This window comes from Bidens hawaiensis, unplaced genomic scaffold (assembly GCF_021521415.1).
Source record: "Bidens hawaiensis isolate Kalapana, Puna unplaced genomic scaffold, B.hawaiensis_p1.1 tig00020518_1, whole genome shotgun sequence".
NCBI lineage: Eukaryota > Viridiplantae > Streptophyta > Magnoliopsida > Asterales > Asteraceae > Bidens > Bidens hawaiensis.
In genome coordinates this window covers 371,733-443,821 of record NW_027493136.1, presented here as the reverse complement: position 1 = coordinate 443,821, position 72,089 = coordinate 371,733, and the positions used below count along the sequence as shown (strand labels likewise).

At 37.3% G+C, this 72,089-nt stretch overlaps 2 protein-coding genes, 1 long non-coding RNA gene and 1 pseudogene across 3 annotated transcripts in view; 2 read left to right on the top strand and 2 right to left on the bottom strand.

The window, feature by feature from the left end:
* Positions 1–1,236, top strand: part of LOC143560972 (uncharacterized) — a 1,318-nt gene extending 82 nt beyond the window's left edge. The window contains exons 1-3 of the long non-coding RNA XR_013140214.1: positions 1–55; positions 145–224; positions 768–1,236. The exon at positions 1–55 is cut by the window's left edge and continues 82 nt beyond it. This is a non-coding gene — a long non-coding RNA (uncharacterized LOC143560972). The remainder of the gene's footprint in view (positions 56–144; positions 225–767) is intronic.
* A 46,529-nt stretch (positions 1,237–47,765) lies between these two features.
* LOC143560980 (uncharacterized) lies at positions 47,766–48,203 on the bottom strand. The gene has a single exon (XM_077049150.1). The coding sequence runs from the start codon at positions 48,201–48,203 to the stop codon at positions 47,766–47,768; it is 438 nt and encodes a 145-aa protein (XP_076905265.1).
* A 1,590-nt stretch (positions 48,204–49,793) lies between these two features.
* LOC143560978 (uncharacterized) lies at positions 49,794–51,259 on the top strand. Its single transcript, XM_077049148.1, has 2 exons — positions 49,794–50,152; positions 50,846–51,259. Exons 1-2 carry the CDS (start codon positions 49,927–49,929, stop codon positions 51,151–51,153), a joined length of 534 nt encoding a protein of 177 aa, XP_076905263.1. The 5' UTR covers positions 49,794–49,926; the 3' UTR covers positions 51,154–51,259.
* A 5,454-nt stretch (positions 51,260–56,713) lies between these two features.
* LOC143560977 (receptor-like protein kinase THESEUS 1 pseudogene) lies at positions 56,714–59,370 on the bottom strand (annotated as a pseudogene).
* Positions 59,371–72,089: the final 12,719 nt, after the last annotated feature.

Sequence of the window (72,089 nt, the reverse complement as noted above, 5' to 3'; positions counted from 1 at the left end):
TTAGATGGACTCAAAGAGTACATGGTTTCAAACAAACTGCAACAAGGGGATACATGTATACTTTTATCATTTGAAGTTTATTTCTTCACTTCATTTTTTATTTTACCTTTTTTGTTAATGTAAGTGCAAGTACTGTTTTTGCAGTGGCATTTTCTCAGCTGATACCTGATGGACCATATGCCATAGGATTTAAAAAGGCTTCTACCAAGAAATCGTCTCGTAAGGTAATACGTGTATCCATTTCCATAAATTATTTTCCATCTATGTTGGCATAATCCCTATCAGATCGCGAGAGGTTGAGAAAATCAAGGAGTTGGATATTAAATATAATTAGAAAGTTAAACTGAGTTTATCGGTTTAGATAAATTAGGCTGTAATAGATTAGAATTATTAGTTTAATTATGTTTATCCTTATTAGTGTTAGTATTTGATTTGAATGCCTAGCTGAGTAGTATATGAGTATGTAATCAGTTTTGTAAGTCGAGTTTTGTGATTAATAGAAGAAAAGGGTCATTTGTGGGGTGGTAACCAAATTCGGTCTTATTTCTGCTTACCGATCAATAGCTTGGGCCTAGTTACAGTTTGCAAACTTAAGATGCTATTAAAGCTTATAATGAACAATTATCATGTATTCAAACTGTGCCATATATTCTGAAGTGATCTATGAACCCGTTCTTTATAATGCACAGTTCAATTCCTTAAACCCAGCGTACATACATGTTTTGTCTATTAATTGATTATTAATTTATGTGCTAAATATTTTGCAGGCATCATCCCGACGTGGGAAGTAGCAAGCACTTCTATGTGGATGAGGGTCTTGTTGTAAAGAAGCTGCATTATCTTTTCATTTGTAGGACTCATGATATTAAAGTCTTTTGTTGCAGCTGGAGTTACATTTTAAGACTTTTAAATCTGTTGTGTTTGGTATTATTGTGATCGACATAGACTAAATGTTGCCTGTAATGTTTTATGTTGTGTGTTTTATTTTCGTAATTGCAAGGATGCCTGCTTCTTTTGATACTCGTGAAGGTGCTTGTACAGTAAGGCTAGAAATTGTGTTCCTGTTTGCAGGATGACCTTTATTTGTAGCTGCATTATAGTTTTGGTTTTCAGTCAACAGCCTCTAGTTACCCTTTGAATATGTTCAAATGTACGTCAGACTGGACAAGGAAAAGTTCAATGGCACAAGCTTCCTGGACCGTAGTTTGAGAATAGTTCTCAAATTGGAAGAGTAGTACTATCACCTAGAAGCTCCCATACATGATGAGCCAACAGCTAACGCTACGAAAGGGTTAAGATAGCTAGTCTAAACATCTTGAAGACTTGTCTAGTGTGCTTTGTCTCATGTTGACCTCCTTGGTGTAAGAAGTCAAAAGAGATTCGGAGGACCATTCAGCATTCTAGACATGAGCACTTTGAAACAATGAAGCGCTTATATCATCCCGTATGTTGGAAGACACTCCTATTAGCTCACATGTCCTAAGGGTGAAGAGCTATGCAACTATGTTGACCAACCACAACTTGATTCTACCTTGAGTAATTAATAAGTCGCACTATATGACCTTTTGTACTTATTGACTAAATCATACGATCATATCATTCTGAATTATAACATACGGACGATAGGGAAATAGCAATCTCGGAGCTCATATGTTGCTTAAGAATGCCGAACTTAGCCTGTGGCAAACCAAGGATTTATTTTGATGAGGGCTTAACCAAAATTTTGAAGGGGGGATGGGAACTATTTTTTTTTGTGTGGAGGGCAACTGTCCCCATTGTTTCTATGTTGGTACGCCCCTAAGCTTAGCATGCCAAGAAAGAACAAACACAAGCGCTCTAGCGTCCTTGTAACATCCCGATTTTTTTCCGAAACCCTAGAAATAAAATGTATTGAACGAGTTATTAATTCGTCATTCAAAAATTATAAATGCTTAATTACTATGAATTGGAAATCTATAAATGGTTTATATTAAATGATTATGTTTATAACCTTAGGGGAGAAAAGTGAAACTTTTAAAAATACAAACTCTTCTCTTTCTTATTCCCGGCCATAGTAACGGATATTCCGGTGATTCCATCAACCCAAAAAATTGGTGTCTAGTGAATTTGATGCACCGAGAGGTGTCTAGTGAATGTGATACACCGAAAGGTGTCCAGTGGATGCACCGAAAGGTGTCCAGTGAATGTGGATGCACCGAAAGATGTATAGTGAATGTGAATTATTAAAACGAGTATGTTAAGTTATTGCATTATTGTTATAGTTGTTGTCCAACTGAGTAAATTCAGGCGTGCATATTTCGTTTATATGTACGTCAACCAACAGGGCTATCTAGAAGGATCTGATCGAGGGCTCAAGGGGAAAAAAACTTAAGGATCAAGAGTTTTACAAAAAGAAGAATTTAATGATGTTTTGTACACAATTTTTGTATTTATTTTGAAAATGTAATGTTTTATCATTAAGGAAAATGGCGCATTGAGTTTTGACCAACTGTAATTGTGACACGTCAGCCCTAGAACGGGCGAGGTGTTACAATTATGGTATTCTGTCGAAAATATTTAAAAAAATTAAATAAAACATGTGGGGTATGGGTAAAGATCTTTTTCGTATACTTATTGTATTTTGTTCAGTATCCTCATGCGTGAGCAATTCGTCGGGTGGATTCGACATTGTAAGTTTCTATTTTTTTAATCATCTTTTCTTGTAGAATGCCTCCAATTAGAAGATCAACCCGTCGTGACTCAAGCGGCTTCGTACCATTAACAATGCAGAAGGACGTTCAATCTATGGTCTAATGGTCTACTCCCTAACCTTATTGAGACAGTTGCTCAACGAATGAAAATCGAGCTACTCCCTAACCTAACTCAAACCATCAGGAAATGGAGGAAAAGATTATCAATTTAATGAAACTTTCCAATCTCCAGCACCACTCCGTTTTTCAACTCCCCTTCGATCCCCGACTCATCCTCGTTCATCAACTCCAATCCATTCCCCTGCTCTTCCCCGTGATCCGACACCTCCCCTTTCGCCACCAAAGGCCAAGAAAAAGGAACCATTGATGTCGTCCCATGTTAGCATTCACAAATGACTTTCTAGATTCCAAAAGCAACACCCTAAGTCTTTTAGCTCAGCAAAGACATCAATTGACGCACATAACTGGATTTCTCACATAGAGAATATATTTGAAGTTTTGGGTGTCAATGATGAATTTAAAACGAGATTGGCTGCTTATAAGCTTGAGGACAACTCAAGGTGTTGGTGGAGTTTTGTTAAACATGCTAGAGGGGGTGATAAGTTCGCTGCTGCATTGCCATGGGGTAGTTTTAAAACCCTATTCTTCCAACGATACTTCCACTTCGCTTTTAGATAGGAGTACATCCGTGAGTTTGCTTCAATTAAACAAAGGGAAGACAAACCGATGACTGATGCATGGATTGATTCACAAGATTGGCTAGTTTTGCCGGTCCTACCGGAACCCCAAAAGAACTAGCCGAGAAATTGAAATGGGCATTACGTGAAAGGATCAAGTGGCTTATTGTTAACCAAGGGTATAACGACATTACTGAAGTGGCTAATGCAGTCCAAAATCTAGAGATTGCAAGCAAAACTATGAAACTTAAGTATTACGGGAACCTCATAAAGAACCTCACGCTAATGTCGGCCAAGCTTCCCAAGCTCCATATTCCGCTAGTCACAAATCGAATTCAAACCATAACTACAATAACAAGAACGGAAGTTGGCATCGTTCCTTGCATGATGATAAGACCGGTGTTCTACAATATCGGGATCCGTTACCACCCTGCAAAATATGCAGAAAACTCCATGGAGGTGTATGCCTTAAAGCAACTCGTGGATGTTATGAATGTAAACAAACAAGACATTATGTCCAAGATTGTCCGTATCTACTATTAAAACATCGGGAAGAGCACTCATGCTGCCGGCGCAAACGCCATACCATCTACTGCTGGCGGTAGAGTGTTTTCTTTAACCGCTGAAAATAAACTCGCATAGCTTTCAGAAAATAAAAAAAGCATGGCTACAACGATATTGGCCGAGACCCGTGAAGCATTGGAGCATTTTCTAAGTTATTGTCATTTGATTTTAAGACTTCATCTTTTTCAGTATTTGAATTTTTTCATCATTGAATGATCCTTGTTTTCTTTTCATAATAAAAAACTCATATTGTTCTAGAATTTTGTGTTGAGGATCAATTTCGAGGACGGAATTTATCTTTTAGGGGTAATAATCGTAACGTCCCAATTTTGTTCGGAACCCTAGAAATTTAATGTTTTGAACGAGTTAAATGTTTAATTATTATGAATTAAAAAAATATAAATGGTTTATTTAAATGAATATGTTTATAACCTTGGGGGAGCAAAGTGAAACTTTTAAAAATAAAAACTCTTTTCTTTTTTTTTCCGGTCATAGTAACGGATATTCCGGTGATTCCTTCAACCCAAAAATTTGTTACCAACAAAAGCATGAAAACTTGCCATATGTCTGTAAAATTAAGTCGAGAATCATGCGACCAAATTTCACTATTAAAATTGTTCCAATTCTTGTTCAAATCACCAATCAAATATCACGGGATTTTCCAAACTTGTGAAACACGTTATAAAGCATATATATAATATCGAATCTACTCGTTTTCGACACACACCTCAACCTTCGCTCAAATGATTTGGATACGCGATTGTGTTGATTGAACCTGATTTTTTTAATTATAAAGGACAAAGATTTTTAAATGGGTTTCTGTCATCATATCATAAGCTGTGTTCGTAATAATCCAAAACCAAATGGACAAAAACTGATTAATATTATTGTTACTATTTATTTATTTATTGTCAACAATGGTAATCAATATTATTTGTGTTTAAATATTGTTTAAAATTTGATGCACGGTTTTTATTTTCTTTTAGTATACAATATAATATATCAAAGATTTTCAATTATGTAACTAGTTTACTATTAACATTATAGGTCCCTTGACCGGATCTAACAACAAAACAACTATTACTAGTTATCTTGGATCAACCTTCACACTAGTTAGCGAAAATAAATTGTGAAGACCGAGATCTCGGATCTTGTTTGTGTGAGTTTATTGTCGTGAGGGATAGAGAGAGAAGAGAGAGTTTGTGAGTTTAGAAGATAAGGTTTTGCAAAAAGGTTGTGTGTGTATGAGTTACACATATTATATATAGTGTGTGTGCTCATATACTATGTATTTATTATGAACGGCCCAATGAGCTCAAATACAAATGGCCTTGGGCCTAAACATACAAAAGATAAGTTTAACAAGCTAACAAATACATAGACATTACAATACGTACAAATACGAAAGACTGATATAGAAATGGGTCTTACAATCTCCCTCTAGTATTTGGTATTTGTCTTGTTAGCTTCCATCATCACTCGCACTCGAAATCGTACTCAAAGATACCGTCTTTGTCTTTGAAAGGTTGATGTTCAACAAGTAGACGAACGAACTTGTTGAATTTTCCGACAATGGCGTCCATGTTGTCACGACAGACATCTTCAACAATACACAAAGGCGACTAGACAAGCTTCTTCAAGTCGGACAGTCTGAAACCTGCTAGTTCATGTTCGTCAAAGAACCGCAGTTTGTGAGTGCGTTCACAATGAATTGACTTCACCATGGATGTTGTCAAACTCCCGAGAAACGAAATCAAAGAGAAAGTCGTCATCGAAGGGTATGCCATGAAAAATTGGTTCTCCATGATCGTCTGGCATCTTGTATCTTCGACTCTTGGACGACTTGTTGGTGAACGAGTTATCTCCTTTGACTTGTAAGACCAACCCGGATTGACAACGAACTTTAGATAGTTGGTATTCCACTCGTGCTTCAGGAAACGCTTGAACCATGACTCCAGTGTGTCTTTATCATCATCTCGACCTACGGTTTTTCTGAAATAATTCATGTCAAGGACTGACAAAGTATGCATATCTCCATAGGTGAGTTATGTCAGATCGCCATTCACATGCTAAATAGCCCAGCTTTTTGCTATCCTTGTGCCACTTTGCATAGAGAAATGCATCTGAGTGCTTTGATCTCCACATTTGGCTAACCATCCTGCTCATGCTGTAATACTTAATACACTTTGAAGACTTTCCTTTGGCAGGCTTAGCAGCAGGAGTCAACAGGTTCTTCAATAGCAGGCTTCACATTCACCTTTTCCGGTGTATCTGGATTGGGTGAATAGTTTATTCCATCATTGCTATCGTCGTTTATTTCCACCGCTTCCTTGACCGGTGACTCGGTATCTGCAACAGAACAAACGTTAAAAAGAGAGGCAATTTTAGCCTCAAAAGCAACATCCGTTTCACGAATCTTATTAGCTTCACTTGGCGGTTCCTCCTCAACCACCTTATTTTCTCCAGTGGCACCACCATCACCATTACCACCATCACTACCACGAGGATCATCAAAACTATCATACTCGTGATCATCATCGTCATCATTCTTGTCCTCATCATCTTCCTCATTCTCATTGTCGTCACCATCATCGTTTTCATCATCAGACTCATCATCATCACCACCGTTTCCATCACCTCCACCACCACCTTGAGCTATTGGTTGTTGTGGAACATATTCAAACAAAGCAGTTGTAAAGACGACACTGGCTTGTTCACCAGTAGTGGGTGCAACAAGTGGTGAACTTGTGGGACTTACCTGCCCAGATGTAGCGGTAGTAGTAACCACAAGTTCAGTGCTCACAACTTTTCCAAAAACAGCAGCAGGCTCATCAACTTCCTTCACACCTGATCCGCCTTCACCATCATCCTTTATAGGTTCACCCGTGTATAGGAAACAGTATTGTGACAATCGTCAATTTCAGGTTAACTCCGTTAACTCAACTCCGTCAATTTAAACTTAAAGATCATTGAATCTATAACGCACACCTCATTACATTTAAACTAGGGTTTAAATGACGCTTGACACTTACTACATGTGTAGTCTTTCGGGAATTGCACCGAAACGCAAACGAGTTGAAGCAAACAATTGGTGAATAAACGAAAAACGTCAAAACAATAATTATGTGATAATTATGTGTTAGACTTATGTGTTATGTGATAACATTGTTATAAACGTTAACTCAATGTGCTAGAACTAGTTATTTAAGCTAGAAAAGTACAAACTAGAAGTTGAGGGACTAAAGTGTAACAAGTTATTATTATTAATAAATATAAACCCTAACCTCTCCTCCCTCTCCCTCTTCCCAAAACCGATGGCCAGCCCTCCTTCCCCCTCCTCACGATCGGCTCACACACACACACATATCTTTTGGTTTTTGATCTTGTTTTTCACAATTGAAGCCTCCTATACCCGATTCTAGTCATCTTCTACCTTCCTCTTGCTTATTTTTGTGCTTTTGAAGGTATAATTATAAACCCTAAAATCTGGAAATTTCATGTATTGTGTTCATATGATCTTTGTTTGATTTGATGATGTATTGATGATGATTTGATAACTAGAATTGATATTATTACATGTTAATTGTTGTGTCTTTGATTTTGAGATCAAATAAAACCCTAACCATGTATGTATGGTGTAATTGATATGCATGGATGATGGTTATGGTGTCTAGAATGTTATATGAACGGATTATGGCCCATAGATAGTTAATATATTGAGTTTGGATGCAAACAGTTTCTGGACAGATTGTGTTGCTGATGTTCAATTGACTGTAACGGGGTGTAAATGTGAAAATTGGTTGAGATTATTGATACTACAGTAAACTAGGATGAGTCTAGTTTCTAAAGAATGTAAATTTGCAATTTTTGGACGTGTAAAAGTTAACCTTTATGATTTTACAAAAACGTTGTGCAAAGCTGAGTTGTTAGACCTGCTGTTAGGTTGTTTTGTAAATGTTATATCTCATGAACTACGAGACCAATTGGGTTGGTTCCACTTCTGGAAGTTGACTTTTTGAGTTAGGAACCTAACCCAAGTGGTCTTGCATTTGTTGGATTTTTTATTTAACGGGAATTGCAAATAAATTTCTGTTGCGCATAAATTTGACTGTTATGAGTTTGCTGTGGTAAATTGATCATTATGAGAAATATATATGGAATAAAAATACAACAAAATATGTTCTGGAAACCTAACACATATATGCTTTTGTGATGATTTTTGGTAAATTAATTGAGATGCTATGATCGGTGGAATAGTACAATCTTTCAAGTAGAATTTCTGTCTCGGTGAAACTAGCTGCTGAATTTTGTGAAAATGCATGAAACATGATAATTGCTAGTTAATTGTTATGTTTTGACCAAATTGCCCCTGTGGGGAATACTTGCAATATAATTGTTATGTTTTGACCAAATTGCCCCTGTGGGGAATACTTGCTATATAATTGTTATGTTTTGATTAAATTGCCCCTGTGGGGAATACTTGCTAAATAGTTGTCGTGTTTTGACCAAATTGCCCTTGCGGGGAATAATTGCTAGTTAATTGTTATGTGTGACCAAATTGCCCTTACGGGGAGTAATTGCTAGAGATGTACATTATTAATACATGACACGTAAATAATTGCTCACACATGTAATGTATCACGAATGTACTTGTTAAAGTCACACGCTATTCACAAACGAAACGCGAAACACATTGTGTGCATAGGTATTATGTGCCGAGTCTAGAGACTTGATAATAGTTCCGACACTTAGAAAAATATCTTGGTTGTTTTAGAACGCTAGAGAGTTTTTCTGTGACGCGCATCCTTTGGTGATTTATTTTGGGAATTCTTCGCAAACAGTGAGTTCACTTACCCCTCAAAACTATTTTCAAACGCTTTTCACTTGGGGAGATAACATACTCCGAAAACGCATTTAAGATTTTTTTAATATAAATTATATATCAATTGTAAAGACTAAGTGGCAAACGCAATAACTAAAGTCCTTCATTCACATCGAACCGTTTAATATTGGATAATAGCGAGTCATTGTTGAGTAGTACTACTGGTTTGACAAACCCCACCCAACGCTAAACTCGACTGGAGGTCGAGTGGGTGTAATCTTGGCTAAACACATACCATGGTCGGGATAGACCTGGTGGCAAGGCAAATGATAAATAGTCAGCTTCGGTGTCGAACACTTAGTAATACTTGTTTTATAGGCTAGCTACCTATAGATATATAATTGACATAACACTATCTGGTAACGCAAAACGCTGAACGCTAAACGCAAAACGCTGAACGCTAAACGCAAAACACTGAACGCTAAACGCAAAACGCTGAACGCAAACGTAACGCTTTATTGATATAAGCTTGTGAACTCACCAACCCCGTGTTGACACTTTTAGTATGTTATTCTCAGGTAGCCGAGGCGGGCGCGCGGTATAGGATCATGCATTGCTTGAAAACGCTTTTGTTATGCAAACTATTTTAAAACTGTTATCATTGGGTTTAAGTCCACCTGCGTGACGCAACATTTTTTTTTATGGTTTTTACGCTTCCGCATTTAAATACTCGTAAACGTTTTCATGGTTTTGAAACTTTGTTTTATGGTTTGATTATAACTAATGAATCCGATCCTGTTAGTTCACACCCTCTGACGATAAAACTCCGTTAGTAGATTTTGAGGGTGTGACAAGTATAAGTTTCCTTGAGCTCTGACCCATTCGGCATCAGTGACCATATTAGCAAGAGCAGTTTGTCGTATGTTACTCTACTCAATCCTTGGCTCATTTACAAGTAGAAACCCACGAAAGGTCTCCATGAGATGCATTCTCAAGTTCTCCACATCTTCATTTGTTAACCGCATTACCTCCATAACTGCAAGGTCACGGTTCACCAACGATCATTTATGCGAGATTGAGAGTCACGCTGATCCTCCATTTCGCCATCTAGCTACTCAATCGTGTCACACAGCTTCACAATCTCACCCATCAACCTATCCACATCCCTGTTGTTTCTACCTTCCAACAAACCAACTCTTGAGCCCAGTCGCTCAAAGTCAATCCAAACTTTATCAAGTGTGGAGTCAAGTTCCATCCTAAAGTTTCTTACAAATTTAGAGGAGGGAAGATCAGTTTCCAGCTTGGATACTCTTGATTTGATCCTTTCAAGCCCATTATGTTGATCAAAATTTCTAAACGAGTTACGATTGATCAACTCTTGCTGATTGTTGATTCTATTGTGCAACATATCAATCTACTCTTTTTGACTTGTAATTTGGACTTGATCCAAATCACGTTGCTCTTGCAGAGTAGCCAATTTATCAGCCATAGCATCGTTTTGTCGAGTAACTTCTTGATTGATAGCTTGTTGATCTTTGATGAATTTGATCAACATAAGCTCACGCTTGGCATGGTTTTCATTTTCCTCCTCCAATGCCTTAATCCTATCGAGTACAAGATATCGGAACACTGGAGACTTCTTCGATTTGCCACTTGAAATGGGTGTGTCAGCTATGATTGGGCTTTTTTGGGTTGAGGGAGGTGTGGTTGATATGGTTGAGCGTAGTGTGGTTGGTATAGGTAGGGTTAGAGATAAGGTTGGGAATGATTTGGTTAAGGCTAAGGGTAGGTTGGTAGGTTTGGTTGTGGGTTCTGTGGTGGATGTAGTGGTTTGGGATTGATGGATGGTGTGAATGTAGAAGACCAAAATATTGTGCTTCTAATTGGTGAAGTGAATTGGTATGTTGGTGAGGTAACGGATACGGTGGTCCTATGTGAGGCTAAGGTTTGGGCTTGGGTGGTTAAAGGAATATTTTCAAACATATATGGCATGGGCTCATCTAGTCGGGTTGGTGAGGTTTCGGGAGATGTGATGGGTTCGTCTCTAAGGGTGGTTTCTTTGGTTTGGGTTTGGGTTTGGTTTTCAGGATAATCATAGGTTTGGGTTTTGTTTGAGATTTGGTTGGCGATTTGACTTTGGTTTCGGATTGGGTTTTTGGTGAGGTTGAGGCTTGGTCTTTGGTAAACTTTATCCGTTTGACTTGAAGGGCTTCTAAGGTTTTGGCCAAAGTGGTGGGCGATCCTATGTGTGGGTCAGGTATGGTGGTGGTTTGTGTTGCTAATGTTTTAGGTGCTACGAATTCACTAATCATAGCTGAAATAGAAGGAAATCTTACCTTAATAGAAGGTACCTTGGAAGGCGAAGACTTCTTGGAATCTTTGGCCTTATTCAAGCGTTTCAGTGGACGCTCCGGCTCGTCTTCTTCTTCCTCTTCATTAGTAGTAGCAGACTTATTAGAGTATTCACAAGCTTTCCTCTTACCCTTGTCATGTTTCTTTTTTGACATGTGTTATAAAAACATCAACTTCGGCTCTATCTCAGTCTCAGCAACCGGTTCATCAACAGGCTCATCGTGTTCCTCTTCTTCATCACCTCCTTCATCCTGACCATCATCATCATCATGGTCATCACCACTATCTTCACCTTCCTTTTCCATCTCTGTCTCATCACTATCAGTCTCCGTTTTGGCAAACTGACCAAATTTTACTCCGGGCTCCCTACCTTTATACTTGTGGACACTCCTCCTAGTAGGCTCCAGAATAGCCTTCAAAGCAGACTGTCGAACCATCTTCACATGAAATAGTTCATTTGCTTCAATTTCATTTCCCTCATCATCAACTTCATCCGTGTGAACAGGCTTGGGTGTAGATGTAACACCCCGACTTTAAGCGGAATACGCCCAGTGTAACGGACATATCACTCATAGCTCGTAACACTATTAAAGAGACAATAATTATATTTATTTCATTTCGTAACGTAACAAGTACACAATTATTCCTAAATAAAAATAATATGAAAACACTTCATCAAAACAATAAATAAGTTCTTTATTCAAATTACCTAAGGTATACTAATGATCTTCATCCTTAGCACGCCATCGATTCAACCTGTAGCACGTTGAAAATAATATATTTGTCAACAATTAAGTTGGTGAGTTTTCATAAGTTTTGCGTATACATACATAGGGAGAGGGGTTATTGTAAAAACAGGAGTGTGTCTAAAAAGTGTAGGAAGGAATCTGAGTGGTAGGATACTGGTAATCAATGGATAAGATTGAATGTTGGTTTAAATGGAGGAGTGTTTTATTTTATAGGCTAAAATTGATGTGTTAAAGGGTATATTTGTCATACAATAATTTGTAACATGTAGTTTGCGAACGTAATAACCATGGAAGCTCCTATTTTTATGCCATTTTCTCTGGAACTTCCAAAGTATGTTCAACAACATAAAATCTTTTATATTATTCAACCCAATTAAAACACCAATATATCTGGTCCTTCCCTTCATAAATTGAAAACACACGTCAAATATTCTCAAACCCCAAAAACCATCTCAATTATTGGCGACCGTAAAACACGAAATCGAAGCAGAGGAAGGTGGGTTTTTTTCTATTCTGAATACCTCGTCATTGTTACAGTGTGTTTCTGATAACATCAGTGGTCTTTTGAAGTGCCGAATGTAATTGGTTTTTTTGTAATTGAATGTGCAGTCAACTAATAATGGAGAAGAAGAAATCTGCTTTGAAAGCGCGTTTGATAATCAACAAGGTTCAAGATGTGTTTTTCTATTTAATTGGTTGGTATTGAAACCCCCAAAATCTAGGGTTTTAGTGGTTCATCGTTTTTCCGGTAACATCGTTTAGCCGATTGTGTGTTATTGTTGTTGACAATTTGATTATTTGCATACTACTATCTTGTTGTTTTATAGGGTGTTATTAGTTTTGCAGTTTTTGGATTCAATAAGAATGAAAAGGTTTTGGTGTTACCAGTAACCGACAAAGTGTTATTTAGGGTGTGTGTTGAATCTAAAGTTCGTTAGTTTGGTTAGTGTGAATGTGTGTTTTTAAGAGTGAATGGAAGGTTGATAAAAGTGTTAAAGTGTGGTTGTGTTATGAGATGGTTGTTTGTAGTCTAGTTATTGTGTTTGTGGAGCTTGTATTTAGGCTGATGAAGTTTGTGTGTTTTAAGGGTTGTTTTAAGTGACGGGGTAACGTTGTAACGGTGTTTTTTAACGGTTTATGAATAAGGTTGCTTTAACGGTACGAGGGCTAGGTTGTTTTTGTGTGAGGTCGTTATATTTGTTTTGTTGTTTACTTTAGAAGGGTGTGTGTTTAATGGTTGTGTTATTAGAATGGTGGTTGTATTCAAGTTGTTGTTGTGTGTGAAGCTTATTTTTAAGATGATGAAGTTTGTGTGTTTTAAGTGGTGTGGGAACGGTATGTTTAACGGGTTGTGAATAATGTTGCTTTAACGGTACGCGGGATAGGTTGTTTTTGTGTTGGGTGTGATAATTGTTTTTGTTGTTTATTGTAGAAGGGTGTGTGTTTACTGTTTTTGTAGTTTTTTTTTGTAGTTTAGTGACTCATTAATTGCATTTTGGTTAATCTTTTTGTTTGTTTGTTATTAACACAATATGTGTGGGTTTGTTAGTTCGAAGAAGCCCACGAATAGCATACAATACTACTTTTGGAGGTGTAGGGTCCGGTGATGCTGTCAAGAAACAAATTAACTTCAAAACCATGTAGATTGTGGAGTGTTTATGATGAGACACATGGAGACTTTTAAGGGTTGTGTCACGAAGGAATGGTTTGCTGATTGTGGGCTTTCAGAGGAGGTGGACGCTCGTGGAAGAGTTTCAGGGAAACAAAAGGCGGAGCTAAACGATCTTAGAACAAAGTATGTCGTGAAGATGTTGCTGAGCGAAATCAACCTGACAAAGGTTGAGTTCGTGCATGATATGATGGAGTATGAAAGATTGTTTGCTGATGAGAAGATGGAACTGGAAAACACGGCGCGGGCAAGAATAATTGAACGCTTGAAGCTATCTTGATATTTTAGTACAAGTATTTTAATTATGTGGATTTGAATGTTTGACTTTTGGTTTTGTGTTTTGGATCAGAAAGGTTTGGTTGTTAGACTTTTGGTTTTGTGTTCTGGATTTGAAAGGTTTGAATGTTAGTACAACTTGTTTTGTATGTTAATCTAGAGTGTTGGTTTTATTAAAAAATGTTTTGTGCTGTAACGTTAAATATTGTATTGAATAAGAAGTTTAATTGATATCTCATATTATAAAATTGATAGTGTGATATTTTGATCCAGAATATACTCCCTATACGATTATTTGGTTAATTTTATTTAATGTTAAACTAAATGTCAATTATTAAGGAAAAAAATCGGGATCTTTTTTAATTTTTATTAATTATATAATTACATACCATAATACAAAATAAACTAAGATTACAATCCTACCCCTTGATAGATGATGTTAATCCAATGGTGGAAAATCCTTCCAACATTTTTTAGGAAAACATTACTTTTTATTTTAATCTTTCGCTACATATATATATATATATATATATATATAGATGTATGTATAAAAGGCGTGATTCAACTTTCGTAATGCAATAAATATCTAAGCGTAAAGTAAATAAAATCAATTAATGTCGTCCTCTCGTTCCTTTAGCCGAGGCCGTAGTAATAGGGAAAATGAGAACCACCTTACGAACAACCGAAGTCATAACGTTAGACAGTGCAGGTACGTCCCGTCGGACCCGCCCACTATGTGTATGCGTTTGCATAACTTGTACGATAAGAATAGTAAACACGTTGTAAGCAAGTTCATGTATAATCATAAACAATATGCAAGAATAATATTAACATGTACGCTAATTGTGAATCGGTTTATAAATAAGCACACAACAATAACGAGCTCCATTCGATCCACTATTTCAACCGGTCTCTCAACAAAGTGCATTGTCTTATCGATACGTACCTCCTTGAGAGGGATATGAAGATTCTCGTTAGCTAAACAGTTTCGAAGGTTCGAAACATGAAACATAGGATGGATGCCTTGAAACTCTTGCGGGAGCTCGAGGCGATAAGCAACATCTCCGATTCGTTCAAGGATTTTGAACGGACCAACAAAACGGGGGCCTAGTTTACCTTTCATACCGAAACGGACTACTCCTTTCCAAGGTGAAACCTTGAGGAGGACAAGGTCGACAACTTCGAATTCTAAGGGTCATCGTCGCTTATCAGCATAAGACTTTTGGCGACTTCTAGCAGTAAGTAGATTATTACGAATTTGAGCTATTTTTTCAGTGGTATCTTGTACCATTTCGGGGTTCAGTGAGCTGAGTCTCACCGATCTCGTTCCAACAATTAGGTGAACGGCATTTACGGCCATAGAGCGTTTCGAATGGAGCCATTTTGATGCTCGAATGATAACTATTATTGTATGAAAACTCAACCAACGGAAGATGAGTATCCCAATTACCACCAAAATCAAGCACACAAGTTTTAGCATGTTTTCAAGGGTTTGAATGGTTCTTTCAGACTGACCGTCCGTTTGAGGATGATAAGCGGTGCTAAGATCTACACGGGTTCCCAAAGCGGTTTGAAGCGAATTCCAAAAACGAGACATGAAACGACCATCACGGTCATATATAATACACGATCAAAGGTATACCATGGCGACAAAAAATCTAGTTGACATAGATTTGAGCGAGTTGATCGATCGAAAGCTTTTCCTGAGTGTGAATGAAATGGGCTGATTTGGTTAATCGATCGACAATTACCCAAAGACTATCATGTTGCCTCTTGGTGGTGGGAAGTTTTGTGACGAAGTCCATCGTATTGTTCTCCCACTTCCAGACGAGAATTAAAGGTTGCACAAGCAAACCAACATGTTTTTAATGCTCGGTATTTACCTTAGCACATGTTAAACATTTTCCAACAAAGATAGCGATATCTTTCTTCATGCCGGGCCACCAAAAAGTTGTTCGAAGGTCGAAATACATTTTATCCGCACCAGGGTGGATGGAATACCGTGACTTGTGAGCTTTGTCCATTATAAATGTGCGAAGCTTGTCACGACCTGAGACCAAAGGCGGTTAAGAAAATAGAGCAAACCATCACGCTTGGTTTCGAGTTGGAGTTCAGCACCACACGACATCTCTTTTTACATATTGCCTTCAGTAACGGAGATGTGTTGGGCCTCAAAGATACGTATTTGATGATCGGTGTGGATAACAACGCTTAGAAGAAGAATGCTTTTGACATGGGTTTTGCAACTAAAGGCATTAGCTACTACGTTTGCTTTACCGGGATGGTAACGTATTTCATAATCGTAGTAGCTTAGAAGTTTGGGCCATCGTCGTTGCCTCATATTTAAATCTTTGGTCAAAAATATGTTGGAGGCTGTTGTGGTCAGTGAATACCACACATGACCTTGAGCTCGGTGTTGTTGTATTCGCGTTGAAAATTTAGAGACACTATTTGTATGGACTTCAATTTGTATGAAAATTTGGCCTATGGCGGTTTGGCCCTGTCCGAAGCCAAAATCGCTTTCTAAATAAAGTTTTGGGCATTTTATTGTCTTTTCGTCCGTTTTTATGTTTTTATTTTTGGATTTGTGTTTGCCCATGGCCTTTTTTGGGCCATTTAGTTTTAGGAAGTCTTTTTATATGCTGAGAATGTAATCTGAAAAGTTATACTTCAATTTTAATAATAATTATTTTTCTCTTCATTTTCCCTGACCTTTGGGTGGGATTTGGGGTTTTTGGAAGATCATCACGGGAATTCACTAATCAAAATGATCCGATCTCCATTATCGTTTTACCGCTGCATCACTCCTACAAAACTATGGCACCTAAGGTATGGGCATCTCAATTTTGATAGTCTAAAACTTCTACAAAATAGGAACCTGGTTTTGGGCCTACCCACTATTAGTCGTGCCCCTACCAGTGAAGGAAGAGTTTTGGGCAAGCAATGCGAACAACCATTTGTGTCTAAATCAGGGCGTGCCATGAAAAGGCTTGAGCTTGTGCATGCCGACCTATGCGGTCCCACGCAAACTCCTAGCCTAGGCCAAAGTCTGTATTATTTGTTATTGATTGATGACTTAACTCATGTATGTTGGGTGTATATTATTTCAAAGAAATCTGATGCCTGTCAGATTTAAAGCATTCAGGTGTATGATCGAGAAACAAAGCGAGTCCAGCATCAAAGTTCTTCGCACAGACATGGGTGGTGAGTTCTGTTCACATGAATTCAATACCTATCGTGAAACTTATGGAATAAGACGTGAGTTAACTGTTCCATATACCCCTGAACACAATGGGGTTGTGAAGCGGAAAAATAGGACGATAATGGGAATGGCACGAAGCATGCTAAAAGAAAAGAAACCGCCAAATTTTTTATGGGCCGAAGCAGTGGCCACAACCATCCATTTGATTAACTTGTCACCTACAACTGCCTTTGTGGGACAAACTCCTAATGGGGCCTGGTCGAATAAGAAACCATCAGTAGAATACTTGCGTGTATTCGGGTGTGTCGCCTACAGTCTAATTCCAATTGAATGGTGAAGAAAACTTGATAACAAATTTGAAAAGTGTGTGTTTATCGGGTACTCTACCCAAAGCAGTGGGTACCGATTGTACAACCCGACAACCAAGAAGTTTATGACCCAGCGTAATGTTGTTTTCATGGAAGAGTCTCAATGGGATTGGGAAGATACTCTCAAGGGTGAGAAACAAATGTTTGAACGATATTATAGTGACCCTTTTATAGTTGAAGCAAGTGAATATTCCGGAATTTCCAGCAATTCAACTGCAACTCCAGTCCCTCAAACTCCAGGTGATGCTACTTCTCTTATCAACAAGTAACAACACTGGTAGTTATTCTCCACTGCCTATGCGGTCACCAATAACTAGTAGTGTTAGTGCTAATGACTTGGACCAATCTGGTTTCAGTTCATCTTCTCCTATTTTGAGAACAAAATCTCTAAATGATGTTTATGCATCAACTACCGAAATGGAGGTTCCTCCATATTTGTATACACAATTTTCCTTTAATGTTGATACAAAAGTGAATGGAAACAAGCAATGATCAGGAACTCAATGCCATAGAAAGAAACAACACTTGGAGTTTGGTTTCCCTACCTCCTAGAAAGAACTTGGTGGGGCTGAAGTGGGTGTATAAGATGAAAGTATGACCTGATGGCATAGTGATAAAGTATAGGCACGCTTGGTAGCAAGGGGGTATTCCAAAAAGAAGGGGATAGATTATGAAGAGACGTTGGCTCCAGTTGCTTGTTTTGAGACTATTCGTTTGGTCTTAGCTGCTGCAGCACATCAAGGTTGGAATGTACACCAACTTGATGTGAAATCTACCTTTCTCAACGCTCTAAGAAGAAATTTATGTCCAACAGCCAGAAGGCTTTGAAGTAGAAGGAAATGAGGACAAGGTCTGTCGTTTATAGAAGGCATTGTATGGCTTAAAACAGTCTCCAAGGGCTTGGTATTCCAAGATAGATGAGTACTTTGTCACAAATTGATACCAAAGAAGTAACAACGAGCCAACTCTGTATGTCAAACAAACTGAAACTAATGATGTCATCTATGTCTTCCTCTATGTAGATGATATTATATTTGCTAGTTCTAATTCATTACGTGTTTCAGAATTTAAGAAGGGAATGATGTCTACTTTTGAGATGACCGATTTGGGCTTACTTTCATATTTCTTGGGCTTGGAAATTCACCAATCAAAAGGTGGAACTTTCATGTCACAAGAAAAATATGCAAGGGATCTTTTGATCAGGTTCGGTATGAGTGGTCGAGTGGATGTAATACTGAAGACACACCAATGAACTCAAATGAAAGGCTACAACTGGATGATAATGCTAATAAGGCTGATGCAGATATATACACTAGTCCTGACATTGATGGGCCGCCTTATTTACCTGACACAAACTAGTCCTGACATTGCTTACTCAGCCAGTTTAGTGTCAAGGTACATGCAAAATCCCTCCGAAAATCACTTTGGTGCAGCCAAGAGAGTTATGCGGTATGTGGCATGAACTCTAAAGTTTGGCCTTTGGTTTAAACGTGCAAATGAAGGTCAAGGGGTAATTTTGTCCGGGTTTTCGATAGTGACTGGGCAGGTTGCATGGATGATAGAAAAGTACATCAGCAAGCATATTCACCATTGGAAGTGCTGCAATTACTTGGAACACAAAGAAACAACAAACCGTTGCTTTATCAAGTACTGAGGCTGAATATATTGCTTCTACCGCTGCCACTTGTCAAACCATTTGGCTTAGAAGAATCTTGAATGATCTGATGCTAAGTCAAGAGGAGGCTACAACAATCTACTGTGACAACAGGTCTACGATATGTCTATCTAAAAACCCAATAATGCACAGCCGGTCCAAACACATTGAGTTAGAGTGTCACTTTGTTCGTGAAATGGTAACTCAGAAACAAGTAAAACTAGAGTTCTGTGGTGCTCAAGAGCAAGATGCAGACATCTTGACAAAAATACTTTCAAAAGAAAATGAAAATTTTGGCTATTTTAGGAAGATGATTGTGATGCAAGAGTTTGAATTATCGGGGGGCATTAGAAAGTAATTCAAACACCTGATGGGTCGGATTCTATTCAAGTTCATGGATTGCATTGGTCAAGTTTTATTTAATTGTTGAATGACAAACGTTGCTATTGAGTCTTCTCTTTGACCGGTCCTCTTGCTTTATTTCAGCAAATTTTCAGTTGGTTTACGTTGTAATTGTTGCCTTTATAAGGCCTTTTCTTTTTCATGTAAAAGTATGCAATCTTAATAAAACCCTAAAAACAATTCCGATCCTCTTCTGCCGTTTATCAAATATTATTATCTTTCATAGTTCTTATACCATTAACAGAACAACCCTGGATCTCACAGCTATCGAATCAAACGAATGATCTTGGTGGCGGAAACACCTAGATCAAAGAGAACGAAATTTCGCAAAATGTTGCATAAAAGATTAACACATTTATGGTTTCCAAATGATTTCTCTCAAATTACACCGTTTTGATTGTTTATTACAATGATTTGGTACGTGTTCACACCAAATCGTAATTACAAAATCTATACTCTTAATAAAAGGGTGTTACTTTTTGTTGATGTGTCATTTCGATGTTAATCCTTATAAATTATTTAACTATTAATTCAACTATTTAAATATGATAATAAAAAGAAAAACGAAACTACACTTTTAACATATGCCAATCCTCCCACAAAATTCCTTTCAATTTCCCTTCTTTATCCATAAAAATCCCATATTTTTTAATTCCTTACCATTAATAGCGCACAATTAGTAATAATTTTAATAATTATAAATTAATCAATACAATTGTTCCAAAACTAACTATTTTGTTATTTATATTAAACAATAAATTAATTAAAAACATGCAGTTAATTTTAATTTAGCTAAATTTAATATCATAATACCCAAAAAAAACTTTTACATTACATTAATTTTTTTCTTAGCTTTAATTTTCATATGTTTTGTATATTAGATATAATATAGGGATATTGGTTTTTAATACTCTCAACTTCCGTCTGTTGGTAGATAACACTTCCAACTTTCACTTTGTCTCCAACACTCCCATCTCTCACCCTATTTGTTTTTGTCACTCCCTCGTTAACCGAAGGCTAACGACGTTAGTGTAGACGCTGACGTGGTTTTTTTATTTTTATTTTTTAATTAAGTCAGATGAGGTGTCATGCCTACTTGGAATTTAACCTTTTTTTATTTTTTAATCTTTTATACATTGTTTAAACCATCATCTTCTCCACCCTCCAATCTCCCATCATAACCACCACCGCCTGACATCATCACCACCACCACCACTTCTCCGGCTGTCATCTTTATCTACCAGTTCGTCTTGTCTCATCGTATGAAACGTCTTTTCTGCATTATGTATGTCTAACCTTCTGCTTAAATTGAAGTCCGGTTGCTCTCCACCATTCAAATTAAAGACGGTACAAGCACTCTCATCAACCATCCAAATAGTTGTCTCCATGTTGAAACTCGCCACTGATAAAGAGCAAGTGGGGGAACTTGTTTTTAGCCGCCGCTCTCGATTTTCCGGCAAGTAGCGTGGGTGACAATCAGACTGTGGCTTTAGTCGGAAAACGACAACAACATCCCATAGTACAGTAGCAACCAGCGGTGGGTCTTGAGAGACTGAACAATGGTGCCATGGCAGACATTGATTGATGAACACTTAGGGTTTTGCTGCTACACGTTTTTTCGACAATGTAACTACGAAGACGACGGCGGTTCCAAGTTAGATCTTGTTAGAATGGCAATGGAAAATGGTGGTAAGTGTGGTGGTTTAGGGCGTTCGTTTGGTAAACAAGATAACATGGGTGCTTTTGTTAAATCCGACGACATGTGAGCTTTTCCGGCCGAATCCGAGTAGGCATGACACCTCATCTGACTTAATTATAAAAAAAACTAAAAAAGCCACATCATCGTCTCCACTAACGGCGTTAGCCTTCGGTTAACGAGGGAGTGATAAAAACAAATAGGGTGAAAGTTGAGAGTGGTGGGAGACAAAGTAAAAATTGGGAGTGTTATCTACCAACGAGCTAAAATTGAGAGTATTAAAAACCAATATACTTATAATATAATAGATATTTACAAGCCTTTAATTTTCACATGTTTATTCAATACATATGCTTAAATTTTATAGTATGTTTTTTATTAATTTTTCCAGACCTTTGGTATTCAAATTGATGTTTATCTTTACCGAAAAAACCGTAGATTGAGAAAATTGTTGTTGGAAACCAAAGAAGGTAAAAATGGCTCTACCTATTTGAATATACAGTCTCCAAGTGTATTGTGTTATTTTTATGTTTATAATTTTTAATTAATAATAATTTTTTAGGTTATATTTTTATTTTCTGTTTATAAGTTTCGTTTTTTTAAAGACATGTGTAGCCTCAAAGGAATACAACAAAGTACAATTAAACAAATAATGTCAGTTAACTATATATAATTGTTTGTATTTAAAATTTTGTAAATGTATAAGGACCTTTATTAACATTGTAAGATAAGTATATTGTTAAATTTGTATTTTATCAATTTATATATATTTAAGTTTAATTAATTACCCATGTAGTCAAAGCTAGTACTATATATACTTTAATTATAGTTGATTTGCGTGTATTATAATTAATATTTATAAATTACAATTGGTCATAAAAAATCACATGCGTTTAGTTTTACTAGTAGGAGAGCCTACGCGTTGTAGCAGGAACGCAACGAAAATTCTCGATCGGTTGGTAGTGTTTGAGTCCGTTATGGTGCCAACATAAGTTGTGCGTTGCGGTGGACTTTTGTCTACGTACATCGGGCATCTAAAGTGTTGTAACTCTTCCTTGATTACAGGCATACACCAACGCATCAGCAAATGTAACTCTCCCTTCAGCACCAAGTTGTTAAGAAGCTTAAAATATTAAAACCAATTATCAAATTATTCTTGTGAAAGATTTTCAAGTTCAAGATGAGCATTCAAAAAATTGAAGAACCTAACTTATAAACTGTTAAGAGATATACATGGTGCACCAAATAAACATACTTCCAATTAGCAGCAGCAGGTTGTATTTCATGTAACCAAAAGTTGTGTGATACTATTGTAATCATACCCATCCTGAAGAAGTGTAGACCAGGCCATAAGTGTTAATAGCCTCATACTTGTATAAAGTACTGAGGGAGAGACAAGACTGAAAACTAACCCAGTATGAACTATGAACAATCAGTCATGTTGAACAAATTAAATACATATACAACAAACTACAAACTCGATCTGAATTAATAATAGTATGTATGCAAACCATATAGGAATTGCCATGGGAACTATAAACAATTAAAATTTAAGCAGAAACTATGGTAAAAAGGGTTTAATTATAGGGGTGTAAACGAGCCAAGCTCAACCATGCTCTAGGTCGGCTCGTTTCGAGCTCAATTTTTTAAAGCTCGAGCTAAAATAAACTAAAAAAACATGAATCTGTTAAGACCGTTTTTTGTTACAAATGTGATGTTATTCCCAAAGTGCCCTTCTAATCCAATTCGGTTAAATGTTGCTTCTAAAATCAAATTATCACAAGCCTCAATCAAACAACAGTACATGTATTTATACATGGAAAAAACTGGTTGTAAATGTCAATAAAGTCATTTATATACTGTAGGCTTAAAAAGTAGAGCTCAAGACCATAACAGTGATGAAAACTGGAGTTAATAATAAAGTTTTTATAGACAAATCCAGGTTCACATATATCAACTTATAATGATGGCCGGATCTTCTTAATAAGACACTTGTTTTAATTGAAATAACCAATAATTAAGCTGAAGCTTCTCGAAAGCAAGCACATACATAAACAACAGAATATACAAGAGAACCCTTTGGTATTACGCAGCAAATGTGTACCTTGTTTAGCTCAAAATCATCATCCCACGATTCTCCTTTATCCAGATTTTTAAATACTAAATGCTACATTAGATCCCCTGATTTCATTAACAGTGCAAACGTTTCATAATTTCTCCCAGCTATAAACATACCTGAATGATTTAAATTGCTCTACTTGAATGATTGTTCTCGCTCTTCTTCCATTATTTAATCTACAAAAAAAAAAACTAAAAATTGCAAAGAGCACAAATTAATCCACACACGAACGAATCAAATTAACATGAAATTGGAAAAAAAAAAAAACTATTAGGAAATGGAACAAAGTTCGCACCTGTAGAACCATCGCGGTCACCTGGTGATGTTGTTAAACTAGTGTTCAATTATTGGTCGATTTCAATTGATAACATAAAGGTTCTATTGATTGCACAATTGAGGGAATTGAAGAAGGAAACCTACCTTATGGATCAACTCTTGAATGGCACAGGGTTTAAAGGAAAAAAAGTGACGAAGTAGAATTAGGGTTTTGGGAAAACATAAGGGAGCAATAAAAATCGTTGATTGAATAACGTACGGAAGCATTGAATTACTGTTTGATGAAACGTTGTAGCAGGTGAAGCAACGTATGGCCGGCCGGTGATAATCAATATAACGACGTCTCGCCGGAAAGAATCAATTACCATTTTATCCTCCAAATATGTTTTATATGTAATATAGATATAGATGAAAAAGTTTTTCACTGCCTTATAATATTTTTCGTGAATATACCTCCTTATTTTATAAAATAATTCACATAATTAAAGGGACAATATCATTAATAAATATTTAATGCATTTAATGAATAGTTTTAGAACCTTCCAACTATCTTTTCCACTTTTGCTAAAATTTTGTCATTTGTTGCCGACCCCAAAACAGGCTTGGAGCTGCGGTTTTCATACATTAATTATGTGTCTGGATGATGAGATACGATACATGAATATGCTGAGCTGGATTTTATGATGATCCTAGATGATGCTTTAAAAGGGGGGTTAGCATTCAAACCCCAATTTCATCGTCTAGGGTTTTGTTCATTCTTGTTGAAGAAGCATCTTCCATGGCGTCTGCATCAAGGGTCAACACTTGCCTCCACTGTGACGACTCTTCATCCATTTCCTTGAGAAGTGGGTGGGTTCTAACCACAGGAAAATTCGCAGAGCTGTGCGGTCGCTGCTAGTAAGTTCAATCGAATATTTCCTATCTAATGTCATCCAGATCGTCTATATATGAGTTGATTATATGATTCTTTGTGTAAAATTTGGGATTTTAAGCAGTATATTAGTGGATCTGGAGTTCTATGTTGTTTTTGACTTGATATTTTATGTACACACAATTTCAAACTCACTGAAACTAAAAGGGTTTGTACTACAATTCACCCTATATTGCATGTGACCATGAGATTTCAAACTTTAACAACATAAGAATGTGTGTGACTTTACCTATCTAGGTTTAAGTTTTGCGCAAATTAAGATCGTGCAGATTGATGGGCGTAATCGATTGAAATGTGCAAACCATGCCCAAATTGAGTTACTAGAACTACTTTCTCATCTAATTTGTATCTTGGATTCATACAGTTCGATTTATGAATCTGGACGGTTCTGCGAAACATTTCACAAAAAACAACAGGATTGGAGGAAGTGCCAGTCTTGTACTATTTCTCAATACATGTACCCACAAGATATGTACATATATATATACACATTAGCACGCATAAATAATATTATATATTTTACACATATGTTGCCATTTTTACCTATTAATGTACCCAGTGACTTCCCCTGAATTCCCTCGTGCAGACAAGTCTGTTATTATGTTCCGGACCATAATAACTCACTTATCCGACCGAGTTCATCCCGATACTCGTCACCATATATTATTAGTTAATATTCAGATCCTATAATACTTGAGCTACTGGTTATATTTTCGGTATCTTTTAAAGACATTATAATTCTTTATAACCAATGGCTCTGATACCAAGTTCTGTAACACCCCGTAACCGCAGCGGAAACGTAAACGGGATGCAACAGACACCTCTGATATCAACCACATTGTTTATAAAGAAAACTGAATACATTAATATACTTCAAATTACATTATCTCATATTTCATTACCGTCTAGGTGATACACACATCATACAATACGATACATTATTCTATTTAATATAATGTATCATAACATCCCGCACACAAATCTTACACACATCAAGCACTTAGAACGTAAGCAATCACTTCATCTTAATCGTACCTGAAAAGCATGTGAGAAAACGGGTCAACTACGAATAGTTGGTGAGTTTCACAATTCGAGTAAACCATGATAAATCAATATCATAATATAATATTATCGTTGTAATTGTGCTGAGCCCACAAGTGAAACCTCTGACTATCCACATACAACCCCGTGGCATACTCCGCCCACGGACCTGCCCCAAACCGCTATGCCTAACATTACATAGCAAAAATATATAACAACAAAATAGACATGTGCAACTGGCTGGGAAACATCAGCAAATCCATGTCGGACCAGTTGGGTTTGTCAGACCAATAGTACTATTCACACTCTACCGGCTTTTAGCTAATCACTCGTGTTGCGGGGCCTTTCAATGTTAGCAACTCAGACAATTACCATCTTAGTACATTTCCGTACGATTCCCGTACAATAAAATATATATAAATACACGCAAATCCATGCGTTCAGTATGTACTTAAACATTTCAATAGTAACATGCTTTCCGCCCCGGGAAAATATTTAAAAACAATTCAGAAAAAAGGGGCTCGTGAAACTCACCTTATCGCAAGTGAGTAGGTATCACAGTACACCAGCTATTAGTCCGGATCTGTAATACGATCCCTAAGTTCGTTACTATACAAGCACTATTAATATAACTTTAACCGTGTTAACCGGTACATCTGGGGACACTGTTAACCCAGTACTGTAACCGTTCTGGGGGCAATGTTAACCCAGAAACACATCTCCGGACACAGATTGTGATATCGTTTAGAGTTCAACAGTCAAAATTACTATTAGTTTGTTTTCCCCGTTTTGCGTGCCTAGCACGCTTATCCGTTTTCACGTTTCAAAAATGAGTTTGGTCACACACGACCCGAAAATAGTGGTTGACTGATAATTTAATTAAAGATGTGAAATTAGAGCTCGGTTTAGACGCCCCGATTGGCCGCGGGACCCGTTTCCGTCTTTAGTGTACCGGAACTGTTAAATCGGATAAAATTACTCAAATCATCCGAATTATTTTCGGATGATTTATTTTTACTTGTTTAACTCAATTATATGAAAATAGTTCATTTTTAGGGTTTTTATACACCAGTCAGCTCGTTTAGGCGAACTTTACCGGTTTACGAGTTTTAAACTTTAAAAGTTTGTTTTTATTTTCTATTTAGCACAAATAATTATCCGTTTAATCTCGGATCTTGAAATTTTGCACAAATCACTTTTCGACAGTGGGGAATTTTATAAAAGTATTTCCAGAATTAATTTTTATATTTAAAATTTATTTATCTATTTTTAAACACCATTTAAACACTAAATATGTCGTAAATACCAAACGATCTTAGAAAAATTCCAAATTTTTCCTGGATGACCCCTGCCATCCCCATAGTTCCCTGTAATTTTTCTAGAACCAAAATCTCTTTTTACATGCCATTTTCACTAAAACCGAACTAGAAAACCCTAGAACTCGTTTAACCGAAAAGCCAACTTAGACTTATCCAACTAACCTAAAATTTTGTGTGTGACTTATACATGCTATAAGAAGCTTTTCTGGAATTTTCCAGAATTTTTCATGATATTTAACTATTTTTCACCATTTTTAGCCAAAACCGAGCATTAAATTCACCAAATATTCATCCTTTGTCCAAAAATTACCAAATTTTCACAGATCTCATATTTTCATGTGTAGATCATCTCTGTTAAATTTCGTAGCCTAAATCTAAACGTACCACAATCTGTCCAAAACACTCATAACCGAATATACCTTTTGTTTTCCGCCACTACAAGCTACAAACTCGTCTTTCCGCCTTATCTACCACTAAATACAGTACCTACAACCAACATACCACAATACCAAGCAAGTTACACTCACCATCAAGCCTCTTACACTATAGTTTCGGTTATTGTTTCAAAACTAAAGTTTAAACCGTAAAAATTCGTTTTTGGTTCGTTTAACTCCTTTCTTGGACCAAGATCCCTTGTATATCCCGTATACATCACTTGATCATGCAAGAATTGGTTTCATCTCGGGTTTTCACCCTTTTTCACTTGAAACCTCATTTTCTTGCAAATAAACTCAAGAAAAGAAGATGAACACGTACATAACTCGATTTTTACCTCGGTTTTCTTGCTAAAATTTTGGATCTTTAGATCATAGAATGGAGAGAGTTGAAGATCATGGAGATGTTTGTTTTAAAAAAAAATAACAAAGTAAGGGGTGTTACCCCCTTATCCGATCGGACCAAAGAGGGGGGTGGGGTGGGACCCGCTTCTCCATTTCTAGCCATTCATTCAGATTTTGGGAATCCGGATAATGTTTTGGATAATCTGGTTCAGTTCGTTTTTCGGTTAAATGTTTAATTTAGCTTAAAACGAGGCTAAAACGGTCTTTTTCGGCTTAAAAAATGAAATTTATATAAAACCGATTTAAAAACTTTAAAAACTTAAACCATGACATTTATTAACTTAAAACATCATATTATTAATAATTGCGCATCTTTTTCGGCTTGATCGATCGTCTATTGCTTGGCTTGGTATTGAAGGTTTCATTTAATGTACCGACGTACCATTAAATCGAAAATTCTTTTTCTGTGCTTTAATTCACTTATCCCGAAGCTTTAATACTTCGTAAACATCACTAAATATCATATATCTCGTCTATAATGTAATCCTCGATTCGTTCGGGCTTCAATAACCGTTAATCGGTTAATCGTATTTCCAATACGATTAACTGTATAATCGAGTATAATCCGTAATGTGAATCATACATACTCGTATGAACGCATTATAATTCATATATTCATTATTAAATAACACATAAATAGTATATACCGGCTAGGGTATACCTGAATTTGCCGGAATCGTTACACCCAGGGTTCAAGTGCTCCGAGTTTCTTTGCTGGTGCTGATGTTCAAGGGCCTTCGAAACACAAGGACCTCACATCTGAGATCTTCGATGCTTCTTTGAAAAATCGGTTGCGCAATGCTAAGCGACCTTACTTCACCCATAAAATGCTCTTGGATTCTCCTTCCATTACTTCTCACGAAGTGGTGGACGTTGATGTCGAGTTCAGCTTTCCGAAAGTGAATGGTACCGGAGTGGTTTCTAAATTCGTGGCTGCTCAAGATACTGACACCGATTCCCATGGGAAACAGCCGGAAACACCTCAAGATCCACTCAGGAATCATCGGCTCTTTCTAAAGGTGGGCAGCCTTCCCCAGGTGTTTTTGTTCCTAGGTGGGGTATCATGGCGAATGCTTCTGTTCATTCTCCTCAACTAGCTCATGAATTCTTAACTGAGGTAGTTCCTCATGTTGACTATGCTCGCGTTTGAGGTTTGACGGCTGATGGTTTGATTGGTGAATTTGGGATGTACTTGTATTGGACCTTGGTTTTAGGGGTCGCTACCCGTCAAGCAGTGAAAGAGTTGAACCGTTCTTTCCACGAGGGTCAAGAGGAGATAGTTGAATTGAGAAAGTCTTTGGAAAGGAGTAGCCAAAGGGCTTGGAGATGAGGCGACAGGTTGTTATTGCTGAAGAAAAGAATTTGGAGCTCCCCGGCTTGGAGACAGGTTGTTTCCCGTTTAACTGTTGGGCTGGCTATTGCTAATGACCAGTTGAAAGAGCTGGATGTTCTTCATTCGTCTTTTTAAGCTTCTCAAGAGAAGCTAGCGGAGGAAAGTTCTTTATCATGCCTATCCCTCTTTTTTTGTATGTGTATGACCCCCTCTTTTAAACCCTTGAAGTTGGAAGCTTCTCCTTCACAAGTTCAGATACATCAGCTGGAGGTCTCCCTTACCCAAGAACGAGCCAAGTATGAAGAGCTTTCCAAGAATGCCAATGTTACCCGGAAGTAGCAGAAAAAAATCATTGAGGAGCTGGGGCGGAGACAGACCATCTTCATCAGGAGTTAGCTAAAGTGAAGAGCGAGAAAGAGTGGATCATAACCACGGGTTTGAAGATGATTTATGAGAGGGCTCGCTCCTACCGGGAGGTTCTTCAGAAGCGAGACTCTCTAAACGGTGTTGTCTTTGCTTCTGGCTTTTAGCATGGTCTGAAGGCAGGTCATGATTATGGTGTTGAAGGAACTCCTTTCCTCGAAATTCCTACCTTCTCTGACACGGAGGAAATGTTTCGTGCTTATAATGTTGTTGTGCCACCTATCTTGCTTTAGCTTCCCGCCACTCCAGGTATATCAGTGGAGGGTATAAAAGCCTTGGCCCAAGTGATGGATCCACCGTCTCCATACCCTTGAACAGCTGCATCGGTTGATGGGTACTTGGTTTATGTTGTCTTTTGTGAACATTAATAATTATGTTTTGTGTACTTTATCCAACTGTTGGTTTGTGGTACTTTATCGGTTGTTTATGTGAACTTAGTAAGGACTATGTAATCGTGTTTCCCCTTTATGGGCTTTGCTTTTTTTAATCATGTGGCTTGTTATAATATTGTAGTTGTTGTTTATGAACCTTGGAGATTGTTTGTAAGTTTTGTGCGTTTTTGGTTAACCATTTAGCCTATCGGCGAGGCCTTCCTGGTACCCTTTGTGACACAAAGGTGTACATACGATTCCCCTATTTGGCCTGCTCGTCAGCGAGGCTAGGGGTAAGCGTAGGTAATTTTTCCCTTTGTAGCAATGTGATGAGTTATATGAGTTTTGATCGATTACAACATTTTTCCTCATGTGCTCTAAAATATACATATTTTTATATTAATGTTCTCTACACTTTAAATTACTTTTGAAATAGTTTTTAAATAATATGACATCTAGTTGGCTCTTTTCGGATTTTAAAAGTTTCATGTATAAACGAGCTAATATGAATTATTAAATAATAATAATAAAAGAGTGTGAATGATATATTTGAAAGAATGATGGAGTGACATTTATAATAAATAATTATATGTAATAATTCAATAGAATGGAATGCTAGCTAACGTTGATGTTATATGTGATGCAGGCCGCAAAAGAATCTCATGAAAAATTACAAATAAAGTGAGAAAATTGAAGCACCAGTAAAGATAAAATTCATGTTACACGTCATAAACTATTTAATAATATGAGTTGTTACTTGGCCTATGAAATATAAGGGGTCCACCAGTGGAATTTGTAAGCCCACGTGACTTTTCTGTTTAACCGACCACCGATAGAATAAAAGGGGGGCTCAATAATTTAAACCTAGATCAGGGGGAGAGTAGACGGAAGACAACAGAAGACGGGCTGTTTGGAGCAGGAGATGCAAGGAGAAAAAAGTAAAGGTGCAAGCACGTGTTCATCCAACAAAAGAACGCCCGGTTCAATAACTATTCATCCAAACTTTGTTGCTCGGTTTGATTTTATTATATTAGTTATGAATTCGGACTTTGAACTTATTTATTTTGATTTGTTATTGAACATGAATGTTGGATAAATATTTTGTACTACCTAGGTTGAGATGAATATTGATTTTGTTTGACGGATTATTTGGTTTTAATTAATTACACGACGTATTATTATTGAAAAGCTTTATATAATTCGATATTTGAAGTGTTAAAATATTGTTTTTATATAATTATTGCTTGTGATTCCGCGTATGACTTTGATTGATTGATCGTGTGTAGTTCGATTAGGGTTTTACGTTTAGGCCATAGACTTGGTGTTTTTGATCTTGTCATGGTTAGTAATACCATAGGGATCTTGAGTGCAATTAATTATTAAAATTCAACAGGTTCACCTTCCTTGCGACCGAGACGTAATAGGGAGTCGATTTGTCTCGCGTATTTATTCGGTTAGGTTAGAATTGCGCGAGAGCGAGTTTTGGTCTTATATGGTTTAGTTTTGCGTGAAAATAAGTGTCTTAGATCGAGTTAGATTTTGTTACCCCTTTATCCATAGAATTGCTAGTACCAATTTTAGGCGGGTTTTGTGTCGTTGAGTCCGAGAGGAGATGCGTCATTAGGGTACCTTAGTAATCTTTTTCTCGGTGTATTTATTCAATCTTCTTAGATTTGTGAGGATTAGTTGGTGAGACCGAGAGGTAATCTAGCGAACTTTAATGAGCCTTAGTTGATTATTTTAAGATCCCGGTGTCGTGTGATTAGTTAATTCCATTAGCCGTTGGACTGTCAATAGGATTCTTGCCTAGGTAGTAACTTCTTCATTTCGTTAAGAGCTCTGTTAGTGTCGTTAAATCGTTAGTTCCTTTTAGTTTCACCGTTAGTTAAGTTAAATTAGTTAAGTTTAGTTAGTTTAAATAATTAAGATAAATAAATATATTATTTAGGCAGGACTTAGATTAAGGTTAATTATCTGAGGCGTTATCACGTGTCTTCGAGTTCGATATCCGGACTTTCCTTATCTTTGCTATACGCGACCGATACACTTGCCGTTTGTGTGAACTAGGATAGATTGTTTGGTTTTAAAAGCTTTGTTGCGATTCGTGATTATTATATATATTTTCGCACATCAAGTTTTTGGCGCCATTGCCGTGAACACGGTTTGAGACAATTAGAGAACGACCTGAGTTTGGGGATTTGCTTTTTATAGTAATGTAGATATATTCAGATTAATATAGTTTATTTTAGTTTTCTTTTAAATAGTTTAATTTTAGTTTTAAATAATTTTCGTTTACTACTATCCGGTGCCCGTGATCCGTTTCTGTTTAAGTGTGAAGTAATGGAGACTTACGGAAATGGAGTCAAAGAACAAAAACGTTACACCATTTGGCAGATGGAGATAAAGAGGATTCTGGATTGCAAAGAGAAAAATCGAGTGAAACCCCGGTTACGTTTGATGTTTGATTTAAGGGGGGATCTTCTGGGTTATGAAAACTCATCCGGTGAATTCATTGAGAAAATACCAGACCCGAATGAGGTAATGTTTGATTGGTTATGCATCATCCATGATACAAATCCAAATGCCCCATTTCCGAACCAACAAGCTTTAGATGGAATTTGTCTTGGTTTAATGAGTCAATCACAAATTAGTGAGCTTATTATTGAATTTGAAGATGCGGGGATGGAAAAGCAGTCAGAAGAATATGTTCCCTCGTGGGAAGACGAGTTTAGGGGTGAGTTTGGTGACAATTTTGTCGATTTTACAGTGATAGATGATGGAGAGTTTGACCCACTTGGTGATTTGAAGTTGCTCGAAGATTTACTATATAACGAGCCAAGTGGGGGGAACAAGAAGGAGCCTTGTGAAGAGAGCAATGAGGTGGTTGGTGATTCAGTCTATCCACCATTACACTTTGATTTTGAAAAACCAAAACATGAACCGTACTCGATCTCCATTCGGGCCGTGTCGAGGTTTAAAAAGTTGGCTAAAAGAATAAGGAGGATATCTAGGCTTAGAGATCATGAAGTGCAGAAGAGTTCATCATTCCCATTTCACTTCAGGGAATCATTTATGGGGGAGTCTACGAGTTGGTGGGCCAAGTTCACGTCGTATGTTTGGGCTCATGAGAGCGGTGCAGTTGGTTTCTTCCCGACCAGTTGTAAGAGGAAAGTGTTAAGGTGTATTGATGGGAAGAGGATAAAGGAGAAACCGCTTGATCGAGGTTTCGGGAGCGAGTCTGGCTGAAGACTATTCGGTAAACTTAGTGCTTCCTGGGAGGCAACCCGGTAAAATGTTTTTGTTTTACTTTTATTTTTGTTTTGGGTTTTTCTTGCTTTCTTTTGCTGGCCGTGTGTTTTCTATTTTTGCTTTCAGGTTGCTCCAGGATTGCTTGTGAAAGTTTGATGATGCCTGGTTTGATTCAAGTGTGAGGAGGTTATTTGCTTATTGATTGCTACTTTCGTTCATAAGTGACAGCTTGGTAGAGAGCATTGGAGTATGAGACTTTAGTTCGAATTGGATGGCATGGAACACGACTCATGAGGCATATCGTCATATTTACCAGGGGAGTCTGTTCCACTTTACTTATATTTGAATGTGTTTTAAGTTTTGTCTTTTTCCTGTCTCATTGAGGACAATGTGACATTTAAGTGTGGGGATGGGAAACTGACATTTTTATATTTAAAAAAAATAAAAGATTTAAAAAAAATAGTAATAAAAAAATTTGAAAAATGTCCCAAATTTTAATGAATTTTTTGCAGATAATGGAAAATGATAGAAAAATTTGAGATTTGTTTTTTTAAACTACTACTATATAAGAGATTAAATAAAGATAACGCACTAAACTTGGGATGTGTCGATAGGCCCAACTAGCTTTGATAGTCTTCTTTAGCAGATTTTATATATATATTAATTTGAAAAACGGTGAAACCGAATTTCGATGCTTAGGGAGGATTACCATAATCTAAAAACTTTGAGATGGTAAGACTTAGATGCACTCAAACCAGCACACCACCACATATCCATCTTTTTACGAGCTTAGAATTAGTTATATACTTTAGGGTGATTAAAAAAAAGATGAAAAAAAAGTATGTGTTGAAAGTATACTCCGAAAAGTTGTTCCAAAAAGCAAATGATTGTGAGAAAGTTATGTATTGTAAAATGCCAAAATGCCAAAGAAGCATTCTTTAAAGTTAGTAAAAGAGGCCAAAGATGCACATACTAGACGGGACTTAGAGTTTACGTGTTACCAAGGGGATAGTGACTCTGAGGATACACTATTAGGGCTCGAAGGTTCTTAGTCAATAATTAAATTAGGGATTTATAGGACAAAGTCCAATAATATTTATGAATTGCTCGTAAGGCCTTCACATAACCATTCATCCATCAAATTCCACCGAGTGCATCTACTTAGTACCATTAACGAGTCCTTGGCTTATGGTGATATGTCAAACCAGTCTGCTTTGACTCTAGTTTTTCTAGCTCTCTTTGTCTGAGATGGGGTAGGTATAGTCGTGGTTTTTGAACTTAAAACGCTTGATGCAATTGGGGGCTTGATAGGCTGGTGGCTGGGTTTAAGTGGACAACAATATCGGCAATCACAGTTTTTGAGTAACTATGTGCTTAAAAGATAACCTGTATGTTTTAAAAATCAGTTTCGAATTCTGATTCCATTGCAAAATTCTTTTTCAGGGACGAAAAAGGTTAAGTGTGGGAATATTTGATGTGCTCTAAAATATACATATTTTTATATTAATGTTCTCTACACCTTAAATTACTTTTGAGCTAGTTTTTAAATAATATTACATCTAGTTGGCTCATTTTCGGATTTTAAAAGTTTGATGTATAAATGAGCTAATATGAATTATTTAATAATAATAATAATAAAAGAGTGTGAATGATATATTTGAAAGAATGATGGAGTGACATTTATAATAAATAATTATATGTAATAATTCAATAGAATGGAATGCTAGCTAACGTTGATGTTATATGTAATGCAGGCCGCAAAAGAATCTCATGATAAATTACAAATAAAGTGAGAAAATTGAAGCACCAGTAAAGATAAAATTCATGTTACACGTCATAAACTATTTAATAATAGGAGTTGTTACTTGGCCTATGAAATATAAGGGGTCCACCAGTGGAATTTGTAAGCCCATATGAGTTTTCTATTTTAACCGACCACCGATAGAATAAAAGGGGGGCTCAATAATTTAAACCTAGATCAGGGGGAGAGTAGACGGAAGACAACAGAAGACGGGCTGTTTGGAGCAGGAGATGCAAGGAGAAAAAAGTAAAGGTGCAAGCACGTGTTCATCCAACAAAAGAACGCCCGGTTCAATAACTATTCATCCAAACTTTGTTGCTCGGTTTGATTTTATTATATTAGTTATGAATTCGGACTTTGAACTTATTTATTTTGATTTGTTATTGAACATGAATGTTGGATAAATATTTTGTACTACCTAGGTTGAGATGAATATTGATTTTGTTTGACGGATTATTTGGTTTTAATTAATTACACGACGTATTATTATTGAAAAGCTTTATATAATTCGATATTTGAAGTGTTAAAATATTGTTTTTATATAATTATTGCTTGTGATTCCGCGTATGACTTTGATTGATTGATCGTGTGTAGTTCGATTAGGGTTTTACGTTTAGGCCATAGACTTGGTGTTTTTGATCTTGTCATGGTTAGTAATACCATAGGGATCTTGAGTGCAATTAATTATTAAAATTCAACAGGTTCACCTTCCTTGCGACCGAGACGTAATAGGGAGTCGATTTGTCTCGCGTATTTATTCGGTTAGGTTAGAATTGCGCGAGAGCGAGTTTTGGTCTTATATGGTTTAGTTTTGCGTGAAAATAAGTGTCTTAGATCGAGTTAGATTTTGTTACCCCTTTATCCATAGAATTGCTAGTACCAATTTTAGGCGGGTTTTGTGTCGTTGAGTCCGAGAGGAGATGCGTCATTAGGGTACCTTAGTAATCTTTTTCTCGGTGTATTTATTCAATCTTCTTAGATTTGTGAGGATTAGTTGGTGAGACCGAGAGGTAATCTAGCGAACTTTAATGAGCCTTAGTTGATTATTTTAAGATCCCGGTGTCGTGTGATTAGTTAATTCCATTAGCCGTTGGACTGTCAATAGGATTCTTGCCTAGGTAGTAACTTCTTCATTTCGTTAAGAGCTCTGTTAGTGTCGTTAAATCGTTAGTTCCTTTTAGTTTCACCGTTAGTTAAGTTAAATTAGTTAAGTTTAGTTAGTTTAAATAATTAAGATAAATAAATATATTATTTAGGCAGGACTTAGATTAAGGTTAATTATCTGAGGCGTTATCACGTGTCTTCGAGTTCGATATCCGGACTTTCCTTATCTTTGCTATACGCGACCGATACACTTGCCGTTTGTGTGAACTAGGATAGATTGTTTGGTTTTAAAAGCTTTGTTGCGATTCGTGATTATTATATATATTTTCGCACATCAAGTTTTTGGCGCCATTGCCGTGAACACGGTTTGAGACAATTAGAGAACGACCTGAGTTTGGGGATTTGCTTTTTATAGTAATGTAGATATATTCAGATTAATATAGTTTATTTTAGTTTTCTTTTAAATAGTTTAATTTTAGTTTTAAATAATTTTCGTTTACTACTATCCGGTGCCCGTGATCCGTTTCTGTTTAAGTGTGAAGTAATGGAGACTTACGGAAATGGAGTCAAAGAACAAAAACGTTACACCATTTGGCAGATGGAGATAAAGAGGATTCTGGATTGCAAAGAGAAAAATCGAGTGAAACCCCGGTTACGTTTGATGTTTGATTTAAGGGGGGATCTTCTGGGTTATGAAAACTCATCCGGTGAATTCATTGAGAAAATACCAGACCCGAATGAGGTAATGTTTGATTGGTTATGCATCATCCATGATACAAATCCAAATGCCCCATTTCCGAACCAACAAGCTTTAGATGGAATTTGTCTTGGTTTAATGAGTCAATCACAAATTAGTGAGCTTATTATTGAATTTGAAGATGCGGGGATGGAAAAGCAGTCAGAAGAATATGTTCCCTCGTGGGAAGACGAGTTTAGGGGTGAGTTTGGTGACAATTTTGTCAATAGGATTCTTGCCTAGGTAGTCACTTCCCCATATTCGTTAAGAGCTCTGTTAGTGTCGTTAAGTTTTCTTATTATCGTTAGTTCCGTTAAGTTTCACCGTTAGTTAAGTTAAATTAGTTAAGTTTAGTTAGTTTAAATAATTAAGATAAATAAATATATTATTTAGGCAGGACTTAGATTAAGGTTAATTATCTGAGGCGTTCTCACGTGTCTTCGAGTTCGATATTCGGACTTTCCTTATCTTTGCTATACGCGACCGGTACACTTTCCGTTTGTGTGAAATATGATAGATTGTTTGGTTTTTAAAGCTTAGTTGCGATTCGTGATTATTATATATATATATATATATATATATATATTCGCACATCATTTCCCTCGGGGAAAGTCCTCTCCACCCTCCCGGAGAGGGCGGGACGCTAATTTCTAAAGTTGTTTTCTCAATAAGTACTCAACCGCACTATTGTATATGAACACAATGTTTTGCATAATAAACAAAAGGTACTTGAATCCTTCTTGTTTTATTAATTCCCCCACGTTACATTTTTCTAGATAAACAAAAAGAAACTTTTTGAAGCCTGTTATAACTGGTGGTTTTCCTCTCGGATAGGTTACTCAATGCCCTAAGATATTACCCAAAAACGGACCCTTCATGGTCCACGGCACCACCTCCCTTTGGTTGGGGGATTAGGCATAGTATTTTCTCAGTTGCATGGAATTCCAGGTCCTTGACACCTCCTCCCCCGTGGGGTAAGCAAGTTTGTATGAACATTTGTCTCCAACCCAGATAATTTGGTATGGGCCTTCCCACTTGGGACCTAGCTTGCCTTGATCTTCCTGCCTGCTAGCTTCATTTTCCCTGAGATCACCCACTCGGAACTTGACCTCTCTGACCCGGGCATTGTAATATTTCTCTATTTTTTCTTGTATTCTACCTCTCTTCGAGCGGTTATTTCCCTTCTTCCCTCAGCCAGGTTCAAGTTTAGACGGTGGTCTTCTTCGTTCTCAGCTTCCGCCCGCTTCATTCGGTCAGTTGGCAACCCAATCTCGGTCGAGATCATTGCCTCAGTTCCGTACGTTAAACTGAAATGCGTTTCTCCATGACTTGTTTTGGGCATGGTACGATGGGCCCACAGGACGTGTGGTAACTCTTCAACCCAAGCGTTTCGGTGTCTGCCCAACCTACTCTTAATTCCTTCAACCAAACTTCTATTGACCCTTTCCACCTGACCATTGGCCTGGGGATGTGCCATGGAGGTAAATATTTGTTTGATTTCTATTTGCTTGCACCATTCTAGAAAAGGTATTGCTTGCGAATTGTTTTCCATTATCACTAACGATGGAGTGCGGCATCCCAAAGCGACAAACGATGTTCTCCCACACAAATCGTTTCGCTTGCTGCCCTCGTGATGTGGAGACTTTTTGTTTGTTGTTCTGTGTTTGTGTTCGCCAACCCATGTCCTCAAAAACCCGATCACTCAAACACGTTCGATGTTCGGTAAATGATGTGATATTGTTCGAATATATTTTTTCGGTGTGGGTCTTATAGTTGTTCAGTATTCGAGATCGGTGATCGAATAACGATGTTTAATGAAGATGGTGTTCGAGTGTTCGGAATATGGTAGAATTCGTTCGGAATATGGCAGACCATGTTCGATGTTCAGAATGTGATCGGTGATCGGTGAAGGTGCTCGATGTTCGGTTATCGGTATTCGTAGTTCCATCAAAGTGCTCGGTGAACCTAGGATCTCATGGTCGTTCGGTGTCCGGGTGTTGGATGATCAGTGTTCGCTTATCCACTATGAACCTCTGTTCTATTCCAACTTGTATATTATATGTTTGTATATATATAATTGGGAAAGGATCAAGAGAGAACTAATAATGAAGTATTTTTAATTTAATTAAAAAAATATTTTTGATTTTTTATTCTTTATCGTTCTTATAAGTTATTATTCTTCACCACAAAAAAATATTAAAAAAAACTCATTGTAATGCATATATGCAATACATCGACTTTTTTATGATGCATATGTGCAATAGTGTGCATTTTGATATTTGAAATAGTGTTGAATAGCTAGCATATATACAGGTGTTTGTATTTGTATATTTGCAATAGTATTATATTATATACAAAAATAAAAAAAATCGATACAGTGTATATGTGCATTAGTGTTGTATTACATATATGCGATGGTGTGTTTTGCATACAATTATTAGCGTTGTATTTGCATATATTCAATAGTGTTTATTAGATAATGCATTTGTGTTGTATTATATGCAATAAAACACTATTTTATATATGGAATACACATTAATGTGCATATGCATCACATCGACGGTTTTTTTTAGGAACAGTAAGAAGGAGGAAAGAAAAAAAATTGCAAAATATTATTTTAAAAAAAGTTAAAAATAGTTATTTAGTAGTTCTCTAATTCTCTCTTTAAAAGGAGTTCTCTCTATATCTCACCCTATATATAATTATATATGTATATATATATATACTAGTTTGAGGCCCGTGTATTACACGGGTAATTGTTGAAAATTTTAAACTTTGACTGAGTTCAGATAATAGTGATTATTCTGAGTTAGAAGAATATTAGAAGATTTAAAGTCGCATAAAGTGAAGCTAGTGATTCTTATTTATAATCGTTGAAAGTAGGCTGTCACTTTTACCGGTAACACGAAACCCAACCCAAGAAAATCCGTACTGAATCCAAACTAACCCGACCCGAGAAACTCGAACCCAAGAAAATACTAACCCGAACCTGAACCGAAGTAATTCGGTTTGGTTCTTGGGTCCGAATTCTAGGTTTCGGATCAACCCGAAAACTTTTAGTTTTAAAATCATATGTATTTTTAGGTATTAAAGGTTAAGCCTTAGCCGCTGACGTTATCAGGATTTAGTCCAAGTCGATTGTTCTCATTCCACATATCATGAATCGAATGTTTATTTTTTATTATTTTGAATATAAACCATAATAAACACTTTAATTAACACTTCAAAATTCACTAATCATCTCTTGTCAATCCATATAGAGAATACTTATTATATGTAGTAATGGATTTAGTTGGAATAAATCTATAATTTTAATGTCATATATTGAAATGATTTAAAAGATAACGACCATATATGAAAATTGGTTGAAAATAATGTGAGGAGGGCTATGGTATTGACAAGTGGCAAAAATGATAGGCTTTTATTAGAATACATATATATATATATATATATATATATATATATATATATATATATATATATATGTTTAAGTTCAAGAAAGAAATGAAAATACTACGAGAAATGCGAGAAATGAATATGAGCCACTAGTTTTATTTTAGGTTTTAAAAGTTTAAATATAAATGAAAATATATAAATGCAACAATAAATGCACATTCTCTCTTCAATTAATACAACTAATATAAGCATAATAAATCTATCTCTAATTAATATATCTACATAATTTAACTAAAATAATTAAAAAGATAAAAACACTAATTTAGTTTTCATAAATAATAAAAAAAATGTCATACAAATGTGTCCATTAAATATAAACAATAAATATACAACCTACACAAAATTATATAACCTACAATTGTTTTGAGCAATAAAAACGTACAATATACAAAAAAGCATACAACTTACATATTAAATTCGATATCAACAATTATATAAACTACACAAATATACACATATTCTACACGTGTATAGGTTATATGTTTCCGTGTGTAGGTTATGTTTTCTTATTCTTTGAACAAGTGTGGGTTGTATGTTATTGTGTAGGTTGTATATTTCACATTTAATGCAAACATATGTAAGATAGGGTATTGTATTATTAATCACAATGTAACTACGTATTGATGGATATTGATAAGTTGAGTTGGAAGAAATTGGTTTTAAATAGAAATGTTTTTTAATGTATGAATAAATTGTATTTGTGTAGGATAAATTTTCATGTGTAGGTTATATGTTTTCGTGTGCGTGTGTATTTCATTGATGATGAATTTTGTGTGTATGTTATATGTTTTCTTATTCTCAGAACAAGTGTAGGCTATATATTTTTATGTGTGTTGTCTTTTTTTTTGTTGATATTTAATGCTAACACGTGTAAAATAGTTTTTTATATTATTTATCACAATGTAACCACGTGTTGATGGATATTTATTTATTAAGTTGGAAGAAATTTGGATATAAAGAAATTTTAACGTTGTGTAGGGTAAAATTTTGGATAGAAAATACATTAATTCTTAATATTTTTCAATTATAGTAATTTGATTAGTTATATTAATTTAATAGATATATTAATTGACTAGAGAGATGCATTTATATTTTCTTAATTAATCTTGAAGCTTTTAAAACCTAAAATAAAACTGGTGGCTCATATTCATTTCTCGCATTTCTCGCAGTAATTTCATTTCTCTTTTGAACCATCCCCTATATATATATATATATATATATAGGGGAGGGTTATTTTGAGAACCATGGTGAGTTTTAAGAACTTTAATAACTCAATTTTGAACCACACATTTAATTAAATGATATGAAATATGTGGTTGAGATTAAATTTAATTAAAAAATGAAGCATGAGAGAGAATAAGTATTTTTGATAATTACACAAGTTTAAACGTTAGTTACACATGTGTAAAAAGTCGATTCGGTGTGTAAAAAAATACCGTATTTTTTTGTACATCACTTACACTTACGTATTACACATGTGTAAAAAAAATTCGAAAAAAAAATTTGTTACGTTGAGTTCTTTCGAGTTCTTAAAACTCAAAGTGGTTCTCAAAAGAAATCAATCCTATATATACACACACACACACACACGTATAAAAAATAAAACTTTAATAATATTAAGCAGCAGGGTAATCTGGGCAATTGTTTCAAATCCGATTCGGGTTGATAACAAAAGGTAGCAAAAAAAAAATTGGTTCGTTTCAGGTTTGAAGCTAGGGCTAATCTAGTTTCGTGTCCGTTATGGATTAAATTTGTTCCAGCAAGCTGCGATTAAGATTTGGGTCAAGTGCAGCCATAACGAGTTATTTTTGTATAAGGCCAGTTTTATCAATTTGCAAATCAATACCAATTTGCCTCTAAGTTATTCTAATTGATTGATAACCGGTTGATTTGATAAACTTTGAAACGAGCTACTTGATTATTATGGTCACGAGTTGTTTAAGATCAGAGCCTTAGGCTCTTATGCTATGGTTCGAGATCTGCGTTTTGGTGTTTCTGGCTCGTTTCTGATGCGTTTTTGGCCGAACAGCCGCCGCAGGCGAAGTTATGGGGTTCAGGCGAAGTTGTCGCTTAAATTTTAGGGTTTAGGCGAAGTTATCAGTCAGGCGAAGTTGTGAACAGGCGAAGTTGTGGACAGGCGAAGTTAAGGAGGTGCGAAGTTGACTTTTAGGCGAAGTTGACTTTTAGGCGAAGTTGACTCTAGGCGAAGTTAAAAAAAAAATTCTTTGGAGTTTTCGTCTGTATGGCCAGGTGTACACGATTATTGTGAGACCTAAGACGTTGTTCCGTCAACGAGTGAAACTTGTTATCTCTTGGTCTTACGTGTGAACAAATACGTGTCAACTCTGGATATGGAGTTGAGGTTGTGAATGGGATATTGATTGAAACTGGATATTGACAAATATTTGGGTGTTTGTGGGCAATGAAATAGTTGTTGTTCGAGGTTGACCAACTGAAGAAAGTCAAATTGAACTGAAGGTTTTCGTCATTACTGGATTGCGGTCAGAGCATATTATTTATGTTATTTTCAAGGCGTTCGAGAATTGGATCCTGAAACGTGATGCGTATTTATTAAAGTGAAAATTCTGGAACAAGTTGGATTTAATCGGGAATTAAAGTGTTTATGTTCTTGATCGTTATCCCTGGTGATTGAAGATGCTTCGGATTAATTAATGGTCATGTGTGTTAGATTCTGTCATGGTGGTTTTGTGATGAAATTGATCATTTGATGTTGAGTAGTTGAAGATTAAACCTTATCGTATGCCGACGTGTTGGTGAAGTTGTGGAGGGAGCCCAATTTCACGTGTTGGTGAAGTTAGAAGAACTTCACGTGTTGGTGAAGTCAGAAGGACTCACGTGATTGGTTGAGATGATCAATTAGGCACGGGGATGCATGCATTTCAAAGACCTCAATCTATATAGTCGGAGAAGCTTACACTGAAGGGGAGATCTGATATGGAAGACGTTGGGTGATTGGTAGATTTGTGAAGCTACAAGACAGTTTCAGACACGGCTGGTTGAAGAGCAAACAGAAGATCATCAGTTAAGAGGGAGTCTGTTGGTGCATGTTTTGTAACAGATGATCTTTTGTGTTTGTTATAATTGAGAGCAACGGTCAAAGGGGAGTCTGTTGGTGCATTTTGTGACCGTCGCTATGCAATTCTGATCAGCGGAAACGAAGTACGAAGTTAGAACAACTTCACCATAGGCGAAGTTATAACAACTTCGCCATAGGCGAAGTTGTAACAACTTCTGCCATAGGCGAAGTTAGAACAACTTCACCATAGGCGAAGTTATAACAACTTTGCCTACTAGCCCAAGCCCAAGCCCGCGAAGTTGTTTTGTCTATATATATGTGTGTCTTGTTTAGGTTTGAGAATCCAGAAAGTTAGAGTGTTTTGTGATCAGTTTAATTGTCTAGAGAGAAACCGAGAGGGAGAGTCGTGTGGGACGGCCCGAGGTAGAGCTCACCTCGGGTCGGCCGTGTCTTTGTTTTTGTTCGTTTTGTAACATGGTTTGGTTATGATATAAAAGATCTGCAGATGTGTTTATCCCATTCGTGTGTTTGTTCGTGTATGTGTTTGTGTGTAATTGTGTTCTTCGTCTTCTACACCATTAAACGAGTCTAGGAGGATTCCGCACTCCTAGACCTCGTGCGGATCTCGTATCGATCGGTGACGCCCCGGGGGGACCTACAAGGTCTTGTTCATGTTCGTTCGTTAAGAAAATATTGTGTTCACCAATGGTTCACGAACACTTACCGAACGAGATTTTATGTTCGTGTTCGTTCATTAAGAAAATTAATGTGTTCACGAACGGTTCACGAACACAAACGAACACAATTAAAATCGGTAGAGCCTATAGAATAAGACCGATTCATCAATGTCAATAATGAAAGCCCATAAATGAATCGAATGAACGAGAACAAGGGCATATTCGTGTTCGTTCATTTAACTTTATAATTAATTGAACAAATATTTTTGTTCATGTGCGTTTATTTAAAAATGGACATTTGTGTTCGTTTATGTTCGTTTGTTTAAAATCCAAACAAACATAACTAAAAAAAGATAAACAAACATAAATAAACATATATGAACCAATGTGAATGAACACAAACAAACATAAACAAACTTAAATCTGAAAACACATAAATGAACACAAATTTACAAATATAAAACCTTTAAGCAAATGACATATCCAGATAATATTTAATTATTCTTTGTTAATACATAAACGAACATAAACGAATGTTCATGTACATAAATGAACGAACGGAACATGTGTTCATGTTCGTTCATTTAATTAAACGAACACAAATTGTGTGTTCATGTTCGTTCGTTTATTAAATAAACGAACATAAACGAACTTCCCGCCGAACGGTTTACGAACAGTTCACCGAACGTTCGGTTCGTTTACAGGCCTATTGATCATATTTGAAACCAGTCAACTCAATAAAATAACAATAAGGGAATTATTTGTCGAGCCTCCCGCATCTAATGTTCCTAAATCTACTTTTATCGATCCTTCCCATAAAACAAGAAAGCAAATAAGTTTGAGATCCAAGTCTTCAAGAATGGAAAATAAAAAATCATCTGAGTCCAATAAAAGTTTGGATCCATTGAACTTTGAAACACTTTTAGAGTTCGAGATGGTAGATGTTAATGAATGGTTGACCAAGCATGGTTAAAGACGAAAACACCTATCTATACAAAAGCCTAAAGGGGGATTATAGGGCTAAATATAATAGGCTTATGTATTAGATAGTTCGTTTATGTAATATTTAGTTATTATGGCTTTCGTTTAATCTATATGCCGGGCCTAAGGCCATAAACAATGTAATTGCCTATTTGAGCTGGATCATAAGGCCTAAGTAATAAACCTAGGGACATGGAGTATAATAGAACAATATACTCCATGCTCCATATACTTTTACACCTTTACTTTCTTTATCTACTCTTCTACTTTCTCTCTCTACGGGTTTTAACTTTCAACATGGATTGATCCGATACATTGTTGGGAGATCCATCCGGGAACCTACACACATGCACACACCACAATTCGAGCATCTGAATGCCATCCGACGCATCTTACGATATGTTAAGGGCACTTTATCTAAGGGTTTATACATGCGTCGTAGTCAGATCACTACATTAATCTCCTATATTGACGCGGACTGGGTCGGCTGCCCGGACACTCGTCGTTCGACCTCGGGCTACTGTGTTCATCTCGGTGACAATATCACCTCTAAACGACAATAACAATATCTCGTTCAAGGCGAGGTCGAATACCATGGTGTGGCTAATGTTGTGGCTGAACTTTGTTGGATTCGAAATATATTACTTGAATTGGATCGGCCGCCTTCTCGTGTCTCCTTGGTCTATTGTGACAGCGTTAGTTCCATCTACCTATCGAGCAACCCGGTTCAACACCAACTCACTAAACACATCGAAATCAACATTCATTTTGCCCAGGAAAAGGTTCAATCAATCAATCAATTAAGCCCTGTATATCCCACCGCATAGCACGCTATCGGTAGGGTCAGGGGAGGGTGGGATGTAGGCAAGTCTTTCCTCTATCCGAGAGAATAGAGAGGCTGCTTCCAGAGAGACCCCCGGCTCATAAAGCTACATACAGGTAATCATAGTAAACATACATCCTACAAGCAAAAGACACTTAGCAATACATAGATAACAAACTACCAAAAAGCAAGGAATCTGTAACCTACTAAGAAAAGGGCATAAGAAACAAAAAGCAGCATCAAAACAAAAAAATATTCATAAACAACAAGGATCAAGACTAGCCAACTAGACCCTAAATAGAAAGCTAAGCTAACTAGGTGCCTTCCCCTAGAAGTCGCTAACCTTAATCCTACGTCTCCACGAATCTCTATCCTGGACCATGTCCTCAGAGAGGTGCAACTCTGTCAAGTCATGCCCAGGAAAAGGTCAACGAGGCCAAATTCGAGTACTTCATGGCCCCTCACGATACCAGTTTGCTGGCATATTTACAAAGGATCTACCTCGTGCATTGTTTGAAGATTTTTGCGCCAGTCTAAGCATACGTGATCCTTCAGCTTATATTGAGGGGTATATTAGACTTTTATGTTTGTATAGAATACAGTTGATGTATATATTGCTAAACTAATGCATTAACTAAGGGTTTTAATATTGTATTAATTGATTGAGATCAATGAGTAGAGCGGTTGTATATATATAGTTGTTGTATTTTATACAAATATAATAGTCTAATATACCCATATACCCCTGGGTATATTAGGCTATTATATTTGTATAGAATACAGTTGCTGTATATATATTGCTAAATTAGTGACAACGGTATTGATTCAAAAGACTTTACCAAAAAGACTGAACACAATCATGTTTGTTCAACAATCTTCATTCTTCAATAATATGTAGTTAAAAATGCACTTGTAAATCAATATGAGCATCAACTCTGCTGCACCTTGTGTCTTGTGGTGATGGGTTATATTTGTGCGTTTGTAGATGGAATGGTGGTCTCTAATTACTTGGTTTCTTAAACAATAAGTGAAATGGAACTAGAAAATCGAAAGGATGGAATAAAATCAGTTGAAGACATCAGAACACTAAAGATATGATTAACACATTCGTCAAAGAATGAGTTTGTAGGAACCACATGTTTCGTGACTTGGTGGTCCCTAAGATTGCACCTGTTGAAAACAGGAACGAGTAGACATTTGCCTCACATCTGGAACTTGCATGTATTGTCAATCTATAAGTGATTCATTTTCGTGTATTGTGTTGATATTGTTATATGGAGTAGTCCTATTTGTGCGTTTGTAGGTGGAATGGTGATCTCTAAACAATAAGTGAAATGGAACTAGAAAATCGAAAGGATGGAATAAAATTAGTTGAAGACATCAGAACACTAAAGATATGATTAACACATTCATTAAAGAATGAGTTTGTAGGAGCCACATGTTTCGTGACTTGATGGTCCCTAAGATTGCTCCTGTTGAAAACAGGACGAGTAGACATTTGCGTCACATCTGGATGTTGCATGTATTGCCAATCTATAAGTGATTCATTTTCATGTATTGTGTTGATATTGTTGTATTGAGTAGTCCTTGACAGTTGCTTTCCGTTCAAATATTATATACCGCTCTGGTTGCTAGTTGGACGGATACTATGGCCGGGTATAAACTTGTGAAATTTCCATTATGGCGTTTCATGTCCACTCTTAAACCCTCAAATCAAACACATTTCACAATTTCTAATTTCTAACTAATTTCCAATTCAAACAAATAAACACAATTTGAAATTCATATTTAGTAAGTAGCAATGTATATTATAATATAAAATAAAACCTTGAAAGCAAAGGAAAATGAAATGTAAATGACATCTTCTTTTTAACATTATCTATAAGATAGGAAGTATTAATTTTACCAACTGAGGTTTTTAAACCAGCTATCTAATTGAACTCTTAAGTCTTAACCTTAAATGGGTTTACAATTCAACCCGTTTAATCTTGATATAACGTGTAACTACCTATTTATTAAATAGGTTAAACATTTCAACCCAAAAAATTGAACTATAAACTTTTATAAACAAGCCAATCAAAAGAACCAAGCCCTCTCCACAACCCGGAGAAGAGCCCAAGGACAGAAATCACCTTAGATCAAACTTACACCATTTTAACCAATCTATTGATTTACATTTAGATCTATTCTTAAACCATAAAAAACCAAGAGACTTTATGTCGCCTATAATTTCTTCGATCTTTATCTCTTTGCCTTTGAACACCTTCTCGTTCCTAGCTTTCCAAATCCTCCAACAAGCTATAATCACAACCCCTTGAAGAATTTTCTTTTCCAAAACTCCTAAACCCGAAGCGAGATGTAACTCCAATAAATCTCTAACCGAGAACACGAAAACCGGAGGCGCCTTACACCAATGACCCACAAATTCCCAAACCCTTAACGCCACAAGGCATCCTGAGAAAACATGCTCAACCGACTCGACTTCCAAATCACAAAGACCACAAAGTCGGAAAGGAACTTTAATATTCCTTTTTCTTAGGGTTTCCCGAGTGGGGATTCTACCCATCTCCGCCCTCCAAACATGGACATTACACTTAATTGGCACCCAATTACACCATTCCAAAACAAAGTTATTTGAGTTATCTCTACTTTGAACAAGAAGGTTTTTAACCGATTTAACCGAGAAGGATCCAGACGGGTCCCCCAACCACTCCCATCAGGTTAAAGTGTTTAATTTTCAACTTAATAATTTTCATGTCTTCTCGGTAATTGTAAAGGTTGCATAGTTACTATCATATTATCATGGGCTACATGTAAAACCATTGTCTAAGCGGGTAATAAATCATTCTTTATGTTTGGGCTCAATTTGAATTAATCAATTGTGTTACTGAGCCCAATTTAGTTTTTTTTTTTTTTTTTTTTTAACTTGAATACCCTAAAGGTGCAAGAAACCGGTCAGGCGATAACCTAATTAAAACCGGTTATAACTGAAACCGAGATGATTCAATAACTTGTTATTGAGAAACCGTTTTCTAATTGATACAAAAATAGGTTATGGACCAGCTAGATATTTTCAAGTGAGAATGGTTAGCAACCAGTTAACAAATTTTGATTTTTAATAGGTTAATAACTTGTTAAAAAGCTACTGACGATGGTTTTAAAAATTGGTCATATATATTAAAGCCAATTTTTTAAATCATTTTACCCCATATATTTGTATAAATAGATACTTGGTGTATTGTTCGATCAAAACACCTCTCTAGCTTTCAAAAACACATACACACTCAAAAACTCACAAGTTTCAAACACTCACATGACAACCTATCAAAGCTCTTTTAGTGTGATGCTTTGAAGTGAACCAATCGTGGCGAGAGTCATACCAACAATAAGGAAAGCCGATATTTTTTTTTTCAAAATTCGATTTATGTTATCTGTCAAACGGTAATTGTAATAGATCGATGCAAGAATTGTCATGCATATCTCAAAGTTACGTCCAACTACATTGTGGGGTTAATCTATCAAATCATTACAACACGATTAAAACCAACTCGGCTCATGATGTAACAACAGAAAAGTAGATCACGGTTTAAATAGAAAAGTATGGAAATCAAGTGGTCTTGGACTGTGCGCTACATAAAGCTTGACAATCCGCTACGCAACCACGAAGGGACAAATGCAAGTGCGACATAGAAAACGTAACGTGTGTCGGGTGACTCCGCATGGTGATGGACCGCTATGCCTATATAACGGTCCGCTAGCTGCAATTTTAAGTGTATCGACCAGAGGCTGACACGTGTCTGCTTACGCAACCTATTAATAGAAGTTTTGAGACTTCATTTCCATTCATCTACTCGAGTTCTCTCTCATTCTCTCTTATAATTATAACCCCGAGTTCATTTTCCCGAGCATTGTTTCGTCCTCAAGTAGCCAACCCTCATGTCTAGAAAGGCATGACCACTCTACCCAAGCATTAAAAAGTTGTAATCTGTTGTTATGTTTCACTGAGGTGTAATTTAGAAATATAGATTGAAGAGTACTAAAAGTGCAATTCATTTCTTTACAAGAGGTCATGGGCTAAAACAATCTGTTTGTGTTCGTGTGTTGTGTCGGGTCTTTACTATTATTATTTTTTTAAAAAAAAGAAAAAAAAAAAGAAAAACAAATAAAGTTAATAGAATTGAATGCTTTGAAAGTTGGAAAGTAAATTGTCGCCTTTTGAATTGACTGATAGTATCTTTGCTTTACTCTTTGTCACAGCACAGTACAGAAACCATCGGAAGGAAGAAGAAATGGGGTTTGGGGACGCCGCCGGCGACTTAGTTAAAAGTGTCGGTGGAGCGGCTTACGGGTACACTTCCGCCGCCGTCACTAAGGTTGACCAAGTGGTCAGAGTCGATGGCATCCAGAAGTACTGGCCCGATGATGAAAAGAGAGCTCAGATCGCCCTTTTCACCACCACGCTTGCTAAGAACACCGGCAAATACGCCGTCTATGAAGGCTTCAAACACATTCCTGGTTTCATTTTCTCTATTTTAATTAAGCTATAATTTTATTGATCATATGATCACGTATTAATTATGTTTGTTACACTTAGTAATTAGGTGGGGTACTGACTAGCCATAAATCAGATTAGTGTTTTATATGTAGTTTTTTAAACATGTATATACTAAAATGTTCAAAATTTTATATATAAGTTTTCAAACTTGTTAATCGGATTGGTGGATTGGATTAATAAGTATAATTTTTCGCATACTTTAAAGACCATTTACCAAGGACCGAAATTTGGCCGATTTTGACGAAATTTTGACTGAATTTGGCCGGTTTTAACATAAATATGAGCAATTTTGACCGAAGTTTCAACAATATTGACCAAAGCATTACCAGACTAAAATTTGGCCGATATTGACTGCCTTTGACTGATTACCGATTTTAAGGTCGATCCGGTTAGTTGACATCGCATCGGCAGCCAGCGATAGCGATTTCATCAAGCGAGTTTTACAACACTGATTAGATGGTTAGTGAGTTTGTTGATTGTTACTATAAAATATAAATACACAATAAACAATTGATAATCACATGACACAGCAGCATAATATGAAAAAGAATGATATGTACCTCTTTTATGTGTTTAGGTATTGCTTATATAATTGTTGAGATGCTCAATGTAACCTTGTGTCTTGCAGTAATGAATTATGTGTGTGTTTGTAGGTGCAACCGTGGCGTCTAAGTTGGTTTCCGACACAATGCGTGATGTAAAACAACAAAATAAAATAGATGGGATGAAATCAGTGCAGGCAAAGGTGGATAAATTGGAGAAAGACTTGTTGAAATCAACCTCACAACCTGAAAGTTTAATCCGACCCGAGACATTAAGCTCTGAAAATGCAGGTGAAGGCGGATCTGAGAAGGCTAAAGATATGATCAACACATTTATGAAGACTGGGTTTATAGGAAACAACATGTTTCGGGACTTGATGGTCCCTAAGATTGCTCGTATTGATAACACAAACGAGTAGGCTGAGTTTATAAAAAACATGTTTCGGCCGGCTGCTGTGTGTGTATCTTTAAGTAAATGTTTTAGTAATGATGTAATGAATGGACTATGTTGGGAACTTGTTTCTGGCTGCTCACTGCTGCATGTATATCTTTAAGTAATGATGTAATGGATGGATTACGCTGGGTTGTGATTTAGGGGTGTCATTACCTTACACGATACTGATCACTATGCGTTGACGTTTTTAATCACAGGTCGTGTAGTCTCAAAAGTGGGGATATTGCAAAGCTGGTAGACGCTACATACTTAATTGGATTGGGCCTTGGTATGGAAACTTTCAAATTCAGATAAACTTTGGAAATTGGAATTAATAAAAATGAGCAATCCTGAGTCAAATCATGTTTTGTGAAAACAAAGGTTCAAAAGGTGAAAATAAAAATATGTGTAGTAGAGATTTGATTCAAATTTGTTTCTTTTATGGGGCAGAAGATATATAATAAGCTAAAAGTTAAAAAAAAATTGTTTTTCTAGATATGTTATATCATTATTTTTTAAATATATTTTGTAACTAGTTTTTATCCCCCGTATTACGGGGGTAGTTTTATATTATTTGTTCAAATATTTATTTATTTTTTTAATTTATATTTTTTTTATTGTATGAAAGTTAATAATATACTTATGATTTGATGATAAATTGTTTCACAAATAAATTGGATGTTATAACCCGGTTTAAAAGCTATATGGTTTTGATGAGACATAAAACCCGTTTATTTTTTTTACTACGAAATTGGTTTTTTAATTATAAATAATATTTATGAAAGTTAATAATATACTTATGGTTTGATGAGACCCAAGACCCGTTTATTTTTTTTACTATCAAATTGGTTTTTTAATTTAAATAATATATATAATTTTTTAAAATAAGTAAGATATTATTTTTTATTATATCCTATTTTATAGGATTTTTACATAAATAATTTGGTGAGAATAATTTTTAATTTAATGAGATATTATAACCCGTTTAAGGAATATCTGGGTTTGGTAAGACCCATACCCATGAATTCGGGTCAAATGCATGAGAAGTCTCCATTTAAAATCAAGCAAATCTGGTGACTCCAAAAAAAAGGGGAAAGCGACCACATCGCGACACGTAGGATTTTTATGTATTCGTTTATATATATTATAGATAAGTTAAAATATAAGCTAGAGAAAACAGTTTTAAAGTTCCTAAAAACGTTTTGTTATTTAGTTTAAAACCTCACTTTTTTATTATTTTTTTCTAAATAAAGTATTTTTGAACATATTTCTAAAAAGAAAACTATTTTATAATTTTCAAATGGTTAAATATGACAAAACTTGATTTGAGTTTAGTAGGATACATTTTACTTTTACCCAAGGTGTGTTTGATTTTAAGGCTATTGGGAAAAGTTAATGTATAAATTAAATTAGTGTGTTAACTGTGAGAATTAAATAGTGTAATTATATTTAAAAGTAGTGTAGTTATGTAATTATATCGTAATGTAATTATAATTAGAGGTGCATAAAAAACCCGGAACCGGATCCGAAAAAAACCCGGAACCTGTTTTTTTATAATCGGGTTTTTAATACCCCAAACTCATACCTGACCCTACCCGTAGGATACGGATAGGGTATGCATTTCAGTACCGAAACTCGCACCCGAACCGGACCCGATTTGTACCCGGCAGCACCCGAAAACCGGAACCGGTTCCATACCCAGAACCGGTTTTTCCAATACCCGAAAGCAAGTTTTTCAAATAACCGATCTATACCCGAAAAATACCCCTAAAAAGTGCAACATTTTAAAAAATCTAATCTATACCCCGAAAAATACTCGAAAAAAAAATCCAAAAATAGGGTTTTGTCAATACCCGGAAATAGGGTTTTCAAATACCCGATTTTAGAATACCCGGTTCTATACCCGACCCGAACTTGATACATAGGGTTCAGTTTTTTTAGAGCCAATACCGGATTTTCTAATACCCGATATACCCGAACCCGGTTTCACCCAGAACCGGGTATTTGAAAAGAAAAACCCGATTTGTGCACCTCTAAGTATAATTACACTACGATATAGTTACATAACTATTGTATACTTAATCTCACAATTAGTATGTTAATTTGATATATATTTAACTCAAATCCTAAGACCATTATGTGTTATGGGGCTTGGTTGGGGCCTCAGTGGAAAAAAAAATGTTAGCCACTTTAATTTGTAATGGATGGCTATTTGCCTATTTGGAGGTTTGTTTGGTGATGAGGTCACTATTATTACTATTACTAGTTTTAGAGCATTTGTAATACACAGTTTAAATAATTAAGTTACAAATAAACAATACATAATTCATATAGAAAAATGTATTACATCTATACAAAGAAAATAATGCACATGCAAAAACATACCCAAGAACACTTCATCTATTGAAAATTTATTCTCAGTATCATAACTGTGTAATTTATAGAAATTTGGTTATGAACCAATTTCATGGAATACTTCTCATATACTAATAGTTTGAGGGGCTTATCGACTTTACCAATTGACAAAAAATTAACCCATTCAATTTTGTGAATGTTTTGTTTTACTTGAGCATAATTTTGTACGACATACTTCACATATAACATTCTGATAACTATTAAAGAATAAGTCAATACTCAATACTGACACAAATGTTTTTAATTTGATAAAAGCTAGAAGCATTGATAGGTCTACAGGTGACATGTCAGAAGTGTTTGTCATATTTTCTTAAATTTAATAGTCATGGGAAAAATACTCATTGTGTAAAATCTCAAATCTTTTTATTACAAAAATGTCCTTAAAAATAAATTCGAAACCCAATCACATTTAAAATTTAATTTTCATTTGTTTTACATTTTCAAGTCTAAACTTTGAACCCGTAACATGTTTGACTTGCATTCTCAAGTTTTTATTGGGTTTTTTATTTACAGTCTTCAACAATATATATAGTACAATATGTTAATGATAACATTTAAAATTATATTCTTTTCAATATTTAACAAATACAGTTTGTTGATTTTTGAATTTCATTAAGTATGTTTTTGAAATATATTCTAGCAATATATAGTAGTATAATATGTAAATATATATTTTTATAAAAATGTATAAATAGAGTTTAAATAAAAGTGAATAACTCCGTATATAATATAAATGGAGTGTAAAAAGAAAGCGAATAATTATTGATTTATAACATATATAAGTTTTGGAGGGAAAAAAATTGCGAGGATTAATCACAAACCGACATGTGTCCACAATTAATTTACTTTATTAGAATAGGTAGATTATTATTATTATTATTTAGCTTATATATTAACAAATGTAACTAAATATCTAAGAGGGCCCAATATATTTTTTGTTAATATACAATCTATGAAGGCTTTAAACACATTCCCCTGGGTCCATAGTTTTTTTTGCAGTAGAGTAAATTTACGTGTTAGTTTGAATAAGTCTATACGTCCGGTTATGAAAATTTAATTTTTATAGGTATTGAATCCTTTTAGAGGGAACCTGGCTCGGATATTAATATGTAACACGTTACCAAATGGATCTAATTAATTTGAAACTGCTTGCTCCATAACATATCCCACTTGTGTTTTAATCTAACCGCTACCTAATTTGATTATACTTGCATGATACCACAAAAATTGTGAAACTTTGATATTCATTGCCAATCCGGGATGCTCGGTCAACGTTATTGTCTTTTCTGGTTGTGTTGGTTATATAATCTTTTCATTTCTGGGTTCTTTTTAATTAGTGTTAGAAAGAATGATACTGTGATTGATGTTTTTAGGATATTTTTGAACTAATAGAATTAAGAAAGTAAGAGTCGTTGACTTCCAGTCAACATAATCTAAATACAAACAGTCAGCAGGCCTATTCCTCTGATACTTACATGTTTTTTTGGCTTTACAAACAATCTCTCATGTGTTTATTGGTGCTGCGCCTTATGTCTTGCAGTAATGAGTTGTGTGTGTGTGGTTTGTAGGTGCAACTGTGGCCTCTAAGTTGGTTTCGGACACAATGCGTGATGTAGAACAACAAAATAAAAAAGATCAACCTCACAACCAGAATGTTCCACTCAAAACAGCTAGTGTCTTTGACATAGCTAGTGTCTGTTACAAGGAGCCAAAAACATATTACAAAACATGAAACCAAAAACTACATGTCTAAAATAAGCCAAGATAAAAGTTTTACCAACATTGTCACTGCATGGTGATAATAATAATAATAATAATAATAATAATAATAATAATAATAATCAGTCTTTCTTCTTTTCTTCGACAATTTTAACTTTGTATGGAGCAGCAGTATATGCATACATGTGAAATATTGAGAAAAATATCATCTCCACAATCACTAACATGTTTTGAATTGCTTGTCGCACATGTGCTAGCTACATATTGCCACCAAAACACTAAGCAACACTCCCTGCAAAATCCAAACGATCACTCGCTCATTATGAATTATTAATTATGACCTTTTACAAACCGTTTGTAATTCAGATTAAACCGCACCTGCCAAAAACAGAAGAACAAAACCTCTTTGACACATAAGAACTTTGCAAGAGGTTTATGTGGTGCTAATTCTCTATCAAACACATGGTAGAAAAGCACAAGGGCATACAAAGCCAATGAAACTGATATATTCAAATTTCAAGATTATAGTAAATGTCCAGCTCAGCCAATCAGGGTAGATTTCAAGAAGCTGAAGAACAATCATTGCAACCGAGCATACGGGTCCGATCACTACAGATCACCATGTCCAATACTTAAGGAGTTTCAGTTTGTGATGGTTAAGATAAACTTTATGAGGCTGCAATTCATAAGTACATTTCATTAAACATATTTTCTTGTCTTTTTTGTATTGGCGCATGCCAACGGTCAACGTAGTCGCCAATAAACCACCCGTTGGCACATGTAACATGATCAACCACGACTACGTGTGTTGCAGCCCTTGATCATCAAGAGGCAATCCATCGGCATTGTCAACCACCACCATCTTCCTTTTGTTTTAGGGATATGTTATTTTTGCCTTTCTCAAATAGAACATGCATAGAAGGTGAATCAAGAATTAGGAGGCAAGGGAAAGATGTTGGCTACTCATTACTTGTTACTCATTTGCAATTGTACCCACATGTTAATGCTATTAACTCTTATGTAGTGAGTTACCCACTGAGATGCCCATAGGCAATATCTCAATACCTGATCTTATGGTCTTTTTGAAAAAAACGACTTTATAGATCAAACACTAAACTTTGTAACAGTATTTATTAACTTTAACATAGGATTTCTACCTAAATCAGCAAGAAAAGCCAGAATGCTAGCAAGATCTGTGTTCGAAGCAGACTCAAGCTGACGTCAATGGCGATGATCAGGCCTGAGATGGGCCAAGCGGTAATGGGCTTGAGCTTTAATGGGAAAGTGGGTCAAACCTCAATGGGCCAACAGGTAACAGGCTTAAGCCCACTGGACAGGGCCCAGAATATGATACCCTCTACTCGACTACTCCTCCAGGCCTTACAAAGACCGAATACTCAACAAAACAACTAAATCAAGATGAACACTGTGCTTTATATTATATATCCATTTTCAAATCATTGTAACAAAAACAAGAATCAAACGACGACTAACCAATGCACATAAATTTGATAAACAAAAGAACCACATTTCATTAATCATCGATCATCTTCCTTGCGGATGCAAAAGCTGAGAAAACACACCACTTGTTGCAGCATCCCCCCTTCATTACTTGCTCTAAACTTATCCGTATCAATCATACTCACACTAGTATCAAACGGTTCGAGCTGACTCAACCCAATCCCCTGAATGTGGTTCATGCTACTATCTTCCGGCTCCACCATAGCCGACGTCTCTTCAAGCTGCAACGCATATTCCAAATTCCATAACACATCACCCATTGACAACCTATCAACACCGTATTCCGCCAAACATTTTTCAGCAGTCTCACCATATTTCTTCAAAGACGCAGAGTTCACTTTGCCCACAAGATTCTCATCTATAATGTGATCCAAATTACCCTTTCTTTGCCATGTTAAAGCCCATTCAGCAATGTTGACTTGATCTCTAGGAAGAACCGGGTTCAAAGCGGGCCGGGCACACAAAACCTCCATCAGAACAACCCCGAATGAATAGACGTCTGATTTCTCAGTCAACTGTTGTCGTCGGAAGTATTCAGGGTCAAGATACCCGAAACTACCTTTGACAGCTGTGCTGACATGGGTCTGGTCGAGGGAGGGCCCCGCCTTAGACAGACCAAAGTCAGCAACTTTCGCCACAAAATTCTCATCCAACAGAATGTTGGCCGTCTTCACATCCCGGTGGATCACACCCTGTGATGCACCGGTGTGAAGATAATGTAGCCCTCTGGCGGCCCCGATACAGATCTCGAGCCGTTGCTTCCATGACAGCGACGCGAGATCTGAACCGTACAGATGGCTTCTGAGGGGGCCGTTTGCCATGTACTCGTAGATGAGAATCATTTCCGACCGTTCGTCACAATAACCGATTAGTGAAACCAGATGACGGTGTCGGAGCTTCGATAACATCTCGATTTCCGTTCGGAACTCCGCAAGACCTTGCTCGGATCTCGGGTTTCCTCGTTTAACAGCAACACGGGTCCCGTCTTCCATTGTTCCCTTGTAAACCCGCCCGAATCCACCAACTCCAAGCAACAAACTTTCATCAAACTTATTCGTTGCATCCAAGATTTCTTGAAAACTAAAGTTTCTTCCAAGATTACACGAAGCTAAAGAAATGCAACTCGCAGTCATCGTTGTTTCCGTCATAGTAACCGAATTTCCATAAAACTGAGGCGGAAACCACGAAGATTTCAAATCACCCGCCTTTTTCGACCGACGACCCACGACGCAACAATAACACAAACCCAAAACAATCACCAACGCAGCGGCGGCTCCTACCACTGCCGCCACCACGACACCAATCTTATTCGTCTTTTTGGCCCGAAAAACAACAAGATCCCCAACCGCACTAACACCGTCTAAGCTTCGGGCTCCATTGCTAATCTTCAAAACTTCAAGCCCATTCAAAATTGCATTCGGGTCTTCGGCATCTTGTTCGGGCCCAACACTAACGGTCAAAGTGTTTGACTCGTCAGTCGAGTTCTTGACAAAATCTCTATAAACAGGCATGTCTAAGTTACCCGTGGGGCTCGAGAGATCCAAATCAGGATAAGCATTATCCGAGTTTATATACACATTAAACAAAAGTGTATTCGGTGACTTACTCATAATATCACAGAAATGAAACCGAACAAAGTATGCAAAATCCGGGTCAACCGGAAGAACCCATGTGATATTAAACTTCAGTTCTGCTACATTCGCATCACCCATAGTTTGAGCCGTTGCATACACCCAATTCGGTGCGATTTCAGGGGTCAAATCTTGTGTATACTTTACAGTCGAAGGGTCAATCGACACGTTTGCAGCGGAGCTATTAACATGAAGATACTTCTCATCATTTTCCCAAATTCTCCCTAATGTGTCATTTTGTGGAGTCAGTTTCGGCCCGCCCATGTTTAAACGGTAGACTGTTTCGAACGCAAGTTCTGACAACCCGTTAACCGGGTTGTGAGACAACCCGGTTGCCTGATCAGGGATTAACTCATCAGGGACCGAGACAACTTGAATGGCGTTAACGAATGCGATTGAGTTGTTTGATGGGACAATATTCAGAAGCAATATGTCTGATGTCACATTGACTGAATACTCTTTCGAAATGAACTTCAAGTCGGTTTTGAAACTGTGACTGTTTAACAGGACAAAGTGTTCAGTGGTTATTGTGAACGAAGCTGATTCGAGGTTGTGGCCCGGGATCGGGTAGAAATGGAGTCGGATCCAATGGCGGCCTTGTTTCTGGATGTTGAACTTGTAGGTGAAAGTGGAAGTGAATACTCTAGCAGATTGGTGGATTGCTAGTGGAACAGGTGAATTTGAGTTCACAATATTGGTATCTTTTTCGGTCTCTAGATCAAATGATGATTGGGTTGAATCTGGGACATAAATCTGGCCAAGATATGTAATATTTTGTGAAGAACCACAAGTGATCAAGTAGTTATCAGTAGGAGTAAATGAAGCAGATGATGATTGGCGTAAATAGAAAGATATAAGAACAAGAACAGAGTGTATTAAAAAACTCATCTTTTTCTTGAAATTGGTAACAGTGGATCAAAATTGTAGCCTACTGAATCAAGATTCTTGAAAAAGACTCAATTTTTAACACTAAAAAGGCTAAAACAAGCTTATTGCACCTTCATGAATCAAGATTCTTGACACCTGAAGAAACACTAAGTGAACCCCGGACAGATTATAGATAATCTGGACAGATTATAGATAATCTGGGGGTTAAGTAATGTTTCCCACGGATGAGGTCTAACTGAGAAGGCTGTTCTTCAGGAGACCTGCAAAACAAACACCGTAAGCTCGTCACTGAGAAGGGGGGGGGTTCCTCCTTGTGACCACCCTCCGGCGTGAGAATCAGACTAGATTGCTCTGAATATAAGTGTATATTAAGAGATTGCTAGATAACTGGGTAGCAGATGATCTTACCATTCCAAGATGTTGGAGTATTTATAGCCGAAGGTAGGTTTCCAAGCAGGTACAGCCGGCTGAATAGTATTCCTGTTCTACCAACAGTGGACTATGCACAGGCCATGCTGGTTGGTGGGTAGGTTACGGCCAACAGTGACAAAGTCGGCTGCACTATTCCACCAACTGTAGATTATGCACGTCCCACCTACTGTGGATTGTACGCAGGCCATACTGGTTGGTGAAAAGGTTACGTCCAATAGTAACACTATTCCACCAACTGTAGGCTGTGCATGTCCCACAGTAAGGGTTGGTGAGTAGGCAGCGGCTAATAGTGACGAACAGTACTAGAGGGTGCTCCTCCTCGCACTGTTGTCGGTGAGCTGTCACCCTGTGATTGGCTCATGGGTTGTTCTGGTCAGATCGTCTGTCCTATCCATACCTTTGTAGGCATAGTACAAAAGATCTTTCAGAATCATAGACTGGCTCATTTAGGCGGGATTGTTCCCGCCTTGCTCATTCCTTCATGTGACTACTGAAGTATCTATTGTCTTGTGCGTGTAGCCCTGCTGTCTGCGGGTAGCCTTCCCTGATGGCTTGTATCCGCAACTGCGGGAACAGGCGGGGTACTTTACCATTGGGAAGCTTTCCCTGCGTGTACAGCTTGCGTACTGCGCGTAAGGTTCTATGAGCATGGTGGGTCCTGCGGGAGCAGATGGTCTTTGCGCAGACGTCCCTGTTCAAGGTGAGTCTTGCGGGACCAACTGGGCTCTGCTGGGACCTACCTCTTCAAGTCCCCCCAGTCCAATGTTCTTCTCATGAATGTTCAATAAAGTGAGGTGAACTTTTGGACTTTAAGCAAGGGGTTTTGAAAAGGTTTTTAGTTTTAAGGTTCTCCGTGGGGATTCTTCCCGCGGATTTCCTAATGTCACTTGCAAAAATTCCCGATTTTTTTTGCTTGATCTTTGGGTATGATGCGGGTAGGTATGTAACCTTCTCGCAAGTCAGGAGCGTTGAGTCACTTGTGTGGATTCTCCTTGAGGTTTTAGTGGTTTTGAACATAGTGATCAATTATGTTTAAACCACCAATTCCATCCTGGAGCCTCAAGACAATGTATTTCTCGACGTTCCCGATATGCGGGGATGTTATTTCCGTTTCCACAAGCATTGCCCAAAAGATCCTTCTTGGTTTCAATTCCTTGCGGAGCGCTAGGTATGTGAAGGGTTTTGCCTTAACACTGTACCCGCGCTCGTCTTACAGTTACTTTACTTTCAAGGTACCCATGGCGTCAATTCCCTGCGGGTGCTAGGTATGTGATGGGTTTTGCCCTAACACTGTACCCGCACCTGCCTTATAGTTACTTTGTTGCCAGGATTTTCTTGGCTTCAATTCCCTGCGGGTGTTAGGTATGTGAAGGGTTTTGCCCGAACACTGTACCTGCATCCGTCTTATGGTTACTTGGTTGCCAAGGTAAGGGGTATTTTCCCGCTTACTTTTGAATCTTTTTGAAATTTGAATTTTGAAATTCGAAAGGTTGGTAAGGATAAGAACAGTCCAGACATCTGAAACGTCGTGCGACGGTTTCTTCTGACTGTGTCAGGACGTGCAGGAAGTTATGGTGACGTGACAGAACATGGTCATTCCAGTCGCTTTTTCAGGCGCGTGGGCACGATTTTTCGGGCGCGTGGCCGCGAAATTACTGGCACGCGTCCTGTCAACAGCTGTTGCCAGCTTGCTTTTTGCCACGTGTCATAGTTTCATTGCACCTTCGATTTCTCTCTCCTCCGCATTAAATTCACCGCATTAATTGCGATTACTATATAAAGGGGGAGAGGGTTATTTGCAATTCACACTTTTCACTCTTCTCTTCATCTTTAAGGCGATTTCCGGCGAATACTCCTTTATTTAATCGAGCATTCTCTCGAAATCGTTCTCTTCTTCTTCTGCAAGATGTCTTCACGTGATGCTGAAGCTGTGGCCGACGACAGGAGTACTGCTGGCGAGTGCCAGTGTGCTCTGCCCGGCGATCAGTACCGGTATGTTGTCAGGAAGTTCATGCTCGATCCCCTCGAGCCTGAGTTTCCTGAATCCCACCAGACCGTGTACGATGCCCCCAGAGGCAAGATCGGGGTTTATGCTGCATTTTTTGTCTATGGGAATCTTAGATTCCCATTGACAAAATTTGTTTACCGTGTCCTTGAGAGGCACGGTGTTCATTTGACCGAACTGCACCCTATGGCTGTCGCCAAGATTCGCCATTTTGAGTGAGTGTGCCGGATTTTGGGCATCAAGCCCCATGTGGACCGCCTGATGACCTTCTATACCTGGAGGTGCATCCAGGGGTGGTACACCCTGACAACCCGTATCAAGGGTTTAAAGATTTGTGCGACCGAGCGCAGTCTCCGATCGTGGAAGCGGGAGTTCTTCTACATATCCGCCCGCGCCGTCCCCCTTGCCATGAAGTTTAAAAATGGCCAAGCAATTCCGAGCCTTCACGCCCCCAATTACCAGGAGGCGGAATGGTTCTCGAAGATATCCCTGGTCCAATCTCCGGTTTACCGGTTTGCGGAGTCCGGGATGGTGATGCTGGGGATGAGCCGGGTGTGGAAGGAGGCGTCTCAGGTTCCCATCCTTCTCGAATACGGTTTGAACTCTACTCCTTATGGTATGTCTTGTCTTTTTTGCTGATATGAGTTTGTCTTCTAACTGTTTCTTTTCTCTTAGAGGGGAACAATTTGGAGTCGCTCCTGTACCCGCGGGAGGCTAACGATCCTGTGCGGATGGGTACTCGTGCTCTTGATGAGAACGAGTTGCCCATCCTGGAGCAAACAGCGGATTGGTTTGTGGAGGTTTATCCGCTGGGCCATGAGATCCTGAGCCACCGGCGGCCAGGTAAGGCGTTATTCTCCCCTCCACCCCTCAGTGCTGTACCCGCTGCTGGAATTCCTTACACCCTGTCTTCTTCTGAGGAATCCGCAGATGGTCCTTCGCTAGTGCGGAAGAAGCGGGCTGCCGGCGGGAAAGGGAAGGAGAAGGCGGCCTCCACAGCCGATCCAGTGCTCCTATCTGACACTGAGTCAGATAGTGAAGAGGCGGGGGGGAAGCCCGGTGGTGAGAAGACCACTGTTCCGGAGGCTACAACTGTTACCTCTGGAGAACCAATGACAACCACGGTGACCGGCATCAAGAGACCGGCTCCATCGGGTTCGTCCCCGCCCGTCCGTACGTTCAAGCGGAAGAAACCCTGTGAGTACAACTCTCTTAGCTTTTATCTTCATAGTTTTTCTTCAAGTCTTTTTAACACTTTCCTTCTTTACGCAGGTGTGGATGTTGGCGCATTCCAGGGTGAGGGGCCGAGTACAACCTCTCCGCCAATGACGGTAGGCTTGGTCAGCCTACCTGAGGCGTCGACCCAGGCGCCTGCGCCTGCTTCCGCTGGTTCAGTTGCTCATTCTGAGCCGACTGTTCCAGCCGAGATGACGTCACCCGCCGGCGGTGAGTGCAATTTTTACAGCATCGTTCACCGAGCCGGCGGTTACTGTTGCTGCTGACTCTTCGGCGGCGTCCGCGACGGACACCATGCCTCCGCCATCGACTGCGGCGGAAACCATGCCGCCTCCGCCATCGGCCTCGACGGCTGGACCTTCAGGTACGCGCGGGGCTTCTCGCCGATCTTTGTCACCTTCCCATCTGCCTGACCTTTTGGATGGATTTCCCTTAGGTTCAGGTGATGGGTTCGGTGGCTATCGGCCTGTGATCGACCCTACAGGTGCGTAGGGTTCCTTTGTTCTTTATGTAATTTTTATCATCTTTTCCTAACTGCTTTGTTTCTTTTGCAGTGTCGGATTCCAATGAAGTGTATGTTCCAAGATGGAACATACGCCGAGGAACAACCCTTCGTACACCTGTGGAGTGCGTGGACTGGGCTCGCCACGCTGCTCCCCATGGTGCGTTGGGGGAAGCCATGGTTAGCTACCAGGAGGGTAGGCTAACCAACGAGCTTCGGGTTCTCCTGGCCCGGATGCAGCCACGCGTCGAGCTGCTTTGTCGTGAAAACGACAAGTTGAAAGCAGCTCGTGTTAAAGAAATATCTCAGGCGCGTGCTCTCCGGGAGGAGAACCAAAAACTGGCCGCAGTATCTGCGGAGAAGGAGAAGGCCTTCAAGGCCCTCGAGGCTGAGGTTCAAGCGCGACTCGAGGCCCGCTCCAAGGCTGCCCAAGCTGTTAACGAACAGCTTCGGCTAGCTAAGGAGACTGCGAGGAACGCGACCGAGAGGGCCACCAAGGCTGAAGCTGTTGTTGAGCCTCTCCGCCTGGAGAATGAAGAACTTAAAGCTAAGTTAGAGGCTCTTCAACAGGCTCATGATGCCTTGGCTATGGAGGATGCGAAGAAGCTTCAAGAGATCTTGGACCAGAGGGGTGTGCTTGCGCAGACCGAGCGGAAGCTTAAGGGCGTTGAAGAGGCCGCTGCAAAGGATGTGCTTCTCGCCAATCTTAATAAGAACGAAGCTGAACGCGCCTGCACCCAAGCTCTGGCAGCCAAGGAATGGCTTCTTCGAGAAGCGTTGCCTCAGGTATTTTAGCTTTATGTCGTCACGCTTTCCTTTGTAGAATGGAAGTTTATACTTGTACATTTTTTGTAGGTTGTGCATCGGGTCTTTTCAGAGACATCTTACGACGATGCTATGAGCGCAGCCCTCAACGCTTCTCATGAGGATGGGGAACGGACCGGCTTCCTGCTTGGTCTAGGGTTTGCTGAGAAAGGCGTCCCGCCTTCCAACTTCCCTCTGTATAATGCGGATACCGAAACTATTTATGACCAAGCAGTGAACTATTATGCTGCCTTCCCGCATCCGGTGGTGGAGAAGGTAAATGAAATTGCTGCTGCTGATGATGGGCTTGTTGTCCTTAGAGCTTTCCTTGAACCATCACACTCTGCTGATGGTGCGGGTCCAAGTGGGAGTGGTCCTGAAGCATGATCCAAAAGATCCCTTTCCACCACTAGCGTAGATATTTGCTCTTACTTCTTTTGTATGCGGGTATATACCCAGCAATGTTTGTAATATTCAAGTTGAAATAAAGAATGTGTTTGTCCTTTTCTTTATTTAACGCATGTTTACACTTGTCAATTTCTTTAGTACTTAGATAAGTTAACTTTTTGACATGGTAAATTATAAGTTTATTTTTTCTTCCTCTTTCATGATTGTTCGGGTAAGACCGTCACTTGCACTTAGTAGGATGGCTAAACTTACATTTATCCTGCGTGGAAGTTTTCCTTGTCTTTTCCTTGAAATTTTCTAAGTGTTCAGAATAAGTTAACCCTTGAACGTGGTAGATGATAGGTTGAAGTTTTGCTTCCTTGTTTGTGATTGTGCGGGTTAGACCGTCACTTGCACTTACAAGGATGACTAAACTTGACTTACATCTGACCTGCGTGTAGGTTTTCCTTATTATTTTTTAGTATAAGTTAACCTTTGAACGTGGTAGATGATAGGTTGAAGTTTTGCTTCCTTGTTCGTGATTGTGCGGGCAAGACCGTCACTTGCACTTACAAGGATGGCTAAACTTAACTTACATCTGACCTGCGTGTAGGTTTTCCTTAGAACTTTTTAACATTTTTAGCGTTGTGTTTATGCGGGTTTTGCCGCCTTCCACACGCAACTACTTACTTCTTCACGCATTGGTGCGGTGAATACCGGCACATGGGAAGTTCATAAGTTAAAGGCAAGGCTATCAACACATTGTGTAAGGAGAATCATTTCCATTAGAAGTGGCTCTAGGCCTTTTCTTTACAAGTTTGGAATTGATCTACATATAACATTTGCGTAATTGAGCTCCATTCCATGTTCTTGGGATAGGAGTGCCATCGAGCCTTTCAAGCCGGTATGCGCCTTTTCCCAGGACTTCTTTGATAATGTATGGCCCTTCCCAGATCGGGGCCAGCTTTCCTGAGCGCTCTTGGTTTGAAGCCTCGTTGTTACGCAGTATGTAGTCTCCTTCCTTGAAGTTGCAGAGTTTTACCCGCGTGTTGTAGTACTTTTGCATTTGTCGTTTGTAGTTCTCTTCACGCACTGCGGCTAAGTCTCTGCGTTCCTCGGTTAGCATAAGATCCAACCGTCTTTCCGCATCATTGTCTTCTGGCTGACTCAAGACCCTTGGTGAGGGTAGACCAATTTCGACCGGGACCATGGCTTCAGTGCCATAAGTGAGGCTGAACGGGGTTTCTCCCGTACTGGCCTTCTTCAGCGTTCTGTTTGCCCAAAGGACGTGCGGAAGCTCGTCCACCCAGCCGGATCTGTGCTCCGAGAGTCTTTTCTTTATGCCATCAACGATGCTTTTGTTTGCTCTTTCCACCTCACCATTACCTTGCGGGTGTGCCACTGAGGTAAAGGTGTGGGTGATTTGAAGTTCTTTTAGCCACTGTTGTAGCTTCTTGTCAGCAAAGTTGGTGCCGTTATCGCTCACCAAATTCTGTGGAAGTCCAAAACGACAAATTATAAATTCCCAAATAAATTTTTTGATATGCTTTGCGGTTGTTTGGGCTAAAGGTTTTGCTTCTATCCACTTGGTGAAGTAGTCGATGGCTACCACTAGGAACTGAACATTTCCTGCTGCTGTAGGAAATGGGCCTGTCACATCGATGGCCCACTTCTGAAATGGCCACGAAGAAGTGACTGGAACAAGTTCGTTTTTTGGTCCCACGGATGGCGCCAATGAAGAAACACTAAGTGAACCCTGGACAGATTATAGATAATCTGGACAGATTATAGATAATCTGGGGGTTAAGTAATGTTTCCCACGGATGAGGTCTAACTGAGAAGGCTGTTCTTCAGGAGACCTGCAAAACAAACACCGTAAGCTCGTCACTGAGAAGGGGGGGGTTCCTCCTTGTGACCACCCTCCGGCGTGAGAATCAGACTAGATTGCTCTGAATATAAGTGTATATTAAGAGATTGCTAGATAACTGGGTAGCAGATGATCTTACCATTCCAAGATGTTGGAGTATTTATAGCCGAAGGTAGGTTTCCAAGCAGGTACAGCCGGCTGAATAGTATTCCTGTTCTACCAACAGTGGACTATGCACAGGCCATGCTGGTTGGTGGGTAGGTTACGGCCAACAGTGACAAAGTCGGCTGCACTATTCCACCAACTGTAGATTATGCACGTCCCACCTACTGTGGATTGTACGCAGGCCATACTGGTTGGTGAAAAGGTTACGGCCAATAGTAACACTATTCCACCAACTGTAGGCTGTGCATGTCCCACAGTAAGGGTTGGTGAGTAGGCAGCGGCTAATAGTGACGAACAGTACTAGAGGGTGCTCCTCCTCGCACTGTTGTCGGTGAGCTGTCACCCTGTGATTGGCTCATGGGTTTTTCTGGTCAGATCGTCTGTCCTATCCATACCTTGGTAGGCATAGTACAAAAGATCTTTCAGAATCATAGACTGGCTCATTTAGGCGGGATTGTTCCCGCCTTGCTCATTCCTTCATGTGACTACTGAAGTATCTATTGTCTTGTGCGTGTAGCCCTGCTGTCTGCGGGTAGCCTTCCCTGATGGCTTGTATCCGCAGCTGCGGGAACAGGCGGGGTACTTCACCATTGGGAGGCTTTCCCTGCGTGTACAGCTTGCGTACTGCGCGTAAGGTTCTATGAGCATGGTGGGTCCTGCGGGAGCAGATGGTCTTTGCGCAGACGTCCCTGTTCAAGGTGAGTCTTGCGGGACCAACTGGGCTCTGCTGGGACCTACCTCTTCAACACCCAATTCAAGAAACTTAATTTTTCAACACTAGAAACCAAAATAAGTAAATGGGTAATCCAAATTTAATACCCAAAACCCAAATAAATCAATAAAGTTTGAATCTTGAAAACCTAAAGAACCCAATTCAAGAACTCAATGTAGAACCCTAAACACCCAAATCAGCACAATAACACTTTTATTAGACCTTAAAGATTCGACATTTAATGAAAAAGATCAAATTTGGTGAGCCAATTTGACACCAAAGACTCAAATAATTCAAGAAACAGAGTAAGATTCTTGCAATTTGATCTGGGATATTGATTAAATGAATGTGAATGTGAAGAGAAAAGAATATTAATATTGTGTAAGGAAGCCATGAAAGATATAAGGAATGAAGATGTTAAAACACTGAAGTTGACACAGCTCTTTCCAGGCTGCCAAAGATTTGGGGGTGGATGGGCCCACAAACAAACTGTAAAGAATTAAGTAGCCCATAATAATAATACCAGTTTCATTCAATCAAAACAGCTGGTGGTGTAAAATTAAATGATTTGCTAGTGATTTCATGTAATTTAATTTATGGCTATCGTATCTTTGGTTTGGGTCAGTATTAACTCGGAAAGAACCATGAAAGTTCTGCCACTGAGCTGTTCATTTATAAGGAATTTAAGTTTTTGTATTTTGCTAATGTTGGTCCCCATCTTTGATGAGCCAAGTGGTTTGAGCCCACCTTTGTTTTTGAAGTCGGGTTGTGGTGCGATCCCCCCCCCCCAATCGCGTAGATTCTGTTTTAACGTTTTCATAAAGTGGACCTAGGTATTTTGTTAAAACGCGTATGTATTTAAGTTTTTTGTGTTACTGTTTTTCTTTCATGATAATGGCCCCGAGCTTTGATAAATTAATAGTTTTGAACCTACCTGTGTATACATGTTGGATTGTGATGCGATCGTGCCCCCTCGTTCACGTACATGTTTTAACATTTCTATAAATTGGATCTTATCTTTTCGTTACGATTATAAGTGACTCTCAAAAGTTTTAGATAAAGGTTATTATTGATCGCTATTGAAAATAAACGTGATGATATATGTAAAGGTTTAACTGATGTATCGCCTTAAATGAATGATATATAATGTGTATTTATATATATTTTAGATATATAAATTTGTAATGTCACATTATGCAAGATATTGTCAAAAGAAAGGGACCAACCCAAATGGTAGAGGTGTAAGCCTCTTAGTTGGTTATATTGAGGCACTTTAAAGGACAAGTTAAAGCGTCACGTCATGTTAATACTTCACTCTTTCAAAATCATGTTGTGGTTTAAAGCCCCATCTCTTTAAATTGTGGTCCCCAGCATGCGTTAAAGATACTCCTTTGCCACCCGGTAATGCATTGAAGCCCTTCTCTTACCGTCCCGGCACGGTGTGAAGGGGTTTCAAAGCCATTCCACACCACTCTGCCACCTCCCTTTGCAAGCAACAACAAGAGGTCTTAGGTGGGAGTTATTGGGTTCAATATCAAATAGAGAACACATTATAATATAACTTAGGAGTTAATAATTAGTATGGGTAAAGTTACTTTCACCATTAAAAAAAATGTGATTACATTATACTGTATCCCAAAATTTTTAGTTAAAATGCTATTTTGATCAAAATCAAAATTTGATGATCTTATAACGTTGCTAAATTTATGTTACTGTTAGAAGTATTCATATGAAATCAATCGATTACCTCAATAAAAACATTGTTGAAAAAGGATTAATTAAATAACGTGAACACGACTCTGTAAGAATAAATATATTTTATATATTTATTTATATGGCAATCATTATCATTTATATAATAATAAATCAAAATAATTAATTATACCTTATTATATATATTAGCTTGGTAATTGTTGATGGACCATATTACTCTTAATAGCTAATAAAGGGTTTCCCCTTGGGTGTATATATAGAGAGAATAAATTAACATCATAACCTAATCTTACACACATAAGAAATCATGTGTCTTCTCTCTCTTCTAAACCGGGTTCCCCTCAAGAACCCTAACCATCCTTAACTATATACATCCTAAAGGGGAACTCGATCAAGATGACAAGCATGTCGACTACATCATATACTTACATGAAGAACTAATCAACATGTGACATCAGAGTGACGTTGATTAATAAGTTCTTATGTTTTTTCTATACTTGATAAAGATGATGAATTTGAAAACTGAATTGATTTTTGGGGACATTATCATTATTTAATTATTTATTTTTTTCTATCCGTGAGATTAAATTCATGCAAATATTTTTTATTAAACAAATCAATTTTCTCAAGTTGGGTCTGCTACTTTTGGCGATGGATCATAAGCATAAATAAATGATATCGCAATAATGTCATCAAAAATAAAAAATTAAAAATAAATCAATAATAGTAATAATTTATTTTAATAAGAATCCTAATAACAATAAATTGGTGGCAATCCTTATCTGTACTTTGTCATCATCATAATTTTATTTTATTTTATTTTATTTTATTTTATGAAATTCTACTAATTTGGTGTTGGCTCCCCGATATTAATTTTTTTTGTTACCTAAAATCATGTCACTTTACCCTCAAGATTTGCATAATAAGTTATAACTGCAAACTATATTTTAGATATTTTAAAACATTTAAATATAAATAGTTAGCAAATAATATCCCAAAATAATAGTTGGTTAAGCCTTATATTATTTATTGTTTATGGGCTAATTAAATTTACGGGTTTTTATTCCAGTTAATTTATGGGATTCTAACTATTTACGAGTTAAAGCGTAAACCTTACTAAACCGTAAATTGTTTACTAAATGTTTTGTAAATAATTAAATCTTATAAAATTTACAAAACATAAAAAGGCTTAACTTGAATGAATTTTTGATGTATCACTTCTGCCCAAAGGTGATGTGTTACATCTACCCTATCTTTCAAGTCTAATTAAAGCTTTTGTTAGTTTTGCCTAACATGATCAAAATGTCACACTTCTGCCCAAAGGTGATGTGTTACATTTTAATCTAGCAAAACTAGCACATGCATAATTAAAATAATTGTATCACTTCTGCCCAAAGGTGATAGGATACAATTGTTTTGCACACATACTTAAATAAATTTTACTTCTGCCCAAAGGTGATTTATTTTTTGTTTAAGTAAAACTTTTAATTATAGTCTATTAGTTTGATGTTAATAATAGACATATCACATCTTCAGTAAAATATAATGATCCTCACATTAATGATCCTTCATTAATCTAATGATCATAAGTTTTAATATGTATTATCTTAATATCCCATAACATTACTCACTATAATTTTCTTCTATAAATAACGATCTCATCCAAATCATCGACTCTAATCTCAAAACACAACTGAATTTTGACTCACAAAGAGTTTTAATAACATTTAGCTCTTCTTAGTTTTAATTATCCATTAAGACATGATATGAATATCATATTGCTCTTTCTAATAACAATCATTCCATGAAAACTAGAGCATAACAAATGTGATGAGTCAATCATAATGTCTTTTATGATAATGATAATCAAGAACTTATTTAAATAAATGTTATCACTAGAGTCATTCTTGATTTAGTTTTTCCTAAGACTAATCAAAATAACTCATAAGATGCATGCATTCTTTCTTGAAAATTCTAACTATAAGGTTAAATGGCATTACCGAATACATCATAATGTAAAATACCATGACCCATAAAATTAACGGCTTACACATGGAAATAAATTCATTTTTTAGTACATTACATACTAAAATTTTCAGTTGTACAATTTGGTTCCTTACGAATCAACTATAACACTCAGAAGTACCAAAGGAAAATGAGTGTGTTGATCAGCAACATATGTACACGAAAAGAAATGTCTGGTGCTAGAAATAAGATGTTATTCAACTCACTACCACTAAAACCTAAAAGAGGATAATTCTAAGGTTCATAGACAAAATACAAGTATTACTTCCAGCTTTAGGTTTCTTAAGGAGAAGTCCCATTGCAAAAATATGTCATTAAGTTAGGCATAGACATTACAAGACTATCCATTATTCAAAAGAACAACTCGCTAAAATTGATAGTTTTATAATAATGATATATAAGTCTGCTAATCCTAATATTCTCATTAACACATGATTTGTTGAGTCTAGTTCTATATGTTTATCCGAAATCAACAAATAACTAACATGAGTGTTAGTAACAAATTTAAATGTTAAGGTTATTAGAACCATGATAAACTGTATTTTAATTACACTTTATGATACCTTAAATATTCTGAAGATTAATCAGAATTTAGTATCAATACTTAAGTTACATTATGACAGTTATAAGGTTTGCATAGCCAACATAAAGTCACTCTTACCTTAAACTCTTATATTATTTGTTATCAATATCTGGATTGAAACATTTATAAAATAGAACTAGATGATAATGTATACTTTCACAACTTTTGTTATAATGCAAATAAAAAAATTTAACAAAAGACAAATGAGACATATAAAATTCATCCATTAAAACCAAATTTCATGAGAAATTATGGCATGGTTAATGAGGATGATTTTTCATACAATCTCATTCTCAGTGATTTTAAATCATGTGTTA

Bases quoted from the DNA above. Each gene is read 5' to 3' on its own strand.
- LOC143560980 (XM_077049150.1), bottom strand. From the start codon at position 48,203: ATGGGTAGAATCCCCACTCGGGAAACCCTAAGAAAAAGGAATATTAAA.
- LOC143560978 (XM_077049148.1), top strand. From the start codon at position 49,927: ATGGGGTTTGGGGACGCCGCCGGCGACTTAGTTAAAAGTGTCGGTGGA. The intron at 50,153-50,845 runs GTTTCATTTTCT...GTGTGTTTGTAG, and splicing joins AGGCTTCAAACACATTCCTG to GTGCAACCGTGGCGTCTAAG.